The sequence below is a fragment of the Erinaceus europaeus genome, chromosome 4 (genome assembly GCF_950295315.1).
Source record: "Erinaceus europaeus chromosome 4, mEriEur2.1, whole genome shotgun sequence".
Lineage (NCBI taxonomy): Eukaryota > Metazoa > Chordata > Mammalia > Eulipotyphla > Erinaceidae > Erinaceus > Erinaceus europaeus.
The window spans coordinates 46019713-46091801 of NC_080165.1; the positions used below are offsets into that span (position 1 = coordinate 46019713).

The window sequence follows — 72089 nt, forward strand, 5'->3', positions numbered from 1 at the left end:
CAGGCACCCCGGCCACCCAGCTGCCACAGGATCCAGGCGCTTAGACAGATAGGCTACTGGTTTCTTCCAGGGTCCCAGAGTCTGGGTGAGAACCCCTTTGGCCACCCCCACACTTTCTGCGACAAACAGCTGAAAAGGTTTATTGAGGTCAGGGAGGCTCAGGGCCGGGGCACTTACCAAGGCTGTTTTCAGTGCCTGGAAGGCCTTCTCCTCTGTCTCTGTCCATTTTAATGACGTATCGCCTCCTCCAGTGGCGACGTAGAGGGGTTTGGCCAGTTCTGCAAATCCTGGGATCCATAACCTACAGTAGCCCACCGCCCCCAGGAATTCCCTGACCTGTCTCTTTGTGGACGGGGTCGGGATCTTCAAGACAGTCTGGATCCTTGCCTGGGACAGCGCCCGCTGGCCTTCCTTTATTTGGTAGCCCAGGTAGGTCACTTCTTGGGCACACAGTTGGGCCTTTTTGGCAGACACTCTATACCCCAGAGCCCCCAATACCTTCAATAGGTCACGAGTAGCCTCTTCGCAATCTTTCCTGGAGGGGGCAGCAATTAAAAGATCATCCACGTACTGTAGGAGGCTGCACCATGGGTGTTCACCTCGAAAACTGGACAAGTCCTTACTCAAGGCTTCATCGAACAGGGTTGGGGAATTCTTGAACCCTTGTGGCAGGCGGGTCCAAGTTAACTGACCAGTCTCTCCTTCTTCAGGGTCCGTCCATTCAAAGGCGAATATGGGCTGGCTCTGAGGGGCCAGAGGAATGCTGAAGAAAGCATCCTTCAAGTCCAGGACGCTATACCAAGTCCGTTCTGGTGGCAGGAGGCTGAGAAGAGTATAAGGGTTAGGAACTGTGGGGTGGACAGTTTCCACTCTCTTATTTACCTCTCGCAGATCCTGTACTGGCCTGTAGTCGTTCGTTCCTGGTTTCCGAACTGGGAGGAGAGGTGTGTTCCACGCTGATTTGCAGGGTACCAAAATGCCGGCCTTCTTCAGGCGTTGGATATGGATCCTGATGCCTTGCTGGGCCTCTCGGCTCATGGGATACTGGCGCACACGGGCTGGAGTGGCAGAACTGGTTAATTGCACCACTACGGGGGTCACATGTTTAGCTAGCCCGGGGGGGTTTGTTTCAGCCCAAACATTAGGGATTTCCTGCTTCCATATTTCCAACAGGCCCAAGTCATTTTCCTGCCTCATATCCTCATATAGTCGGTATTCTTCACTGGCTGGCATAGTGAGCAAGATGCGCCCACCAAAATGTACCGTGGGTCCCTTGTCTACTTCGAATGAAACAGTTGCCTGTAGTTTTTGGAGGAGATCTCTTCCAAGGAGTGGTTCCGGGCATTCAGGAATTACCAAGAAGGAGTGGGTGATAGTCTGCAGGCCAGGGCCCGCAACCCTTCCAGTGGATTTCGGATAACTTTTTACTTCCCCCGTAGCTCCCATAATTTTAACTTTCTCCTTTCCAGTGGGTCCTACTGGTTGCTGGATTACTGAATGTGTGGCCCCGGTATCCACTAGAAAATTAACTAACTTTCCCCCTACCGAGAGTTTTACCCTGGGCTCCCGGGGGCTAGGGGAGCCCTGACCTCTCTAATCAAAGGTTAATAGGGGTGCTTCCTCTTCAGGCTTCCTCTTCTCCTTCTCCGGGCATTCTCTTTTCCAGTGCCCTTCCTTCTTGCAGAATGCACACTGATTCTTCCCTAAAGGCTTAGCTCTTTTCTGGCTTCTTCCTTCCTTAGCATTTCTCCTAAAACTCCTTCTCCCCTCTCTACCTTCTGTCTCTCTCATCATAAGAACTTGGGTCATCTTCTTACTGAGCTCCACTGTAGCCTTAGCTGGATCTTCCCTATTCTCAAAAACCTTCTGGGCTATGGCCACTAACTCAGAAAGAGACTTCCCCTGGAAACCTTCCAGCTTCTGCAATTTCTTTCTAATATCTGGGGCGGATTGGGCTACGAACTGGAGAACAATGGCCTGCAAGTTCTCGGGGGCTTTAGGGTCTATAGGGGTCCAGGTCCGATAGACCTGATAAAGCCTCTCTAAGAAAGCCGTCGGGCTCTCGCTCGCACCCTGGATGCACTCGGTCACCTTAGATAAATTAGTGGGCTTTCGGCCAGCCGCCCGAATGCCCCTTAATAGAGTCTGGCGGTACCTGGAAAGGGCTTCAAGTCCGGCGTGTGTGTTCGGGTCCCATTTCGGTCTACTACGTGGGAACACCTCTTCCATCTCGGCATCCGTAAATGCCTCCCCCTTTCCAACTTGAGCCTGCTTCCTCCCTTCCAGTCTAATCCTCTCCCTCTCCTCGGCCGTGAACAAAGTATTTAACAGTTGCTGACAATCATCCCACGTAGGTTGGTGAGTGTAAAAAACCGACTCAAGCAAGGTTGCCACACCTTCAGGGTCTACAGAGAAGGGAGGGTTTTGATTTTTCCAATTGTACAAATCTGAGGTAGTGAAGGGAATATATATCCTAAGTGGCCTCCCTCCCGCCTCTCGCTCCCCGGCTTCCCTTAAGGGAAAAACTCCAGCCGGCACCGCCTCCTCGTGGGTCCTCCCGGAGCCGAAAGCTGTCCCCGCTCTGGTGTGGGGTGGACTAAAGGGCCCAGGAGGAGTCTCTGAGGTGGAATCAGGCTCGGGAGCAGTGGGCCTACGGGAGCTGGAGTAAGGGGGAGGATTATTACTTTTCTTTCTACCCGGTCCCGGTGGGGACTCATGGGGGCTCGGGAGCACAGGACGGCTGGGGCGTTTAGGTGTTCCCGCTCTCCTGCCTCCCCGTACCACATATATTCCAGATTTTTCTTTTGACTCTCCCTTCTCCCTGGAACCTTTCTGACATTTTAGCAAATATTTGGGTTTGTCATAAATGATACCAGCCCAGATTTCAATGTATGGCATCTGATCAGGGTGCCCTGGTTCGCCAAAAATTACGTCCTGTACTGCTGCACAGGTGCCAGGGTCCAGGCTCCCTTCCTCCGGCCAGCCCACACCAAACGTGGGCCATTCTCTAACACAGAACTTTCGTAGGGTGAAGGCGTCTACCTGGACTCCGAATCCGGCTGCCCTGCGAGAGAAATCTGAGAAATTCTTAATTAAGCATTCCAGGGGGGAGAGTGGGGTGGGTTTTGATGAGGCCTGTCCCATCTTCCTGTCAAAATGAAATAACAAGGAAACAAACAAGGCAACAATTGTCACTGCAGTCGCACCTAGGATTACCTTCCTTCTTCCACTCACTCGCTGGCCAGCACACAGAAGGCTTTCATACGCTCTCTCACTCACACACCTTTGTTCTACTTCCAATAGCCCAAAAGGTGTCCACTTGGGACCTTCTCCTACATCAGGGCTATGGTCTTCCTTTATTAGTGATGACTCCAGTTTTCCTAATTTGTTAACTTCTTTGTGGTACCGTAACACAACACAAGGGGGAGACAAACGAATAGACAACCAACAAGACAGTTAGTGGGGAAATAGAACTGGCATCCGAAGGACGCCAGGCACTCAACTGTGCCCGCCTGGCCGGGCCCCTCGCGGGACCTTAAGGAGTCTTAGCTTAAGGGTAGCCGTATGATCCCCGGCCCTGGTCTCAACTAAGTTGAGAATCCCCGTTTAGCTGAAACGACTCCACGGACACGCAGGTTAGGGCCCACTCAGGCCCCGTAGCCCTGAGGCCGTGAGGCACGCGGTATTCACACACACACACACACACACACACGCATGCAGCAGACCACTTACTCAGTCAAGATTGGGCAATTACCATTCCGGCCGCCGCTACTAAGGAATGTTGCTAATTAGGCCTTCAGGAGTCACCGGAGAGTAGCTCCGGCCAGACCCCCTCAGTTGCACTAATAGGCTCAGCCTTTTCGCGAATTGCCAAAGAGAGGAGAGTAAAAGAGACAAACACAGAGTGGCCACGAGAGACAGTTCGGAAGAGGACCCTTTTCCAGATCCTTACGTGGACCCTGTTTCAGGTCCCGGGTGAACCCTGTTTCAGGTTCCGGGGCGAACCCTGTTCCAGATCCTTACCCCAGCAGCCTGGGAGTCGTCACTCCCCAGTGCTGCGGTCTGGGATTTTAACGCGGCGTCCCGCAATCCACAGACCCCCAGGCCCCGCGGGGACTTACACAAAAATCAAGCTTGACTCACTGGTCCTCCGGAGGCACAGAGCTAGAAAAGAAATGGTACCATACAAAATTCAGGCCTGACTTACCGGCGCCGGGCAGGACTTCCAAGGCCTCCGAGGGTCCGGACCCAGGATGGGGTGTCCTCAGGAATACCCGTCTGAGGGATCTCGCTGGGGCCTCCAAATGTTAGCGAGCATAAATCAAACCACCATCCACTGTAAGGAAGCAAAGATGTTTATTGACGAATTGCAATCCGGGCCAAGATGGTGACTGGTGTTAGTCTACCAAGCTCGGCCCCGAACAGGGCTCAAACCATACAATTTATAGGAATTCAGACTACACTCAGGGAGGGGGAGCACATCACCTTATCAATCTACATCCAATAACAGGCTATAGCAAACACAAGATCCAATCATTTCAAACTTAGCAAAAGCATGATCCATTCAAAGCAAAGCGCGGGCTAGTTTCAAATATAGTAAGATCACACAACCAATAGAATTCAACCAGGCAGGGTCGCCACATCCCCCTGCCATCTGCTATGACCACCCATCCGGTGGGCTGCATACCACAAAGTCAGTTCAAAGGTCCTGATAAGGCTTATCCCCATGTAGGGTCCTTTGAACTATGGGTGGCCTTCACTGATCAGATCCTGTTTATTCAAGGGGGAAGGGGCAAGGAATTTCCTACTTCACTCAGCAAGACAGCTCAACTCTAAAGAGAGAGATAGGAATTTAACACTAAAACCTAAAAAAAGGAACTTAACCATAAAAAATATTAATAAATCATTGGTACTGAAGGGAAGTAACAGCATATTGTTGTCTGTCACAAGGAGGATTCACAGGCAGATGTGCAAGTTTTTGAGAGAAGCAGAGAAAACTAGTTGAAATGTTGATCAAATATACAAGTCAAGTCTGAACTTTGGGGAGAGACTTCTGTTGAGAACATAAATGTGTGCTTCATATAGACATAGTTGGTATTTAAAACCATCCTGTTGGGGGCCAGGCAGTGGTGCACCTGGTTAAGTGTTGAAATTACAGCACTTAATGGACGCGGGTTCAAGGCCTCTGGTCCCCACCTGCAGGGGAGGAAGCTTGCTGTGAAGTCTCTGTCTCTCTCCCTCTCTCTATCTTCCCCTCCCCCCCTCAATTTCTCTATCTGATCACCTAAGGTGAGAGGATAGAGAGAAAATAGAAGAAGTCCAGTAGAAAACAAGCAAACAAACAAATAAAACTTCTTGGGCTTTCCAGCGTGAAGAGATCAGAGATGTGCAGAATAATAGCAAGTAATGAGAAATTAGGATGTTGGAAGAGTCAACCACATAAATATTAAAATTGACAAGTATTAAGGCTAAAAGAATTTGAGCAGGGGGTGTTACATTGTTCCAGGAACTAAAATATACTAGCAATAGACCATTTAAAGTTTTATTGTTATGTAAGCAAATAACTCAAAACGTCATGAAAACCAATAGACTTAGTAGGCTGGGCAGATGACAGTGCTGTAAAGCTATCCTTTAGTGCCACCTGCTGGAATCAGGCAAGAGTAAATGAGAGTGGAAACTAATGCTTTTAAGACTTCATGGGTGGGGAAGCTCTTACTGTATTGTGCTAATCACTTTGGAATTCATCCAGGGTAAATACATTTTATAAAGTGTGATTTCTGAAATACGTAGGGAAGAAGCAAGAAAAAGGGCACTTGGTGCAAGGACCCGGGTTCTAGCCCCTGATCCCCACCTGCAGAGGGAAAGTTTTGCAAGTGGTGAAGCAGTACTGTAGGTGTCTCTCTGTCTCTCTTCATATCTTTCCCTATCCTCTTAATTTCTGGCTTTCTTTATCTAATAGAGAAGATAATTTTTAAAAAGGCACATAAAGAAAGGAAAAATTGGGGAAAGACTAAAACTAGGTACACAAAGCAATAAAAAAAAGAAGTAGGTTTAAGACAGAAGAGTTTTCTATTCATTATGTAATTTTGGAGAATATACTATTCAGCTTGTTATTTTCCCTTGTGTGCATATGTCCCTCCGCCCACTTCATATATATCGGATATTCAGATATCTCAGATGTTCTGGTACCTACAGATAAGCTGTCGTTAGTTACCTCATCTTAAGCATTACTTGTAATATGTGCATTTTACAAATGTATCAAATTCATAGTCAAGCGAAAAGATAATATTTACAGCAAACTGGAGTGATCCCAGATTTCTTAATATTTGTTAGTAAAAATTCTCTATTGATTTCACCTAAAGCCTGTGTGTTTACAAATCTTCTCTGGTTGATTGTTAATACGTGACCAGTAAGTAAGGCTTCAGGCACTTTTTTTGGTCACAACTTCCTGCCTCTTAAGGCAGAAGTACAAAGATTGTCAGTTACAATGACAGCCTACAGGCCTTGAGATGATGCAAAGTGATTATTTGTAACTCTGACCTTGGGTTACTTACCTGAAGGATTTGGTTTGTGGGTAATAGACTGAGTGGCCTGAATATTTCTTGAGGCGTCAGAGCATTGCTCCTGACTAAAGATATTCAAAGGTTTTTTTTTTTTTTTTTTTTGCCACTACAGTTATCACTGGGCTCAGTGCTGGTAGAAATCCACTGCTCTTAGTGGCCATTTTTCCCATTTTTTTCTCTTATTATTTAACAGGACAGAGAGAAATTGGGAGGGGAGGCAAGATATAGACACCTGCAGATATGCTTCACTGCTTGCAAAGAGCCCCCACCCCCTGCAGGTAGGGAGTGAGGGCTGGAACCTGGCTCCTTTTGTTTGCTAATATGTGTGCTTAACCAAGTGTGCCACCACCCAGTCCCCAGACAAAGATTACTGTAATCAAGGTTTAACACATTCTTGGTGTTTCCCACACCTTGAAAGTAATTTGTGCTTTGACAATTGCTCCTGAATTGCTTACCTAAAAGTATTTGATCTTCCTGTTCCTTTTTTATGTGATATAATCAATAAATAATCTGCCTTGAGCTCTGATCACGACACACCTGTCATTCTCCTATCATGAGGGGCCTAGGTGCTGTTCCTCCAGACACTGCAGACAAACTGAAATGACTGAATTCTTTTCTTTTTGTCTCTGTCTCTCTCCCCATCTCCCTCTCCCTCTGTCTCTCTCCAGAGCACTGACCAGCTCTGGTTAATGGAGGAATGGGGGATTGAGCCTGAAACGTTGGAGCCTCAGGCATGAGTCTCTTTGCATAACCATTATACTACCTACTCCCACTCTGAATTATCTTTCAACTATGAAATGCTTTGGATCTCAGGTTCCTGGCATTTGTCTAAGGTTCTCTTACTTGCATATAAGTCATAGAAAAGCAATCTAGGAGTTGGGCAGTTGTGCAGCAGATTAAGTGCACGTGGTGCAAAGCGCAAGGACTGACATAAAGATCCCGGTTCGAGCCCCCGGCTCCCACCTGCAGGGGAGTTGCTCCACAAGTAGTGAAGCAGGTCTGCAGGTGTCTCTCTTTCTCTCTCCCTCTGTCTTCCCCTCCTCTCTCCATTTCTCTCTGTCCTATCCAACAATAATGACATCAATAACCACAACAAAGCTAAACAACAAGGGCAACAAAATGGAAAATAAATAAATATAAAAAAGAAATGCAATCCAACCTAGAATCAACTGATACTTAATACAAGAACCTGTACATTAAAAAAATGATTAAGATGGCAAATTTTATATTATTTGGGTTTTTAATAATAATTAAAGGTAATACTTTTAAGGAAGCAGGACAAATCTTGGGGTGGTGGAAATATTTTATACCTTGACTGCTCATATCCTGGTTGTTATACCATACTACAGTTTTGCAAGATGCAACCACCATGGGGGAAAGTCAAGGAGCACATGAAATCTCTCTATATAATTGATTATTGCTGAAAATTTAACATTTAATTTTAAAATATTTTATTTATTTAATGAGCTAGTTACAAAGAAAAAGATACGGGGGGGGGGGAACAGAGCAAGGCTCAGCTCTGGGTTATGGTGGTGCTCAGGATTGAACCTGGGACCTCAGAGTCCATGAAAGTCTTTTACACACCCTTATGCTGTCTCTCCAGCCTCAACATTTAATTTTTAAATAATAATTATGTAATTAAGATTTGTATTAATAACACATCAAAGCTAGAGCATGAATAAATTAGAAGCTGGCAGAAATAGAAGAGTGTTTAAAGCTCAGCAGTGAAACTTCATTGAATTCAGCAGCACTGAAAGAAAACCATGGGGCAGGTGGTGGGGTGCCTGGTTAAGTGCACACATTGCGGTGTGCAAGGATGCAGGTTCAAGCCCCTGGTCCCCACCACCTATATGGGGAAAGCTTCTTGAGTGGTGATGAAGGGCTGCAGGTGTCTCTCTCCCTCTCTATCCCCTTCTCCCCTCTCAAGTTCTCTCTGTCTCTATCCAATAATAAATTAATTAATTAATGATACTTTAAAAAAGGAAGTCATTTGAATCTTTTGGTAAGAAATATTGTAAGGAAACAATCAGAGCCAAATAGAGCAGTATGAGAGGGAAATGGCCTTCATATCATTCATTAGGTTTCTGATAGAGTTCCTGAGATATGGTTCCTGTGAGAAATAGCCATACTGGAAAAGACCATATAACAATATGAAAATTAATTTAATAAAATTATCAAAATAAACTCAGCAGCATATTAAAACATGAGCACCATGGACAGCACTATGGGGGAGCAGCATATTAAAACATGAGCACCGTGGACAGCACTATGGGGGAGCTCCATGAGGTGGACAACTGCTGTGGTGACCCTATCTTCTCTAGCTCTCTCTTTTCTCTATCTTTCTCTCAAATAAAAAATGAAAAAAACATCAATCTGTGGGGACTGCTCCTTGGTGGTACTGTGCATGTGTGAGACCCTGGGTTCATTCACTGGTGCCACAATCAAAAAGAGGAAAGTGGGCCTTTTGAGACAAAATTAGGTGAAGCTGGAGGTAGCCATGAAATAACTAAAGGACTGAAACAAATATTAGATGGTTTCATTCATATGTAGAATATAAGTAACTGATGCAAAAAAAACAAACCTGAGAAAAATATAATATGAACTCTTAGATTTAGAGAAAACTATGGTTATTATAGAAGGGGAAGGGAATTGAGGGGTGGGCAGAGCAGTTCAGATAATAAAGGTGGCTCTAGAACTTTGGTAGTCAGTATAGTGAAGTTAATACATATACTGAGATGTGATACTATATCCCTGAAATCCTGTAGTATTGTAAACCTATGATAAATCAATAGTAAATCAATAAAAAGGAGGGAAAAAAACTTAAAAACAGATAGGACAGGATGAAAATAAGAAGAAACTGACTAGCAATGAAGTGACTTCTTTAATATAGTTTACAGCATTCAAATTTATATCTAAAATATATCCATATTCACCTAACTGAATAAGAGGAGACTGCCAGTGTATTTGTGTGTAGGTTCATACACGGGCCTTTGAAATGAAGGGGCATGTTTTGTGGATAATTCAGAATACTAGGTCAAAAGTCAAAAATGATCTCAGACAGAGTGGGAATCAGAGTAGCAAAGTGACTAAAATTGTCCCACACAGGAAACAAAACTGTTTTTGTTGAGGTGATGTTGAGGGAGGGGAATATAGTTCATCAGCAGTCACTGCTAGTAGGGTTCAGTTTGGCTAAGTGGTGGCAATTTCTAGAGTTATTGTGAGGGTCTAGGTGTCTGTCTCTTGCCAAGAACCCAAGCCTTTTCTCCTCTACCTCTATGTCTTTGCTGAGGGAATACTACCTGCTACCTGTGGAGGCTTTGAAATGCTCCTGGCTCATAAGAAATAACCAACTTTTATTAAGCGAAGTGGCATAAAACTACTGGTGATGTGACCATATTTACTAATAATTTTTGTACCAGAAGGAATGTAATTTAATATTTTAGTCAATACTTCAGGTTTATTTTCCAGCGGTGCTGTCCCCCCACCCACCCTCCAGTATGATATGTTATGCTATAGATGATAGCCTTTTGTTGTTTTATCCGGCCTGGCTTCACGGGCGGGTAACAGAGACGACCAGAGACACACGGCTGGGCTGAGAACGCAGTTTAATCTTTATTCACAAATGGGCAAATCACCACACCATGTGCTTTTCTCCATCATCCTCTCTCTGCCGCTGCTGCTGGAACTCTGCCCTTCCTTAGCATAGGGGGCGGAGAGAAAGTGGGGCGCGAAACTAGCAAGGGGCAAACCAATTCTTCTCAGAGGCCGGGGGGAAGGGAACATGCCAACAATTCCCCCTTCTGTTTTTAACTAAATGACCACAGTATCAGGGGTGTGGGGTGAACAGAAACCTATATCGTACAGGCATTTTCAAAACAGAAACTGGCACAAACATGGAGAAACATGTAAGCAAGTAACAAGAACCAGTGTGCTGCCAAGGGAGGGCCTGAGGGGGCCATTTTTTTTGCCTCTGTGGGCAAAACTTTATCACTTAAAAAAAAAAAACATTTCCTGCCTCTCGGGGGCATACTTGCCTCGATGAGCATTTTATAGCATGGGGGCGGGGAATGGCCTAGAGTCCCAAAGGCAGCTGGCTGCAGTCAGTGTTTGAGAAATATAGCAGCACTTTTGCACTTTTGTGCAAAGTGTCTAAGGGTATACCAGTGAGTCCAATAGGAGTGCCAGTCGAAAGCAGATGTCCATGGAAGAATGCCGGGGGGTGGAGCATTGTATGAGGAAGGTCCACTGCTGGAATTGTGCTTTTCTGTAGAGAACTTGACAGTTGCAATTTACTTACTATGAAACAAACTTGTAGCAGGTTAGTTTATCACAATTGATAACTATTACAATTAGAAGTCTTTTTTAGAATGATTTTAAGGTTGGTTAAAGTTTAAACAATAGAATGTGAAAAGGTAAACATGAGAATCAAGGAAAGAAAACTTCAGGCATGAGTATCATTAGCATAGCCATTGTGTAATCTACCATTTCTAATAGGGAAGGTAATCAAGAGTTTTACATACCAACAAGACTATTTAACCTTTTGTTACACCCATTTAAGATGGAGACACACCCTAGGTGTGCACAGGTTTTGTTTAGACCAACTTAGTTAAAATATATTGATTGTTAACTAATTTTTACCTCAGACTTTAAATGTAAGTTAATTTTATCTTTATGAGAATTACGTTGAAAACCTTTTTCATTTAACTTTGCCTGGTAAGAATTTAGCCTTAAAGTTATATTCTTAACCTTAAAGTTAATGTTACCAAACTTTAAACACACATACACATGGTCTTCGATATACAAGGAGAGAAACTTTTGTTACGAAGACATGTCATTTTAAACACGAATTTAGATCTATACTGTCTTAGCCATTTTGGGAGTACGTTGTCCAGCCGTGGCCTCTTGGGCAACTTCACTTCTAGGAATTGCAGGTTACACTCTCTGGACGAATCTCTGCGGATTTTAGCTCGTCTGCCTTCAGACCCAAGCTGGAGATCTCAGCCAGGGGGCCCAGTTTCGGCAGGGAGCCCGTGGTCTCCAAGTGGTCCGGGATCTGTCCAGACTTCATAGCACAAGGGCGGGTGGGCCAGCTGTGCAGAAGGCGTGGGCTGAGGTGCCCTGGGGTGGCGGCCATGATAGGCTGCTGCAGCCCTGCCCCATGGCCCTGCCATGTCTGCTGCCCTGCTCACAGTGGCCGAGCAGCGTGGAGGGAGCCCATGCCCAGTGCCCTGCTCCACTCGGTGGAAAGCCGGCTCATGCAGGCTGGCGTTGGGCTCCTGCGGGCTGGCATTGGGCAGAAACCACAGAGTGGTCCAGAGATAAATGTTCCAGAAACAGCAAAACAGTCTCGTGAAGAAAGGGCAGATGCCTTTGGAGATCTCTTCACAAGCAGAAGAGAAGGCCATAGTGCATAGGTAGCCAAATTGTCTTCACTTATCTGAGAGATGCACAGGTCCGACCCCACGTTGGGCGCCATATGTTGTTTTATCCAGGCTGGCTTCACGGGTGGGTAACAGAGACGACCAGAGACACACGGCTGGGCTGAGAATGCAGTTTAATCTTTATTCACGAACGGGCAAATCACCACACCATGTGCTTTTCTCCATCATCCTCTCTCCGCTGCTGCTGCTGGGACTCTGCCAGTCCTTAGCATAGGGGGCGGGGAGAAAGCGGGGTGCGAAACTAGCAAGGGGCAAACCAATTCTTCTCAGAGGTCGGGGGGAAGGGAACATATCAACAGCCTTTCTAGAAACTGATTTGCAGACCAGTGATTGTTTACCTTGGACTAAGGACCAAAGCCCAAATGAATTTCTCAACCTCAGTTGCAGCTGGTGATTGTTCTTTCTATTGTGGGTTTCCAGCATTCAAACTGCATGAATTTTAACAAGTTTGGAAACACAGAGAAACAACAGTCCCTCCTTATAGAACTAATCAATTGGTTTCAAGTCAGTTGGGCTTATCAAGTAGTTATTCATTGTCAAAATATTTCTGTAGGTGTGACAAATCCTTGCATTGTCAATTTTATTTTTGCAGTGGAAGACACATGGTCCAAAATGAAAATTTCCATGTTTTAGAATTTATTAGAAAGAATTGAAAGCTAATTTAATAAGCTTGAATGTCGCTGTTGTTGTTGCAGGGGCTGCACCACTTTGGGTTGACTTTTTCATATAGAAAGGGAAAGAGGCAAAAAGAGAGGGAGAAACCCCATAGCACTAAAGCTTTTCCCTGTTCCTTAGGAACTGGGAGTTCAGACCTAGACCCTACCTATAGCAAAGCATATTCCTTCCCAGGTGAACTAACTTGCTAGCTCTAAGCTAGTGGGGTTTTTGTTGTTGTTGTTGTTATTATTGTTGTTCTGTTTTGTTTGTTTTAAGCTAGCATCTTAATGTTGGCTACAGAACTATTTATGATAACTTAAAGCTGATAAATTGAAAACAACTCAAACCTTCTACAGTAGGAACTGGTTAAATAAATGTGTTTTCCAACTTTAGAACTGTAAATTCCTGGAAGTAATTTAAAAAATATTGCAGTAGTTTTTGGATGGCATCTGAAATAGAACTGACTGTAAATAAAAACATTTAAAATTCTGGTCAATATACTACTATTATTGTACTATAAGAACCAGAGATATAGTTTACCAGATTGGGGATGTGCCTTGCCCTCTGCAAGACCTAGATGTGAGCCCTGGCATTATGTGGGAGGAGCTCTGGGGTGGGAGGAACTTCAAGTGCTATTGTATCTCTTCTTTCCTGTTTCTCTTTTATTTCTCACTATCTGAATGAAAACCTGGCCCAGAGTGGCAAAATAGTTCAAGCAGGACGTCTGAATTTGCAAAATTGTGCTATAATTTCATTCTTGTTTTTTTTTTGTAAACAGAACACTGAGCAGCTCTGGCTTATTGTGGTGCTGTGGATTGAACCTGGGACTTTGAAGCCTAAGGCATGAATCTTTTTACATAACCTTATACTATCTACTCCCACCTTGGTATAATTTATTTGAAATACGCTAGGTACAAATAGTCAGCTACGAGGAGCTGGGTGGTAGCGCAGCGGGTTAAGAGCATAGGGCACAAAGCACAAGGACCAGCATAAGGATCCAGGTTCCAGGCCCCAGCTCCCCACCTGCAGGGGGGTCACTTTGCAAGCAGTGAAGCAGGTCTGCAGGTGTCTTTCTCTCCTCCTCTCTGTCTTCCCCTCTTGTTGTTAAAATTCGGTGGCTCCAGCTGGCTGGGCTAGCTTCACGGGCGGGTAACAGAGACGACCAGAGACATACGGCTGGGCAGGGAAGCTGTATTTCTTTATTCAGGAACAACGATTTATAAACTAAGACAAACTAATCACCAAACAGAACTCTGCTGCCTCTTTGCCCCGCGACGGCGCCAAGCACACTCTAACTCTGCAACTCTCCAACTCTCAAACTCTGGAACTCTGGAACCCTCTCGGGGTTCCTTGGGGCGGGGCCAAGCGGGCCCGCGAAATTAGCAGGACTGATCCAATTTTCTTGGCGGGGGAGAGCTAGAACAACCCAATGTAAAGCATACAACACCCTCTTCTTTCCATTTCTCTCTGTCCTACTCAACAACAACAACAACAACAAGGACAATAATAACCACAACAAGGGCAACAAAATGGGGAAAATGGCCTCTAGGAGCAATGTATTCATAGTGCAGGCACCGAGCCCCAGCAATAACCCTGGAGGCAAAAAAAAAAAAGTCAGCTAGACAAGAAGTTTAAAAAAAATCCATATTTATCCTAAATGTTCTATCTACAGCATTTTTATTATTGAAAAGCCAACTAAGATATTAAAAAAAAATTACCTCGCTTCTTTCCTCTTTCTCACGTAACTTTTTGAGATATACTTATTGTATCTATGTGGTTTGTAGAAACTGCTGTGAGATGTCTGGAAGTATATCAGCAAAACCTGATCTGAGTTTCAGTGTTCATTTGCAGTCTTGCCCCTTACTAAAGTATAAGGATCAAGAATAATGACAGTGCTAAGTGGTGTGCTGGGAAACAATTAGCTCTCCCCTCTAAGTTTAGACTGTTCTGTTGTAACTGGAGGAAGTGTTTTAGCTTTTTTTACTTTCCAAGTTTAAAAAAATCAAAATGGTCATAACAATTATGACTGTTGTTAAGTATGGTAATCCAGAAAAACATAATAAGAAAACCAAGCAATGTTACATTTAAGGATAATACCCTGGAAGAGATTGATTTACATGGAATGACATCATATTGTTGAAAAAGAAAGATATAAAATAGCCCAGAGGTATGAATCCATTTTTTTCCAAGAGAAAAAAATACTGGTAAAAAGATAGCAAAATATTTACAGCAGTTAACTTGAAAGGAGGTGAAAATCTTGTATTCTTGCTGGTTTTTGTTTGTGCATTTTAGTATTTCCTGTTACATATGTGATTTTTAAAAAATACAAAAAGAACAAAGATTCAACTATTATTATTTTAAAATTTTTTTTCATCTTTATTTATTTATTGAATACAGTCAGCCAGAAATTGAGAGGGAAGGAAATGAGAGAGAGGGAGAGAGACAGAGACCCACCTGCAGCCCTGCTCTACCACTTGCAAAGCATTCTCCATGCAGGTGGGGACTGGGGACTCAAACCTTGCTCATTGTAACATGTGTGATCAACCAAGTGTGCCATCACTCAGCCCCTCAGCTATTATTTTTATACAGAAAATTAGCAAGTGGTGGTCCCTGAGGTGGCGCAGTGGATAAAGCATTGGATTCTCAACCATTGGGTCCTGGGTTCGGTCCCCGGAAGCACATGTACCAGAGTGATGTCTGGTTCTTTCCTCCTATCTTTCTCATGAATAAATAAATAAATTCTTAAAAAGAAGAAAATTAGCAAGTGACATAGAATAATCAGATAGCACTCTTGAATAATTTATTTATTTATGTTAATTATTATTTTAAAATAATAATATTTATTGACATGCCTAAAATGCAAATTCTACCATAAAATATGAGGCTACAGTATGTACAGGTTATGTGCATGCCAAAGGGACCTACTCACTGATATACTCTACGTAACATTATAGATATTCAGAATTCAGTATTTACCATATAATCATTTCTTCAAATACTAGCTAATTACTAATAATAGAATAACAAACACTGAAATAGGCACAGTCATAAACTACTGTCATTATAGCAACACTCCATGATAAATTCTATTTTTGTCCCTGTGATTACAAAACTACTTTCACTAACATAAAAATATTACAACCTATACTGCCAGAGAAGTAATGTTAGGGGAAGATGACCAGAGGGCTCTGAATGCCTACTCTGTCAGAACCCAGAGAGAGAAAAGTAAAAAAAAAAAAAAAAAAAAAAGCAGAAGTAGTAGGTAGTAGGTATGACTTAGAAAGGAAGCATCACCACAAGATAAAACATATATATATGTAATAGTCAGCCCTTATCTGTGACCCTGGGAGAACTACTGCAGTTTCCAGTGAATGGAATGGGGACACAGAACTCTGGTAGTGGGAAAGGTGTGGAATTATACCCCTGCTATCTTATAATTTTGTAAATCAATATCAAATCACTAATAAAATGTTTCTAAAAGAATCTTACACCTTGAATTATTTTAAATATTTGTGAAATGTTTTAAACAATCTTGAAATAATATTTTAATTATAAATTATTCATAAGTCTCCTTTCCATAAAAAAAAGCCAGAGGATTTACTATCAAAGTATTTTTTACATTAGATACAACAAGGTCATCTTTCATTAGAAAAATCTGTACTGGAGTGTTTTCTTTTTTTTAATTTGCCTCAAATTAATTTTTTTGGCAGGGCCATATGTAGGGCTTCACTGCTCTGGGTTGAGTCGTCTGTTTTTTGTTTGTTTATTTGTTTTTGAGATAGAGAAAGAGATCCAAGGGCAGGGGTGGAGGACGTGACAGCACCAAAGCTTCCTTCAGTGTAGTGAGGTCTAGACTCAAGTCTGGGTGGCAAGCATGCCAAAGCTGTGCACCAGCCATGTGAGCTACTTTGCTGACCCAAAAAAGAAAGAGACTGAGAGGGAAAGAGAAGGGAAGAGAAAGATACGATAGCACCAAAGCTTCTCCCAGTGTGGTGGACCCAGGGTTCAAACCTGGGTCTTGTGCATGACAAAACAGGTGCACTGTCCGGGAGAGCTATCTTAGTGTCTCCAGACATGTTATTTTAACACAGACAATTAAATGATCCCAAGAGCCCACCTTTAAGAATTTCAGTCTTTCTTTATCCATTATTCTCTAAGAATAAAGTCATGGTTTTAAAAAGGATCATGGAAAAAAGACACCTTTATATTTGAAACTTCTATTTAAAAAACATGGGGGGGGCTGGTGATGGCACACCTGGTTGAGTGCACACGTTACAGTGCACAAGGACCCAGGTTCAAGCCCCTGGTCTCCACCTGCAGGGGGAAATCCTCACAAGTGGTAAAGCAGGGCTGCAGGTATCTCTCTGTCTCTCTCTTCCTATCTCCCCCCTCACTCTTGATTTCTGAGTATCCAATAAATAAAGATAATAAAAAAATACAAAAAGACATTTTCAGGTATGGGATTGTTCACTGGAAGTAGAGCAGGTTCAAACACAAGCTTTATTCTGGTAAATGCTAAAGACTCTGGGAAGGTGGGAAGTGCTTAGAATCTCAAGGTCTCTCTTAATTTCTAACCCTTCAGATAACTATGTGAGTAGAAATATGCCTAGAAGTTAGAGTACTTCCTATCCAGGTCTCTGTATTTTCACCATTTCTCCTCCCATCCTGAAAAAGAATGTGGAATCTCTAAGGAAACACATACTTAGGTTATCATTTAGAATATGTTACACCCTAGCATATTTAACTCTGTATATGTAGAGAAGTTAATACAACCATGATAATGTTTGCACTTAGCCTGCATGTATATATTTTATCTCAATAAACATGCCATTCAAGTTACTAGAAATAATGTAGTCAAGAGCCCAAGATTCTGAGAGATAGAATTATCTGGGTACATACTTAAGTTGAAAATTTAATTTACAATTATTATAGATTCACACTGACTATATACTTTAGATTTTACTATTTGCAGAGCTATGAATTATATGCAAATACTTTTCTAAGTATTGTAATACAATTGCCTTAGACTCTCTAATATTCTATATGATTGGCACGTGCTACTACAAGGTCATTTCCATAGAAAAGCCTTAAGATCAGTGGAAAACATCATATTGTGATGGTGGAAATGAACCTAAATTGGGGATAGGAATGTTTTGCAGCCACCTATCGGGGGAGATGAGAAACTGTAACTGGGTATCAGCAACTGTAAACCACTAATCCTCCAATAAAATGATAAAAATCATCCTGTTCACATGATATTTGTATAAATAATATGCTATACATACTATGTTGCTCAACTCTGGTTTATGGTAGTGCTGGAAATTAAATCTGGGACCTTTGGTGCCTCAAGCATTAAAGGCTCTTTAATGTAACTATTATGTTATCTCTCCATCTCAACATTTTTTAAAAATAAATTCATATATTTGGTTCAATTTCTTGGAAAAAATAGCAATTTATTATACAAGATACTAGTGACAGACCATCTGTAGAATTTTCCTCCTCCCCTTCAGCCAGCACTGCTCAACTTTGACTTTTTATGGTTCAGAGTATTGAACCTGGGACTTTGGAGCCTAGGTATGAGGATCTCTTTGTATAGCCATTATACTATCTTCCCTGCCCCTATAGAACTTTCCACAGTCACAATGTAAGAAGTAGGCTCTGATTTTTAAAGGTTTGGATTCTGGAATAAGGGCTTATATTTTTAAATCTTAAAATTTTTTTTAACCTTTATTTGTTTCATAGAGATAGCCAGAAGTCGAGAGGAAAGGGGGTGATAGAGAGTGAGAGAGAAAGAAAGAGAGACAGAGAGACACCTGCAGCTCTGCTTCACCACTCACAAAGCTTTCCCCCTGCAGGTGGGAACTGGGGGCTTGAACCTGAGTCCTTTCACACTGTAACATGTGCGCTCAACCAGGTGCGGCACCACCTGGCCCCTTGTTTTATTTTTGTGATGCTAAGATCTCATACATGAATAATTTCACTGCTCCCAGGCAGATATATTATATCATTTGTTTTATATAAAGTGAAGGCACATACACAAAGAGAGAATGAGAGACACCACAGTTTTGCTCACTGTAGCACTTCACCTGGTATATGGGGCATCATGCTCCCATGTGGTGCTGAGGCTTGAACTTAGGCCCTCATGCTTCATGCAAGGCTTGTACTCTGTTTGGTAATCTATCTTCTGGTTCCTTTTTTTGAAAAAAGCCACGTTTACCACCACCAAGTCATTAAAATACGTAATACATATCCATGCAACTAGATTTTAGAATCTAAATTTTAAAATTTGCAGAGAGTGGACACAGCTAAAGGGCAGGGTCAAAAAAGGATTTCAGGGGTCGGGCGGTGGCGCAGTGGGTTAAGCGCATGTGGCGCAAAGCGCAAGGACCGGCATAAGGATCCCGGTTCGAGCCCCCGGCTCCCCACCTGCAGGGGAGTCGCTTCACAGGCGGTGAAGCAGGTCTGCAGGTGTCTGTCTTTCTCTCCCCCTCTCTGTCTTCCCCTCCTCTCTCCATTTCTCTCTGTCCTATCCAACAACGAACGACACCAACAATGGCAATAATAATAACCACAACGAAGCTACAACAAAAAGGGGAAAAAATGGCCTCCAGGAGCGGTGGATTCATGGTGCAGGCACCGAGCCCAGCAATAACCCTGGAAGGAAAAAGAAAAAAAAAAAAAGGGATTTCATTTGGCACAAGCACATTAATGTAATTTGAAAGGTAGTGATAAAGAAAAGAAATATCTTTATAATGTTTGAAGCCACATTGAAGAAAAATGCCAACTTTACAGCAATGAAACTTGTCTAGTTTTCTTTCCTCATCTCTTTTTTATTTATTTTTTATCTAGCACACTGATTTGATTTAATTTTCTCAGCTAGTTTCCAGTCCAGGCATCTCACATAACCAGTAAAAAGCCCAAGACAGAAGTCCCAGTGAGGTGAGTGAGGTCAAGCAGTCGAAGAACATACTTAGAATGTCACAACTTGGGAAAATGGAAGCATTTTGATGAGATTCACATAAAATGACTTATCAGAACATGTCTTCTGCTTTGTTGTAGGACATGTCTGATTCTATTACTACCCCGATACCTTCATAATTGTCACTTCTGTAAGTTGTGTCACTTTGACTTTTTTTCCTTTTTAATGGCATTCCTTCCTGAAGGTTAGATTGATCAAGTTCTTTGGCAAAAGGAACCTCAGCATCTCTTGGTGCAGCTGAATCTGAGGGATGGGCTGGGGGGAGATGACGTTCACTTCTTAGCCTTTTCCTTATCTCTTCTTCTTTAGTCTGAGAAGTGGCATTAAAGAATAAAAATGAACCCGGTTAGTGTTCCTCAATTTCTCATTAACATTCCCTGCAACTAACATTTTTAGGGTTTCTCTACTTCACTATTCAATAGTTCAGATAAGTGGAAGAGAGAGAGAGAGAGAGAGAGTTGAAGGATGCCCCACTAATATTCTAAAGATTGGTTCCCAACAGAGCAGCTGTCAAAGAACCATGGGGCCCAAATGTATAAATACTGCAGAAATTGTTTGATGGCCTGTAGGGCTTCTGCTCAGTTTCTATCCTCTACCTTCTCACACCTCCAAGCTCCAAATGAAGTAATGTTTTTTCCCTGATGAAAACTCAATACTTAGTTCTGAGAACTGAGTTGTACTTCCTTCAGATATATGATGCAATTGCAGTAACTAAGTCTATGTCAAAATATTACTTTACTCCTTCACAACACAAAAAGGACAAAAAAGAATGAAACATACAGCATAAGATTATATAAACCATTATCTTTAAGGCTACTGACAGGAAAGACCAGACCTGACATGAGCTCATTGCCCCGTGGGGAAGCCTGGGTACCTTTCTGCGCTCCTCTACTGCCTGCATCTTCTCTTCTATGTCCTTCATTGTGAAAGCTTTCAGTTCCTTTTTGGTCTTTAGTTTTTTCAGTCTGGCTGGTGGCTTTCTCAGTGGTGTCTCAGTTGGATTCACCTGGAGGAAGACATATTTCAAAATGAAGAAAGAAACATTCATTGGCAGAGGAGAAAGGGAGAAGAGGTACCTAAATGTAGAGTGGACAATACTAGTTCTAAAAACTAAAAAACTAAACTTTCCAGTGACAGATTAAAAAAGCAACAACATGAAAGCTGGTGTGAACAGAACTAATCCCTACAGAGCTAAGTCCTTGTAAATACATAACTAAATTATTTTTTATCCTCACTTTATTGGGAGGTTAATGATTTTCAGTACAGTTGACCTGTGGATACAACTTCTCATCTTCCCGTAATATATGTTTGAAGAACACTCTCACTCCTAACCCCAAATGTTACTTCCTTTTCTGCCATCATGAATCAGGATCCCAAAACTCCTGTCCCAGATGCCTTTTCCCTCCTGTCCCCAGAGTTCTTTGCTTTGGTGTGACATACTACACCCAGCCCATGTTCTACTTTGCCCTTGATTCTTATGCTTTACCTGTGGGTGACATCATTTCGTAGTCATCCCTCTCTTTTTAGTTTATATTACTTAATAATATTCCTTCAAGCTCTACTCAGGGTGATGCAAAGGAGATGACTTCATCATTTTTTTTTTTTTTTTTTTTTTGTTGTTGTTTGTTTTCTTTTAACCAGAGCACTGCTCAGTTCTGGCTTATGGTGGTGCTGGGGATTGAAGCTGGGAACTCAGAGCCTCAATTATGAGATTGATTTGGGATAACCACTGTGCTATATGCCCAGCCAGATTTCATCATTTTTTAACAACTGAGTAGTATTCCATTGTGTATATATGCCACAGCTTTCTTCACCACTCACTTGTCATTGGACATTTAGGTTGCTTCTAAATCTAGATTATTACGAATTGTGCTGCTAAGAATATAGGAGCACATAGATCTCTCTAGGTAGGTTATTTTTTGTTTTGTTTTCTTTGGATAAATACCTAGGAGAGAAACTGCTAGGTCATTTGGTAGGTCCATTTCTAGTGCAGAACTATTTTCTTTTATTAATTAAAATTTTTATTATCGTTATCTTTCTTGATAGAAACAGCTAAAAATCAAGAGGGAAGGGGGTGATAGAGAGGGTGAGAGGCAGAGAGATACCTGCAACACTACTTCACCACTTGCAAAGCTTTCCTCCTGCAGGTGGCCACCAGGGACTTGAACCTGGGTCCTTGTGCACTGTAATGTGTGCACTCAACCAGGTGCACCACCACGTGGCCCCAGAACCGTTTTCTAAAGATAATATTGATTACATACTTGGAAGGTTGGATAGGCTACTGCCAAAAACTATGAAAGACTGCAAATTCATAAAAAAGTTGGGTGAAGACTTGTGAAAAGAAAAAGAAGAGGAGGAGGAGGAATAAAAAGAAACAACTTGAGAACAAATGTAAGAAGGTGGCACATGAACAATACATTTGTAATTTAGGGTAAAACATTCAACTTGGTTTTTGGGGGGCTATTTGAGCAAATCAATTAATATCACACAAATTAGTGGGAGGAGAAGAGCAAGGTTAATTACCTATGTGTGGAGAATGGGACAAACAGTGGATTTATAGTTTACCTTAAAGAAAAAGTATTGAAGAAAGGAGAATATAAGTTACATGACAAAACAAAAGAGCTTTAGCTGCTTGCTTTTTCCTTAAGATAGGTTTTTTTTTCCCTCTATTAAAAAGTATTTTTAGAGAGGACCCTAAAACTGAGTAGTTATTATTCTCTTTAGGTAATGATAACAGTTTCTTTTGATGACTACAGGACTTTGACTGACCTTATGTCTGTCTATATGCCAAGGTAAACAAAGTCTGCTGGACATCCTTGGGTATTGGAGCTAAGGATAAGCTAAGTACTGAATATTTTGGGGGATGGGGAGTGGGGAAGGGGGAGGCGGCTTGCCCTTCAATAACATTCCTCAAGCTACAAACTATTGTCATATGGAACAGAGATTAGTTCTTAACTTCATTTTGGTTTCATAGAGGAGAAAGTTCATGTTTAATGTGTACCAGATCTGTCCTAAGCTTTACTGTGGGTCGTTTACAAGAACTTTCATGATAGAAGAATAATGTCATCCTCTTTCATGTGAATAACTACCCTTTATACTGTTGCAGGCATTATTAATGACTTTCTGATTATAATTTCAAGTTATGAGTAAAGTGAAATTATTGGCAAGAGTTAATAATGAAAACTGATCCTGCGTATTTTATTTTAAAATATCAACTTTTAATGGTACATATTGGTCATAAAAAATAAAAAATGCCTTCTGCAACCCTCAATGACCCTGGGTCCATGCTCCCAGAGAGATAGAGAATGGGAAAGCTATCAAGGGAGGGGGTGGGTTATGGAGATTGGGTGGTGGGAATTGTGTGGAGTTGTACCCCTCCTACCCTATGGTTTTGTTAATTAATCCTTTCTTAAATAAAAAAAATAAAAAAGAAAAAATAAATAAAAAAGAAAAAAATGATGCACAAAAAAAATCCTTTAGTCCTCTGTTAAATTACCTGGTTTTAATCTCCCTCATTAGTAAACCATGACTCATTCTGAAGGGTAGTCAAGGAAATGACTCAGCAGCAGAGCTCAAGACTTCTATGTATAAGACCCTGGATTTTATACTTGGTGCCACATATATAAGAATGGTGCTCCAAAAAACAGGCAACCCAATTTGAAAATGGGGCCAGAACATGGATAGAAATTTCACCCAGGAAGAGATCCAGAGGATGAACAAATTTATGAGGTGTTCAAAGTCACTGATCATTGACCATCGGTGGAATGCAAATAAATACAACAATAAGATACAACTTTACACCTCTAAGAATGTCATTCATCAAAAAGGACAGAAATGACAGATGTTGGAGAGGATGTAGAGGAAAAGGGACACTTCTGCACTGCTGATGGGAGTGAAAAATGGTTCAATTGTTGTGGAAAGCAATCTGGAGACTTATCAGGAGACTAGAAATGGACCTACCCTACCATCTAGCAATTCCTCTCCTGGGGATTTACCCAAAGGAAACAGAATCAGAAGAGATCTATGTATACCTATGTTCACAGCAACACAATTTGTATCTTCAGAACCTGGAAACAATCCAGATGTCCAACATCAGATAAGTGGCTAAAAAATTGTGTTATATATGCATGATGGAATTCTACTCAGCTGTTAAAAACAATAAAGTTGTCTCTGCATATTCTTGCATGAAACTCAAGGACATCATGTTGAGTGAGATAAGCCAAGAAGAGAAAGATAAATTTCAAAGTATCTCACTTATTAATAGGACTTAATAAAATAGGGATGGGGAGGGAGAGCACAAAGTGAAACATGGACTGACACGGTGCATGGCACCAGAGCAAAGGACTATGGGAAGGGAATGGGAGGGAGGGGAGGGAGAAAACTCTGAGGGAATGATGCATAATGAAATTGAGTGCATATGTAATGAATCCACTGTAAAGTAGTAACCCCCTCAATAAAAAAATTAGTTTTCTAAAAGTATGGTTCTCCTGTCTCTCAAAAAATCAAATAAATAGTGAAAACAAGAGAATGATGTGTCTTTCCAGATTTTTTTTAATGGACATATATTTATACACACATAGATGTGCAATGAACTTGTAAATTTTTTTTTAGTTACTTTCAGTTGCTGCCAGGGTCACTGTGGAGGTCAGTACCTACATGATGAATCTAATGTTCCTGGCAGCCATCCTTTTCTTTTTTGTTTTTCTCTTTTTTTTTTAAATCTTTTTCTTTCCATTTTCCTTTTTCATCTTCTACTTTGATAGGACAAAGAGTAATTGAGAAGAGAAGGAAAAAAAATACTGGAGAGAAAAAGAGAGACACACATGCACCATAGCTTTACCACTCGTGAAGCTTCTCCTCTGCAGGTGGGGACTGGGTGCTTGAACATGGTGACATGTGTACTCCACTAGATGCACCACCGGCCAGCCCCTGCCTGTAATGTTTAACTAAACATAAATGGAGCAATACCATATACAATGTCCCATGTATATGGGACATGTTTTTTTTCCCCACTAATTTAGAATAGGCATCTCTCTAGGTCAATTTACAGAGATTTATTACCAGGAAAGGTTGTAATGAACTCGAAGTATCATTATAGAAGGAACTGAATATTGCTCTAGGTAACTTATCTAAAAATAAATAAATAAATAAAGACAACAGCATTATTTATATTCCTTATAATATATATTTTTTGTTTTTTAAAAATATTTATTTATTCCCTTTTGTTGCCCTTGTTGGTTTCTTTATTGTTGTGGTTACTACTGTTGTTGTTATTGATGTCATTGTTGTTGGATAGGACAGAGAAATGGAGAGAGGAGGGGAAGACAGAGAGGGGGAGAGAAAGATAGACATCTGCAGACCTGCTTCACTGCTTGTGAAGCGACTCCCTTCCAGGTGGGGAGCCGGGGGCTCGAACCAGGATCCTTACAATGGTCCTTATGCTTTGTACCTTGCAATATTTAAAAACAGACAAACCTGTCTCATAATCTACAAGACTATGGGTACTAAGAACACAAATGAGAGAGAGAGAGAGAGAGAGAGAGAGAGAGGAGAGGGTTAGCATGAAAGAAAGACCCTAATGACAGCTCAAAATGAACTGGGTTTGTGTCCCGGCTCAGTTGCAGTGTGATTTTCCATGAGATCTTAAACTCTTTAAATCTTCCTTTTCTCATTTGTAAAAGAGAGTTAAGATTTATTTCATATTATTTTCTCTCTTCCTCCAGGGTTATCGCTGGGACTCAGTGCCTGCACCACGAATCCACTGCTCCTGGAGGCTTGTTTCCCCCTTTTTGTTGCCCTTGTTGTTTTGTCATTGTTGTGATTATTATTGTTGTTGTTGTTACTGATGTCATTGGTGTTGGATAGGACAGAAAGTAATGGAGAGAGGAGGGGAAGACAGAGAGGGGGAGAGAAGGACACTTGCAGATCTGCTTTGCCATTTGTGAAGTGACCCCATGCAGGTGTGGAACTGGGGGGCTGGAACCAGGGTTCTTAAGCTGGTCTGTGTGCTTTGTGCCATGTGCGCTTAACCCGATGCTACCGCCTGACCTCTCTCTCTCTCTCTCTCTCTCCCTTCCTTCCTTTCTTTCTAAAGAGGAATATATTAGTCATTCAGTAAATTTGTCATTATTTTCCATCTAGTGATAATAATAACTTTTCAAATGACAGTACATAAAATCACCACCATGGCTATTATGAAAGATAATCAGACTTGTTAGGGTCAGCAGGCAGGAGACCTGGGTTTTCTCCCCTGGTTCATTAATATTATCCATTGGTTCATTCTTTTTGGACTCACTTTTTCTAATTGTAAAGACAGAGACTGAGGGGAGAACTAGTTGGTTGTTTTTTTTTTTCTTCAGCTGTAAGAGCTTTGGTTCTTGGAAAGTCTTTTAAAGTGAAAACATTTATTAAAGTTTTGGCTCAGCTATTTTTCAGACAGTTTTATGTGGTGAAAAGCTGTTCACTAACTCAAAACTGTGATGTTTGTCAAAACAAGTACCCCCACCCCCCCACCCCCACTCCCCATCCATATTTTATTTTTTAAGACAATTGCCTCTTGAATTTTCTGCTGGCAAAAGCCATCTGCTGAAAAAGGGACATATTTGCTATGGAGCTCAACTAAGAGATACTGTGAAATTAGTATGAAAACAGTTCTTTTTCTTTATATTAAAGTTCACTCACAGAAGGCTAAAAGAAAATAAAACAGTAGTCTAAGATCTAGCAAGAAAGTCTCCATTAGGTTTCTGGTGCTTTTGTTTGTTTGGGTTTTTGTTTGTTTGTTTTTCAATTGAGAGCAAAATTTAGAGGGAGGGAAGGGAGAGAGAGAGAGAGACCTACAACATTTCACTGCCTGTGAAACTTTCCTCTCCGGTCCTTATGCATGGTAGTGTGTGCACTCAATCAGGTGGACACCATTAGGGGGCTAATGGTTTACAGCATAGTTGTTGACACTAGGTACAATCTCTCCTCTCTCCATAATGGGTGTTTGCAAGATACTCCCTCCTCAACCTAGGTTCTTTTTCACCATCATAAGGACACCAGAGCCTCTCAATCCCATCTTCTCCTTCCCTAGAGTAAATAGAAGAGAACTGTGACAAGTTCTGACACAGGTTGGATTTTCCAATTTGGGTAGACTCTTCCCATGACCTTAGCCCCAAAAGACTAGGGAACCACATACTTCTTTTTTTTTTTTTTTTTTCCAATGCAGAAATTAATCTGACCTGTGCAGTCCTTGTCCTTTCTTGAGTAAAAGTAAAAGTAAAAGTAAAAGTCTTAAGTAAAAGTAGTGAAAGGTGAGGAAAGATATCTGTAGTCTTTACTACCAGATTTTTTGGAGTTTGATTTTATCAACAATTTTTTAAGATAACAAAGATCTAATTAATATTAGATAGATGTATGGCTAAAATCTCTATAAAGGTCAACTTGAAAGCCAGTAGAAATTACTAACACAATTATTTTCTTTAAGAATATCATCAACCCAACAATGGTGTGATGATTTGGGTCTTGTCTCTAGTCAACCTGTCTTGTTAGTATATTACTTCTTATATCCACTTTGTATTCCTCAGAGTTTCCCTAATTAACTATTGACCTACAAATGAACCTACTTTGGCTATGTTCCCTTATCATGTGCATACACAAGGGCAAAGTTTTCTGCAGAAGAGCTATTCATTCAGGCTGTCACTGCTGGACCTCCTGGGGAAGGTCATTCAGTGTTAACTGGCTTTAATCTTTACCCAGTCAACTTCCCCTTTAAAAAAAAACCTCCTCTGAGGCCTAACAAATGTGAACAAACTTCCTAACTGTACTGAACGTTACCAAGTACCGAAAAAAGGGAATAAACTTTGAACAAAAACAGATGTTCTCAATAAAGACTTCAGTTGTATGCAGGGAGATAGTGCACCAAAAAAGTAAGGAGAAGGGAATTTGGACACAAAGGTACCTGAAGTGGGCAGTTTCTATGTGGACAAATGGTAGGCTATTATCTCTCTCTAAAGAGATTTATACCAGTCCATACACATGTGTATATCAAATCAACACACACAATGCTGGTACTGAAATCCTGTCAGAATGTTTTAAAATACACAAATTCACTTAATCTGGTATCAGCTTCTTAAAGTTTATTACATAAACTCTGGAAGAATATAAGCATCTCTTATTATGAATCTGCTTGAATGTGAGCTATCCAGAGGGCACTCTGAAATTTCTGTTAGCATTTGTCAACACCGAAGGATAAAAAACAAAACAATTCAAAACAAAACAAACAAAAATACAAGGGGGATATGGTCCTTACAGAAACTGAATGCCTTTCTAGGGAGATAATTGACTCACAGAGGATTCCCATGATTGATAAGGTAAACGGAGGGCCTTTCTAGTACACTTTGTTAGACTTTACTCTAAATGGCAACTGAATTAAAAATAATTACCTGGTTAAAAAGTGGAGAGGCTATGTCTAAAATTCCCTTGTAGTGGCAGCAATAAGTGTTGGTGTGAATGTAGGGGAAAAAAAAGAAAAGAAGTCTCATACTCTTATTAAAATGTGAATTTTGCAGTATCTATGGAAAACAGTATGAAGATTCTTAAAAATAAATAAACAAAGGAATAAATAAATAATGGCCCTTTTGGTCACTACCAGGCCAACCCATCATCCGGAGCCCTAATCAAGGAATCCCGGGATTCCCACATAGATATGATTGGTCTAGACCTGTAACAGATCCCTCTCTCCACCATCACTGGTCATCTCCATCAGGAACAGCATCGTGGACCATCTTGTGGGACTCTACAGGACCTTGCCCTCAATGTAGAACAACAATGGTAGAAACTGCCCTACTCTCTGAAGAGAGGCTGGGTCAACATACTCTGCAACTTGAGGAAGACTGGTCCTGAAATGAGTGCAGCCTAGAATGTTCCTAGCTATGAATATTAGAATGTGAGCTCAGACCTGCAGGGATGGATGCAGAAGTTGTGCAGGCTACTGTACTAAATATGAATAGACATGGGGCCTAGGTCTGATCGATGGGGTTTACATTTAATGTTATTTATATATTTTCCCCATATTTGGGAGCTCCTCTTTGCCCTGATCCAGCTTTCTAGACCTATTCTGAACTCTGACATCAGCTTCCCAGAGAATACTTTTAGCCTACCTGCATGTTATCTGTGGGACTCGGGCAAAAATTAGACTCAGAATAGACTTCCTGGCTTCTTCCAACACAAAGACCACAAATCTCATCTGTTATATTTTTACCTTTATTAGTGATTATTAAATAATTTGTTTTGCTTTATATCTTAATGTTTTCAGCCACCAAGTTGCAGATGTTACTGTGATGCCAACCTGATTTCCCTGGGCAGAAGACCTCAACAATGTATCCTGAAGCCCTACCTCCCCAGAGCCCTACCCCACTAGAGAAAGAGAAGCAGGCTGGGGTTGTGGATTGACTTGTCAACTCCCATGGCCAGTGGAGAAGCAATTAAAGAAGCCAGATCTTCCACCTTCTGCACCCCATAAAGATCTTTGGTCCATACCCCCAATAGGGATAAAGAATTGGATGCTTCCAATGGAGGGGATGTGATATGGAACTCTGGTGGTGGGAATTGTCTGGAACTGTACCCCTTTTACCCCACAATCTTGTTAATAATTATTAAAAAACTAATAAAAAAGGAAATACTATGTGATCCTGCAATAGTACTCCTGTTTATCTAAAGGATGTGAAAATACAAATATGATAGAATGTCTATAATTCTGTTTGTAATAACAATATTACTCACAGTAGCTCAAACAGAGTCAACCTAAATGCTCAATGACAGATGACTGAATAAAGAGACCGTGGAATGAGCTATACTAAAGGGAATACCAATCTGTGATTAAAAAATATGAAGCTTGCCCTCAATGTGGATCAGCAATGGTAGGGAAAGTTCCATTCTTTGAAAGGAGGTTGGATAACATATATTACCTACTACCCAAGGAAGATGGGTCCTGAAATTAGTGCAGCCTAGACTGTTCCTACCTGTGACCACAGAATGCAAGCTCAGACCTACAGGGATGCAGAGGTCACATAGGCTCCTGTGTTGAATATGGGCTCCAGATCAAATTAATTCCCATATCTGGGAAATACTCTCTTCTCTGATGCAGCTTTCTAGTCCTTTTTCCAACTATGACACCATCTCCCCAGACAATAACCTGGGTCCACCTGCATTTCTGATATCACACTCAGGAAAAAACTAGTAAAGTCATGACCCCCTTGAAATACACCTAAAATAGACCTATTCGATTTTTCCAAAACGGAGACTCCAAATCTTCATCTGTAATATTCCAGCCTTTAGGTTCATGAGTAATCAACAGTTTGTTCTGCTTTATATCTTAACTCCTTTTCAGCCACCAGGTTTCAGGTGCTACCATGATGCCAACCAGACTTCCCTGGGCAGACAACCCCACCAATGTGTCTTGGAGCCCCGCCTCCCCAGAGCCCTTCCTCCCTAGGGAAAGACAGAGACAGGCTGGGAGTATGGATCGACCTGCCAATACCCTTGTTCAGCCAGGAAGCAATTATAGAAGCCAGACCTTCCATCTTCTGCACCCCACAATGATCCTGGGACCATACTCCCAGAGGGAGAAAGAATAAGGAAGCTATCAAGGGAGGGGACTGGATATGGAGTTCTGGTGGTGGGAACTGTGTGGAGTTGTACCCCTCTTATCCTACGGTCTTGTTAATATTTCCATTTTATAAAAAAAAAATTAAAAAAATATATGAGTCTGCCTTTCGGGACAAAAGAGATATATTATGTTAAGTGAAAGAAATAAGCAAAAGAGTGGTCCGGGAGGTGGCGCAGTGACAGGGCCTTGGACTCTCAAGCATGAGGTCCTGAGTTAGATCCCTGGCAGCACATGTGCCAGAGTGATGTCTGGTTCTTTCACTCTCCTCCTATCTTTCTCATAAATAAAAAATAAAATCTTAAAAAAAAAAAGAAATAAGCAAAAGAGAATTGCTCAGTGGTTTCACTCACATGTAGAAAATAAATAAATAAATAAATAAAACAAATTGTTAAAAAAAAAGCTCAGACTGAAAATTATAGTGATTATTAGAGATTGTGAGAGAATAATAGAATTTCAGCAGTCCTGGTGATTCTTTTACACACATAGAAGTGTGAAGGTGAATTGATGAAACTTTATGATGACATAAAATAATGAAATAATCTATGAAATTAGTAGAATTTCCTTGTGTTCAGGTAGACTATTAGTCTACATAAGATATTTTATTCCTTGTGTATTCTCAGATCAGTGACTCTGTGTCCTATAATGTATTATTTAAAATAACTTTTCAGCAGTAAGGAACTAGTGTTTACATATTGAACTGAACCACACTGTAGCAAATGCTATGTGAACATCCCTTTTCTAACCATCCTTTTTGTTTTCCTTGATTCCGTTTACTAGTAAATTTTATCAAGTCTGTTTTTCCCCAAAAAATTAATTAGATAAAGGATTAACTAGCTATACTACTTTGATTTTAAAGATGATTCCCTTTTCAGCCTTTCAAAATTAATTTTCTTTTTTTTTTTTACACTAGCCTTATAGTTTTCCCAAACACCAAATGGTGTTTGATACATTTGTTTTCAGCTACACTCCTTTTTCCCATAAGCTTCTTGGACGCTAGCTTAGTCCTAGATCCTATTTATTTCCAGGAATATTTAAGAAATCTCTTTCACCGTGAATGAGGAATTTCAGTTTTGAATGCTTGTACCTTTCTCAGCTTTCTAATGAACCTGAGAGATTTAGGTATACCATTTATGTAAACTTCAGGGCAGTGGTTATCAGTTTAAGAGGGGTTTAGAGCTTTCAAACGAGCTCATGCTAGGGCGCAGAAACTAGGAGTTTTGAAATCGTCCTAAGTATTTCTAATGTATAGTCAAGTTAAAGAGTACCAGGCATAGTGTGCAGCTAGGCTCACTGCGCCAGGCAATAAAATACAATAAAACCAGGCTGTGTGGTGGCATTCTGGCCTATTGCAAGACTAGTCTAAGTCAATTCCAAAGTAAAAACAAAAACAAAAAAAAAAGGAAGGGAGGAGGGAGAGAAAGAAAGGAGAAAAAAGAAGGCAAGAAAGGAAGGAAAGAAGGAAAGAAAAGACCTGTGCTTTTCTTGTCTATTTTTGCAGTCCTAGCACATTTAATCTTTTTGGGTGCATACAAACAATGCTTTTGACGACTATTCCATTTCTGTATAATATGAAAATTTGGGCTTTTTGAATGATGCTATTGAGGCAAATTCAGCATCTTAATTTTTTAATAGATATACTGTTTTCACAATACCCTCTTTCAAGGTCTGTGACTGAACATATTCATCTCTGGCACTGAAAAATGTTTTAATGTCGTTGTTATCAGCTTTAGCATCTCATTTAATTCTACAGCATTTTCTTAAGAAGGCATTGCTTAGCTACTGAGCATTTCTGATATTTTTCCATGTTCCTCTCCTATCTCTTTTTGACATAACTTTTTTTTTTCTGATAGCCCTCTCCCCTGAGATTTACCTACAACTAGAAGATACTGCCTCCTCTCCTCTTCATGTTAAAGCCCCACTATCGTGTAGAACTTTCAAACAACACGCTCCAAAATGCCTTGTTATCATGGTAACATTATACATGTAAAACTTGCTATTATGCTGACATCATTTTTTCCTGTGATACAACTTTCTTTTTACCTTTCCTCCTACATCATCTCATTATTGGCCACTAGGTAATTTCATTCATAGGGTTTGGCAATCTCTTTTCTCCAAATACTTTCCAAAAGAAAGTGCCACTTTGGCTTTTACTCATAAATTCTCAGACTTTTGCTAAATGTAGAGAAGGAAATTGCTTTTATTCAAGCAATAATAATGGATAATGTACCTGCTTTACTATATATATACAACCCAGTTTAAGTTCAGCCTAACCACATTAAAGAATGCTTCTGTGTTGTGGTATCTCCTCCCCACCTCTTCTGGCATCGCTCCGTCTCTCTTTCTATATAAAAAAAGTCAGCCTCAAATGCCGAAGTCATGACAATAATAAAAATAAAATAAGATAAAATACATAAATAAAATTAAAAACTTTACACTTTTAACCAGTTAAAATCAGAATAAAACTATTGCTCACATTAAGGAAAATTTAGTAAAACTCAAGGTAAGTTTATTAACTTCATTATTGATTAAAATTATGTCAATTCCTGAATCCAGAGAAAAATGAAGTACAGAAGGGGATAAGGAAATTTATGACAAAAATATTAAGTTAGATAAGTGCTTATCTGTGTTGTGATTCTAGGATATTTGAAATAATACCTCCAATCAAATTCCATTACTTTTTAAACTATAATCTAGTGTTAATTATAAATTACTTGCCATGACATCATATGATTCTCCATTTTTAAATATTTTGCTGTGACTTTGTATTATTCCTTGAATGATTAATTCCTCCAGGATATCTGATGATTTCTGTCGTTCTCGATTCTCTAGGGGTTGAGGTTTATGAGCTAATCCATTGGTCACTAGTTCTTTCAGAGAAAAAGAAAAAAGAAAGGGAATTTTAAGCATGAAGATTTTATCAATTAAATACTAAATGGATTTCTAGTAAGTCATGTTACTTAATTAAATCTTAGTTCAGTCCTCTTTCCTAAGTATGTTTCTATTATAAATCTTTGTAAATCTTTGAAGTCCAAATGCTTAGTGCTTTTTACAGAAGATACGTATCAAAATAATATAGTATTTACTTAGCAGATTACATGTTAGCATAACGAAAAATCTTTTATGTGCTGCTATGTACTACTTTTTTGTTGTAACAACACTTACACATTTGGATACAACTGTACTAGTTATGAAGCTAGACCACAGCTAAGAACATGTTATTCTTCCAGTGGCTCTTATGAGTTGCAAACAGTCTGGTTTCTATGCTTTGAATACAAAGGATAAACAACTGTGATGTTGCCAAGAGACTGCCAGTTCAACAACCTTGAGTTTATAAGTGCTCCATCTGCTAAATTAACATGAGCAAAAGTATGTCTTTTTGCAAAAAGAGCCTTTGAACCAAATCAGAATTAGAATTTGTTGATATTGACTAAATCCTTAGTGATTCTAAGCATAAGCTTAGATTCTAAACTGGGAGACTTCTCATTACAATTCACTCTGTTTTATAAATAAGCAAACATTTATTTTACCTCATAATATTAGAAAATTTATGTGTTCAAAAATAAGCTTTTTTTTTTTTTTTTTTTTTTTTAATCAAGAGCACTGCTCAGCTCTCTGGTTTATGGTGGGATGGGGAATTGAACCTGTGATTTAGGTGGGATGGGGAATTGAACCTGTGATTTAGGTGGGATGGGGAATTGAACCTGGGATTTAGGTGGGATGGGAAATTGAACCTGGGATTTAGGAGCCTCAAACATGATTGAGGAGCTTCTTTGCATAACCATTATGTTATCTACCCCCACCCAAAATCAACTCATATTTTGTATTCATCAAGAAGTCCTTGCAGTATCCAAGTCTATTCTGCTGAGGGCATGGAATCTTTGATATATATATAATTTTATTATTTTTTTTTAATCAGGAGATTAATGGTTTACAGTAGAGTTTGGTGACACCTGGATGTAATTCCTCATTTTGCCATAAGTGTCTTCAAAACACTCCCACCCCCAACTTAGGTCCTTTTCCATTGTCATGTCCCAGTACTGAAAGTCTCCCCTGCCCCTCACCCTGTCCCCTTTCCCCAGAATCCTTTGCTTTGGCGTAATACACCAAATCAGTACAAGTTTTACTGTTTCCTTTTTCTGTTCTTATTTCTTAAGTTCTGCCAGAGTAACATCATCCTGAATTCATACTTTTCTTTCTAGTTTATCTTACTTAGCATGATTCCTTCAAGTTCCATCTAAGATGAGGTAAGGAAGGTGATTACATCATTTTTAATAGCTGAGGCATTTTCTGTCATGTATATATACCACAAGTTTCTTAGCCCCTTTTGTGTTGTTGGACACGTAGGTTGCTTCTAAGTTGGGCTATTTATTACACATTGTGGTAGTGTGAATGTAGTTATACACAAATCTTTTTGGATGCGTGTCTTTATTTCCTTTGGATATATCCCCAGGAAAGGAATTGCCAGGTCAAAGGGTAAGTCCATTTCTAAATTTCTGAGATTTCTCCAGACTGTTCTCCCAAGGGGAAAATTTTTATAGAATTTTATTTTTTTCCCCTTTTGTTGCCCTTGTTGTTTTATTATTGTAGTAATTATTGTTGTTGTTATTGATGTCGTCGTTGTCTGATAGGACAGAGAGAAATGGAGAGAGGAGGGGAAGACAGAGAGGGGAGAGAAAGATAGACACCTCCAGACCTGCTTCACTGTCTGTGAAGTGACTCCTCTGCAGGTGGCGGTCCAGGGGCACGAACCCAGATCCTTACCCTGGTTCTTGTGCTTCGCCCACGTGCACTTAACCCGCTGTGCTACTGCCCGACCCCCTGTAGAAATTTCTAACCTCATTGCTTAACAAGATAATTTTCATGAACTTTCTGTGAGAATATAGAAACACACACACACACACACACACACACGGTAGGGGGAGGGGGTTCAAGTCCTGAAACATGATGACAAAGGACCCATTGGGGGTTGTATTGTTATGTGAAAACTGGGAAATTTTATGCATGTACAAATTATTGTATTTACTGTTGACTGTAAAATATTAACGCCCCAATAAACATTAAATAACAAAAAAAGAATATCAATCTTTTTGGTATGAGATTTTCTTGAACCACTGCAAGTAACTTCAAAAAGTTCCCAGCAATCTCACTGTCCTTTCAGTGCTACATTTTATTTATTTATTTATTTTTACCAGAGCACTGCTCAGCTCAGGTTTGTGGTGCATGGGACTGAATTTGGGAAAGCCTCAGGCATGAGAGTCTCTCTGCATAACCATTATACTGTCTCCGCTCCCTATATTTTCTATCAATGCATGTGCTTGAATTAAGGTAAGTCCCCCCACCCCTTCCACTCTGGGGATGAGACTCAGGGCCTTATATCTTGTTAAACTTTCCTTCGATCACTGAGCTACATTACTAGCACCAAACTGATTTTCATTTAAAAGTGCTCTCTATATTTTTGGACACTGGTAAAATGTGTCATCCAGGTAGGTAAACTAGAAATTTGAAACAACAATGAAAATTTCAGTAAAAATTTAGAGGTGGGTCCTTGCCAAGGAATTAGACTGATTTGTTTTGTCAGATGGTGAACTTACCTAGAAGGTCAAAATAATAACATTGCTGATTACTGAACACTTAAGGGCCTGAGTATGTTAAAACGTATCATTCAAATACCAATGAGGGAAGTGTTTTTATCCTAATTTTAAAATAAACTGATGTGAATGAGACAGACTGATTAACTTGTTCAGGGTGACATGAGCAGTGAGAGAATTAAGTAGAATTTAAATCTAAATCTATTTGATTTTACGACCTCACTGTCTTCCCAAACATGTCATGCAATTTGCTTCCACTGGACCTGATCCATTTTATAGGTGACCCGACATCTCAGAATGTTTCCATCAAGGAAGTCATCACTGACATCTGTCATTGACATAATAAAGTGATTTTAATCATGTTGATCTAGTGTTTTACCACCAAAGTATTTGACTTGGCATTTATAGTAGATAAACAACACAGAGTTCCTTGGACCATGTCAGTTATTTCAACTAATTCTCATGATTTCTTGGCATGTGAATACAGGGGAAAGTGTAAAAACGACTTTATGTTTATGATTGTGGAAAATCAAGAGAGTAAAAAAAAAAAACATCCTGCATTCTTACCATAAATTATTAGCATGTATGATTTTATTCTTCTAAGTTTGGCATCATACAGAGCACACTGTTTTGTTTTCTATGTACTGAACATGTTTTTAAAAAATTTTTATTTATTTATTATTGGACAGAGACAGAGAGAAATTGAGAGGGGGTGGGGAGAGGTAGAAAAGGAGAGAGACAGAGAGACACCTCCAGCCCTAATTCACCACTTATGAAGCTTTCTCGCTGCAGGTGCAAGGGCCAGGGACTTGAACCTGTGTCCTTGTGCACTGTAATGTGTGCACTTAACCAGGTGCACCACCACCTGGCCCCTAAATGTGTTTGTTAATATTTTATCATGCAGGTTAAGAATTCTTCTTAAGTGTAGGTATAAAAAGTAAAGTTGTACAAAGAAACATGGGAAATATCAGACAAGCTCCAAATGATAAGATGTATTTATACAAAGTAAAATGGCATCTCCAAATATATCAAGGTTATAAAAATTATTCCAATTTAAAGGAGATTAAAACCACATGGCAGCTAAATTAAATATTGATCCTATATTAGATCTTGAATCAGAAATTCATTTATAAAGGATATAATGAAGCAACAGACAAAGTTTGAATATAGTTTGTACAGGAGGTAACAGTACTACACCATACAGTGATGCTGTTTATGTCATTTGCAGAGTGACCTTATTTTTACAAATTATATATTGGAGCCTTTAAGGATAAAGTATTTCTTTTAAAAATTTTTTTTCATGTTACCCTAGTTGTATCATTGTTGCGGTTATTATTATTGTTGTTGTTATTGTTGTTGGATAGGACAGAGAAAAATTGAGAGAGGAGGGGAAAACAGAGAGGGGGGAGAGAAAGATAGACACCTGCAAATTTGCTTCACTGCCTGTGAAGTGACCCCACTGCGGGTGGGGAGCCTGGGGCTTAAACCGGGATCCTTATGCCAGTTTTTGTGCTTTGAGCCATGTGCGCTTAACCCACTGTGCTACCGCCCAACCCCCAAAGTATGATGTTTGTAACTTACTTTCAGAAAACTATTTGTGTGTATAGGAGAAATGGAGGGGTGCTTAAGCATAGGAGGGAGTGAAGGTGATAATGTGAATGTGGTACAATGTTAACATTTTAGGAATGTGGGTGAAAGACTATAATTGTTCTTTGCATTTTGCAACTTCACTATGAAATTACTTAGTAAAGGAAAGATGGGAAATGTTGCTGTGAAATTCAACATTTGAAGCAAACAGAGCTAGAGGTGCAGGAAGAGCAGGAGGTGCAGAGATAAAGAGGAAACCGGGCATAAAGTGAATATAAAGCTCAGGACAGTGATTCTCATTCATTCTGTGGTAAGATGTTCCCTGAAAACTAATTTACAGTATATTTAGAGACCATCTGTGCTGCTACTTTCTTCTTGCCCCAAGGTGGTCTCTCAGCACCGTCCTGCCTACCTGTTATCCACCCTCCATAATACTACTTGTAAGAACTACATACAGCCAGCAGGATTGTCTATTTACAGGTATCCCTTGTCCCCTTGTTGGACAAGCTGTAGTCTAGTAAAGTAGAGACGCTGAATACTTGTTTCACTATCTACAGGTAATTCTTATCATCAGATTTATCAGGGAGGAAAAAAAAAAAAACATTTGCTGGCCCAATACATAGAAAGGGGCTGCTTCTGCTCTGCATGCTGACCGCCCCTCCCCAATCCCACTGTGGTCCCCCATCCCACCCCATTCTGAGAGGTCACATCTGTACCAAATCACACAATAAGGGCAAGTCACAAGATGAGGCCAAATCTCAAATGTATCATAGAGTGCCTCAAAGAAAATTTCAAGAAAGATCTCTCATTTATTAATCTATATATTTTTCTAACTCTAACATATATACCTCTGGAAGAAACTACAGAAATAAGAAATGCAATAAAAGCCTTTCCCAAAACAACAAGGGCAACAAAAGGGAAAATAAAAATATATAAAAAAAATTTTTAAAAGCCTTTTCCCATTTAAGGCAGACTACTTTTCTTTGAGATTGGTTCCATTTGTGGCAAAAACTGATAAAACATAAAGAACAGCTCTTAAAGCATCACTCAAGGGTAACTCTTGTCTAACAAAGACACGTCACAGAAAACAAAACCACAATTTCTAAAAAGAACACCAGGTCACACTCACTTTATTTGTGTGTTTTTTTTAAAGAGTCTTGGTTGACTTGTTGTGTGTTGCTATTTGCAGGGGAAGATATAAATTTAATTTCCTTTTTTTTTTTTTTTTGCCACCAAGGATATCATAGGAGCTCAGTGCCTGCACAACTCCATTGCTTCTGGCAGCCATTACTATTTTTCTTCTTTTATGGAGGATGAGAAACAGAGGGAGAGGGAGAGGGAAAGGGGGAGGGAGAGGGGGAGGGAGAGGGGGAGGGGGGAGGAAGAGCAGGGGAGGGAGAGGGGGAGGGGGAGGGGGAGGGGGAAGGGAGGAGGGGGAGGGGGGAGGGAGGAGGGGGAGGGAAGAGGGGGAGGGGGAGGGAGGAGGGGGAGGGAAGAGGGGGAGGGGGGAGGGAGAGGGGGAGAGAGAGAGGGAGGGGGGGAGAGAGAGACAGAGAGAGAAATGGAATAAAAGGAGAGACACTCCTCCAGTGCCAATGAAGTTCTTCCCCTGCAGTCATTCCCATGTGGTGGTGGTGGGAAGGATGTCTCAAATCTGGTCCTCGTGTATTTTAGCATGTGCTCTCTACTGTGTGAACCACCTCTGGACATTTATTTACTTTTCAAATGTCATCGTTTTCCTTTAGAAAGCTGTTAACATAGTGGGAGCTTAAATGAAATCTAACCAAATTCTGTGCCACTTCCATAAATGAGAACTCTCTTGGTGTATTGCACCAAAGTGAAAGACTCTGGGGGTATGGGGGAGGGTTCAGCTTCTGGAAGACAGAGGACAGTGGGGTTTGAAATTGTTATGTGGAAAACTGAGAAATGTTACACATTTATAAACTATTTTATTTTATTTTACTGTTGACTGTAAACCATTAATTCCCCAGTAAAGAAATTTTAGAAAAATAACTCTCAGTCAAAGAAAAAATAAGATTTGATACCTTAGCGTTAAATAAAAAGTGATAGCATTATTCACTCATAAAATGAAGGTCCAAGCCTAGAGAGAGCTGGTATCGCAGAGATAGATGCCTTACCATTTAGAACACGGCCTGGATTATAAAATTGTGTTTAGAAAAAAGGTGACCAAAGATTAATTGTGAAATATATTCTGAGAATTAGTACTTCATGGAGATCAACACAAGCAGAAGTTTTACCTGAATTTGCTCTTTCTTTCCTTTCTCTATGAGAGGGAGAGCTTTCAGGAATGGTACCTGGTAAGCTTCCTAGCTGGTCTTGATTTTCCAGGCTTTGGGAACTACCTGAAGTATCTTTGACTTCAATCTCCGGTCTGTAGCTTTGCGTGGAATGTGTCACATCAGCCTGCAAAAAAGGGAACAACTTTGTGAGAGATTTCCTAGAGATTGGTTGTTGGGGAAATGAAAACAATATGGCAAGGTCTGTTTTATGAATGTCTATCACTGGTGAGTTGTAATAGCAATCTTCCATGACAAAAGGGAATTTACAGATGTAAATCAAACAACCTTAGCATGTGGAGATGATTCTGGACCATTCAGGTGGGCCCAATAGTATCCCAGGAAGAGGGAAGCAGAGGACAATTTAATTACAGAAGTGGAGCTGGTGAAGCAAGTTGAAATCAAGAACATACTGAAGCTGCTACAGGGAGATAACAAAAGTGGAGGAAGGTCCACTGACCAAGGGACATACAGAATGCAGCTCAATTTGCTAGTTAAATGTTCTGTCCTTAGATTCTTGGAAAAGAATCAGCTCTGACAGTATTTTGACTTTGACCCAGTAGAATTGATTTTGAACTTCTGACCTCCAGAAGTATGAGAGAATAAAGTTGTGTTGTCTTAAGTCACTGAACCTACATTTTTTAAAATCAGCAACAGAAAATATAATATTTATATGAAATAAATAAATACATAATATATAACAGGCTCTTTCAGGTACTATGCCCCATATTCTGGAGATTATGAAAACAAGTAAGTTCACTATCACCAAATATGAAAAAGTGAAGATACTGCAGAATGCAAAAGTATTTTTACTGAAAATACATTCTTCTTTTTGCTAATGAGAAAATAAATTTTTTGAAAAATAACTGGGTAATCCAGAAAGAAGTGATGATTTTTTTTTTATATATATATCAAAGGGAATTTTAGGCTAAGACAGTTATTCAATCACACAAAAATTCGGGTGATAGTGTGGAGGTATTTAGTAGGTGCAATTAGCATGATCAGTGAGTGGACTTTCAGTAAGAGAGATTATATTCCATAATCTCATCTAATTAATTGAAGGCCTGAAGAGTAGAGCTCATCAGGTGGAAACACCACACAATGGAAGCCTCACAAACAATGGAACACTGCTATGGTGTCTTGTCCTTTTCTCTTTGTCTTGCACTCCCTTCCTGTAGCTCACCTTCTTTCTGGAAAAATTAACATAAAAATAGTTCCATGGTGTGGGAGTGAAGTGTTGCAGGATTTGTAAGCACTAGGTCCTAAATTCACACCCTGGCACCAAATAATTGCCATTATTATGTAATAGTTCTCTGCCTCTCTCATAAATAAAGAAATCCTTTAAAAAAAAAAAGTAGGATTGACACTTCCCAGAGTAAAAGAAAATTCTCTTGTGGACTATACCTTCAAATGCAGCCTGCCCTTTCTGACAGAGATCTCTACTGTGTGGATTCTGAATGTGTCAAGTCAATCTCCATAACTATACAAGCAAATTCCTTGTGGTACATCTACTTAGTATCTGTGTATGCATCCTAATATAATATAAAAACACAGTATAAAAAAGATAAAAAGTACCGATCACTTTAGCAAACAGTTTGAGAGCTCCTTGAAAAGTTAAATTTAGATTTATCATATTACCAAAAATTCCACTCCTGGGAATATACCCAAAGTAAAAACATATATCACATAAAAAAAAAACTTGCACATAAATGTCCAGAACTATTATCCATAATATCTGGAAGGAGGTCAACTGATTAATAGATAAAACATGTTATATCTTTGGTCAGGAGATGGCTCATTCAGTAAAGCATATATTTTACTACACAGTAGGACCAAGGTTTGGGCCCCCTACCACCACATGGAGCAGTATGCCAAAGGGAAAGTTTAGTGAGTAGTTAACCAGTGTAGTGGTATTTGTTCCTTCTTCCCACTTCTTATCTCCATCTAAAACAAACAAACAAATAAACAAACAAATCTACCATCACCAGAGATGGAATTGAGTAGGTGCAAAACCAGCAAAATTTCAAGCAGCCCATGGGCCCTTTGGAATACACCTTCTTCTTCTAGTGTTTGCCTAAAATAGAACTACTACTTCCAAAAATGGAGACTCCAAACCTTCATATGCAGTATTCCAGCCTTTAAGTTTATAATTAATCAACAACTTTTATGGCTTTTTATGTTAACTCTTTTCAGCCACCAGGTTCCAGATGCTACCATGATGCCAGCAGAATTTCTCTGGACAGATGACCCCACCAATGTTTCCTAGATCTCAACTTCCTCAGAGCCCTGCCGAGAGAGAGAGAGAGAGAGAGAGAGAGAGAGAGAGAGAGAGAGAGAGAGGGGGGGGGGGGGGGGGGGGGAGGGAGAGGGAGAGGGAGAGAGAGAGACTGGGAGTATGGATCGACCTGCCAACACCCATGTTCAGCAGGAAAGCAATTACAGAAACCAGACCTTCCACCTTCTTCACCCCATAATGTCCCTGGGTTCATACTCCCAGAGGTTTAAAGAGTGGGAAAGCTATCAGGGGAGGGGAGGGGATACAGAGCTCTGGTGGGGGAAATTGTACCCCCTCTTATCCTATGTTCTTGTCAGTGTCTCCATTTTATAAATAAATAAATTTAAAAAATTCAAGCAGCCCAAGTACCAAAGAATTTTCTTTTCTTTCTTATTTTTTTAAATTAACTTTATTTATTGGATAGAGATAGCCAGAAATTGAGAAAGGGGAGATAGAGAGGATGAGAGAAAGAGAGGCACCTGCAGGGCTGCTTCACCACTTGCAAAACTTACCCCCACCCTCCTCCCATCGCCTCCCCCATAGGTGGGAACTGGGAGCTTGAACCTGGGTCCTTGCAATAAAAAAGAAAATGCTATTTTACAGGATGGAATATCTGAATCCAATTATTTTTGCTTGAAGCATGTTAGGAGATTACAGTGTACTCTATGTTTAAGTTGTTGGACTTTTGAAACTCAAATTGCATGGTAAGGGATAATAGTACAAATGACAGAGTACAGGACTTGCATAGATGAGTCTCCTGGTTTGATCCCCAACATAAAGTGGTCTCTAGCTTCACACTCTCTGTTTTTTCTTATTTACGTATTTATTTATTTACTTACTTTTGGATAGAGACAGAAAAATTGGGAGTGGAGGCAGAGGTAGAGAATGAAAGAGAGGGGCTGGGTGGTAGCACACCTGGTTGAGCACACATGTTACAATGTGTAAGGACCCAGATTCAAGCCACCAGTACCCACCGGCAGGAAGAAAACTTTACAAGTGGTGGAGCAATGTTGCAGGTATCTCTGTCTCTCTTCCTATCACATTCTCCCACCCTCGATTTCTGGCTGTCTTTATCCAATAGATAAAAAAACATTATTCTGAAAAAGAGAGAGAGAAGGAAAGAGATATCTGCAGCCCTGCTTCACCAGTCATGGAAACTTTCCCCATGCAGTTGGGGACCAGGGGCTTGAACCTGGGTCCTTGTGCACTGTAATGTTTGTGCTTAGCCAGGTGCATTACTACCTGGCGCCTCTCTGCTTCTCTCTTTCTTACTTTCATGTGAACTTCTATCTCTTGTGAAATAAGTACAGTAAATACTTCCAAAAGGAAAAAAAAAAACCCAGGCAGTAAAAACTGGTCTATCAATACAAAGGAGTATATTTGGTAATAAAATGAAGCACAGCACTGATAAAACTGACAAATCGGTGAGGCTTGCAAACATGCTAAATGAAAATATCAGTCACAAAGACTCTTTTATTTATAAGAAACATTCAAAAGAGGCAGTACAATAGAAACAGAATGTAGCTTTTTTTTGTTTTTAGGTGGCAGGGGTGGGCTGTTAATGGATAGTGGTTTCTTCTAGAGGTAACAAAAATGTAAATTAGCTTGGAGTGATGGTTGGAATTGTATATTTTGAATAGATAGTTTGTATATGTAGATCATACTTTAACAAAGCTGTTTGAAAATAAATAACAGATTATATGTTCAATGTGTAGATGTTAAATAAATATTCCTTGTTTTTACATTAAGGATAAATCAGAGATACTTACCCATACCAGCACACATATCTACAGCATTGTCCTAGTTAAAGGTAGGGATTAGTTTTTTTATTTGATTATAGTTACTTTATGTAATACATCACTATTCAGTTAACTCCGAAGGCATACATATCAGTTGTTTTTAACTGTGTAATTAGTAACTTATGCAAATTAGTTATTTGCATACTAAAGTAGGCATCTTTTCTTCAGGGTCTTTTTTTTTTTATGAATGAATTCATTGCATAGAAAATTCTTTGGAGGGGGGCCGAGTGGTGGTGCTCCTGGTTGAGCACACATGTTACAATATGCAAGGACCCAGATTTGAATCCCCCATTCCCACCTGTGTGTGTGTGTGGGGGGAGATAAGCTTTGCAAGTGGTGAAGCAGTACTGCAGGTGTCTCTTTCTCTCTTTCTCTCTATCTCTCCTCCCCCTCTCCATTTCTGGCTGTCTCTATTCAATAAATAAATATAATTAAAATTAATAATTGTAGGTTTAGGAATTAGCTCACTAGCTAGGGTGCCTCTCTTGCTCAGGTTGAGTCCTGACATTACATTGTGAGGATGCAATGGTGTCTTCTGTGTTGTTGTTGCTATTGTGTGTAAAATCAGCACAGAATGGTAAAATAGTGCATATGCTTGGACATGGCAACACCAAATCATGTATGTACACACACAAATAGAAATGGTATTATATATGTGCATATGCATCAGTGTGAACTCAAGCAGTTATTCCAGGAGAAAAAAATAATCTCTAGATGTGACATACCAGGTCAAAAGACTTATACCTTTTTTTTTTTCAGATAGAGGGAGAGAGGCAAAGAAAAAGTTAAAGAGACAACAAAACCCAAGCTTCCTTGAATGTCGGGCTTGAACCTGAGTCATGCATGTAGCAGAGTGTCACATTATCCAAGGCTTCCAAAATTCTGTGCTAACTCCCACTTCAGCTTCTTTTTTTTTTTTTTTTTTTTTTTTTTGCCTCCAGGGTTATCTCTGGGGCTCAGTGCTTGTACTATGAATTTGCTGCTCCTGGAGGTCATTTCCCCCATTTTGTTGTTCTAGCTGTTGTTGCTGGATAGAACAGAGCAAACTGACACCTGTAGACCTGCTTCACTGCTACTGTTCCTGGAGGTCATTTTTCCCATTTTGTTGTCCTTGTAGTAGTTGTTGTTGTTATAGCTGTTGTTGTTGCTGGATAGGACAGAGAAAATTGAGAGAGGAGAGGATGACAGAGAAGGGGAGAGAAATATAGACACCTGCAGACCTGCTTCACTGCTTGCGAAGTGACCCCCTTGCAGGTGGAAAGCTGGGGGCTCAAATTGAGACCCTATGCATAGGTCACTATGCTTTGTACCATATGCTGAGCTTAATCCACTGCTACCACCCAGCCTCCCATGTCATCATTTTAAGGATGTATAATTCTTCATACCATCATTAAATTGCTTATAAATAAGTCACAACAAATGCAAAAAAAAAAAGAGGCCTGTCTGTGATTTCACAAACTACTGACTTCAAATTGCTGATCAATGTCAAATTTTTCACAACTCCAGAGCAAAGCAAGAAAAATGAAAGAAATTCAGCTTTTCATAAATCTAAGTTAATTCTATTTAAAGAAATGTCATTTGTGGGGGTAGGGAGTAAAGAATTTCCTGTTAAACTAAAATAGCAAAGCTATAGGCATGCATTATTGAAAATCAATATGTGCATTAGGTAAGTTTATTATTAAAAATCCAGTTTATCCTTCACCATAAATCTGTCCCAATTTTATTCATTTCATCCCTTATTTTTTGAAGTTATTTTGAACATTATGGCACAGTAATACCTTTTTTGTTTCCCCTCTCACTCCCATGTCCCATTCTCCCTTTGCTGGTCCTTCTTTCATTGCTTTCATTAATGGAAGTCAAGGCTTGACTTGAGGAAACACTCACGAAAGACATGTCTCTGATATCTGATTACTGTAAAAAATGGCGACTAATACCTAGCACTGCAAAAACGGTATCATCTGTTTTCCATCTACACCATGCCTCGGCCTTGCGTGAGCTTAATGTGCAGCTTGGCGATACGAGAATCCGGCATGAAGCCCAGCCAGTCTATCTTGGCATTACTCTCGATCGCACTCTGTCATTTCACGAACATCTCATAAAAACTGCAGCAAAGGTGGGCGCGAGGAATAACATCATTGCAAGACTGGCCAGCTCCTCATGGGGCGCGAGCGCTTCCACACTACGATCATCATCTCTGGCATTATGCTATTCCACTGCAGAATACTGTGCCCCAGTATGGTTCCGTAGCCCCCATGTCCACTTGGTCGATTCCAAATTATATTCCTCCATGAGGATAATTTCTGGAACCATCCGTTCCACCCCGGTTCCATGGCTGCCAGTTCTTAGCAACATCGCCCCGCCAGATATTCGTCGGGATGCGGCATCATCTAAGTTCATTTCCCACGTCTACACTAGACCGGACCTGCCAATATACGCGGATATCTTTGCCCACCCTGTCCAACGCTTGACGTCTCGTCATCTAATCTGGTCCCCTAAGCCTACACTGAACTTCTCTGTTCCAGGCTCTTGGAAACAGAGTTGGCAATCAGCTGAGGTAAAGAACAAACACCTCATCACAGACCCCTGCAAGCGTCAACCCGGCTTTGACCTAGCACGTTATGATTGGGCCCTCCTCAATCGCTATTGAACAGGCCATGGCCGGTGCGCCGCTATGTTCCATCTCTGGGGAGCCAGAGACGACCCGAACTGCCCCTGCGGCTACAGACAGACTATGACCCACATAGTCAACGACTGCCACCTCTCCAGATTCAAAGGAGGTCTTGAAACTTTACATCAGGCTCAACCTGACGCTGTTGACTGGCTACGGAAGAAGGGCAAACGCTAGAAGAAGAAGAAGAAGAAGAAGAAGAAGAAGGCTTCTAGTAATTGATTGATAACCAACCAACCCTTTCTCTGTCTAATATATGAACATCAGAGGAATGTCCCCAGAAGAAATAAGAACATAAGACTCTCCTTCAGAGTCTTGTCTTCTGGCTATCATTGCACCTATTGATACCACTTTTTAAAAATTTATATAAATTTTATTTATAAGATGGAAGTATTGACAAGACCATAGGATAAGAGTGATACAATTCCACACAATTCCCACCATCAGAATTCTGTATCCTATCCCCTTCCTTGATATTTTTCCTATTCTTTATCCCTCTGGGAGTATGGACCCAGGATCATTATGGGGTGCAGAAGATGCTAAGTCTGGCTTCTGTAATTGCTTCCCCACTGAACATGGGCATTGGCAGGTTGATCCATACTCCCAGCTTGTATCTCTCTTCCCCTAGTGGGGCAAGGGTCTGGGGATGTGGGGCTCCAGGACACATTGGTGGGATCATCTGCCCAGGGAATTCCGGCTGACATCATGGAACCTGGTGGTTAAAAAAGAGTTAAGATAGAAAGCAGAACAAATTGTTACTAATCATGAACCTAAAGGCAAGACTATTGCAGATGAAGGTTTGGGGTCTCTGTTTTGGAAATAGCTAGTAGGTCTATTTAGGCATATTTCAAGGGGCCCATGACTACTAGTTTTTGCCTGAGCCTGACATCTGATATTCAGGTAGACCCAAGTTATTGTCTGGGGAGATGGTGTCATATTTGAAAAGAGGACTATGTCTTCTTTTTCTCTGGGTCTTTGAATAGCCTCAGGGACCATCCCTTCTAATTCCCACTCTTTGAACCCTGTTAAACTGACACAAGTGTGAAACTTGTTGGGAGTAATGGAAGGTGTGGAAGAGAAGTTAGTTACTTGAACTGAATCTTGTTGAAGGAGTTTCCAGTGAGCAAGGAGGAAAGGCCATTCTAGACACTGCAAAAGCACACAGAAGTATCAGGTGTGAAGCAATACTCTACGTTCAAAAACTTGTTTTATTCCAGTGTAGCAGAATTTGTCTAAGGAATAAAGTGACAAGTTCAGGGGAGGCAGGAAAGGGAAGTCCTGTGTACTAAACGAGCAAGAATCCTTTGAAGATTTTTTTTTTTTTATCTGTAGAAGTAAAATGAAATATTTGGGTGTGTTACTGTCGAAGTTTTTGTAAATTTTAGGGAGGTGAAGGAATGATGAGATAACATAGAGCAGCTTGTTATTGGGAATTAGTCCATGATTATTGCAATTATCAGGTAAGATTTGACTAACTGAACTAGGATATAGTGTCAACAATCACGGGGAGAAGAAGCAGATCCAGAAATATTATATAGGTAGATAACCATCCTCTTAGAACTTCAGTTTAAAGAAGGACCCTTCCTGTTCTATACTATGACTCTAGGAACTGAACAGGAAAACATTTCTTTAAGAAAACTGAATACAAAATAGGTCTCTGGTGTGAACTCTTGGTAGCTACACAGAAAAAAATTCATACAAAAATTTAAAAACTAATCATGTGTGACCACTTTCTGGAAGCACTCCAAAGTTCAAAGTTCCTCAGAGGCTAAGTAGAAAATCACAATAACTAGGTTATGGTTGCCCCTCATAACCCCCAGGCTGTCATCAATTGGTGATTATTCTCCCATAGCTCCTTAGCACTGGGTTTACATTATATGATTGCTCCAACATCGGCTCATTGTACTGACAGTTAATTAGATCTGTGGCTCAGGACTACATGGGGAAATATGAAAAATCATTCAACTGAACAAACAAAAGCTCAACAGTTCTGAAATATGAATGAGCACAAAGAGGAAAACTGAGAGCAACTATTTGCTTTTCCTTTGCTCTCTCCATCTGTCTTTCTTCACAGACACAGCTATTGTCTGTCATGCAGTCCCTGAATAGCAAGCCAACCCAGCACAAAAGCCTTCACATACACAAAACAAATGTAATTACTTTATTGTGTATTAGTAATAATATTAGACAGGGTCTTTTTCATTTATTTTTATATTACTGATGTATCTATATATACAGTTAATACCAATATGAAACTACTTAAAACATTATGTCATATAAATTCATAAATACATATGTATGTAATATATTTATGTAAGCATATATATATATATATACATAGCACACATATACAAAAATGACAAAGAAAAGAAACCCTGTCTGAAGCTTTTCTTTATTTCATTTAAAAATATTTTATTATTGATTTAATAGTGATATATAAGATTGTAAAATAATAGGGGTATAATTCCACACCACTCCAACCAACAAAGTTCTGTGTCCTCCCCCCCTCCCAATAGTAGACACCATAGTTCGCCCAAGATCCTAGTTATGGGTTTACTATATCTATTTCATGTGTTTCAATTCTCTGTATTCCTCTTATGAGTAAAATCATCCTGTATTTGTTCTTCTTTTTTCCTTTTCCTTCTCAAATAAGAAAAACAGAGCCTGACTTCCTCAGGTGTTCTCCACAATCTCTTCCCTCTCAGTGATGGGGCAAAAACAATGGTTCCGGGGCTCCGGCGGTGGCGACGTGGGTTAAGCGCATGTGGCGCAAAGCCCAGGGACCGGCGTAAGGATCCCGGTTAGAGCCCCCGGCTCGCCACCTGCAGGGGAGTCGCTTCACAGGCGGTGAAACAGGTCTGCAGGTGTCTGTCTTTCTCTCCCCCTCTCTGTCTTCTCCTCCTCTCTCCATTTCTCTCTGTCCTATCCAACAACGAACAACATCAACAATGGCAATAATAATAAGCACAATGAGGCTACAACAAGGGCAACAAAAGGGGAAAAAATGGCCTCCAGGAGCGGTGGATTCATGGTGCAGGCACCGAGCCCAGCAATAACCCTGGAGGGGAAAAAAAAAAAACAATGGTTCCTTGTCATGAAATTTCTGGGTACTAGTGGAATTGGGGTTCAGAGCCCACTGATCATCTTCTCCTAACACTTTCCCCTCTGGGAGTATGGACCAAAATCCTTTTGGGGGTGCAGAGGAAGGACTTCCGGCTTCTCTAATTGTGAAGATTTTCTTGTTTTCTTTCTTTTATTACCAGAGCACTGCTCAACTCTGGCCTATGGTTGTGCTGGGGATTGAACCTGGGGTCTCCAAACCCCAAATGTGAATATCTGTTAGGGAAACTGCTGTACTATCTCCCTGGCCCTCTTTGAAGTTTTTCTTTCTGGGACCCACAGTTTATAAGGAAAGTAAAGATTGTGATGAACATTCTTTCCACATTGTTACAAAGCAATATTTGCAGTGATGGTTATTTTCACTGGTTCATATGGACTTACAAATATATTTTCATTCATTTTATTTAGTGAGGCAGAATTGCACACAAAGGTTAATATTTGCCATTAACATTTCCCAGTGGAGATCCTGAAAAACCTAACTGATTAAGCAAACACAACAAACAGAATGCCCACACTGAAACTGAAAACAGATTGCATACTTTTCAGATGGCTTTTTCATGAAGATATTCTGTCAGTTACATATCTGGATAGATTTAAATGCCTAAAGAAGAGAGACCTCCCATTGTTTCTTCAAAGCTACCAATCCAGGCCTTGATTTGGAGCTTTATTTATTTATGTACGTAGTTAGACATAGTTTGCTTTCAAGCTATTAAAGACCAAAACTTAAATCGTAGCAGATGAAACACAATGTTTCATCATAAAATGATATATTCCAGCCTTTAGTTTCTACAGCAAAAACTTAGGAGTTTTCTTTTTTTGAAAACCAAGTATGTATTTCATATATCTTATCAACATATAACACATTCTGGAAATTTCAACTGAATTTCACAATCTAGACTTAACAACAGGTATAGTTCAAAGACCAAATATATTTATAAATCAATCAAATCTATGCCTCTCAGGGATATGGGAAAATCAGTTTTTTGTCCTATCTGTTCATGAAAAATTTATATTTTCTATCTGCAAAAGGTACTGAGGAAAGGATGGAGGGGTGAAAGTCTGTAATTTTTCCTTGGCGTGAAGTTGTAGCTGAAATGCGGATTCAGTGTGTTTTTACATTTTATATTAATTTTATTTTATTCCTTATTCTTTTGGAGAGAAATTTTATTTATTTTTAAAAATATTTAATTGTTTTATGCTTATTTACTTTTATTTCATTTGTCTATTTTTAAAATGCCCCTGGGATTATTGCTGGGGCTGTGTCTACACTATGAATCCATCACTCCTGGTGGACACCTTTCTTTCTTTCTTTCTTTCTTTCTTTCTTTCTTTCTTTCTTTCTTTCTTTCTCTCTTCCATTTCCATTAAACAGAACAGAGAGAAATTGAAATTGATAGGAAGGGGGAGAGAGACACTTTTAGACTTACTTTACCACCCATGTCTTGAAGCCTCCCTCCTGAAAGTAGGGAGTTGGGGGTTCAAACCCAGGTCCTTATGCATGATAAACATGTGTGCTCAACTGAGTGTGGAACTGCCGAGCTTCTCTGGAGATAAAATTTTAACAGAATTGGAAAAACTATATATTTTAAGCTACCTCAGTTACGCATGGGTGTCATCAGTGAACTAAAATAAAGGTTGATATTACTTTCACAATAGAAAGGTTTTGCTGTTGTTACTTTTAAATGGAGGGGATATAGAGGGAGGAGGCTGGGTTTGGTTTGAAGATATTATATTTTGTATTCTAAAACTTTTAGGAAACAAATTTACCCAACAGCTTGGATACAGTGATTTGTCAAGGTTCCCAGAGCTGCAGCTTTCTTAAATGAAATTATTGGCAGATGCATTTTATAAATATATTTGTCTATTGACATATAAGAAGTATTTGTTCTTCAAAATTTGACTTTTTTTTTCTAGTTTACTACTAGAGTATATAATAATAAATATCAACCATCCAAAAACTGAGATGTATAATATTTAAGAAATTAGACTTCATAAAACAATTTAGTCCCTTTAGTTGATGATAAACATGATTTCTTTTGTCAAAAATAAGGGAAAAAATCTAGAAGGATCCCTAGATAGAAGGTATTCTAATCTAGTCTTTTCCCTTACAAGGAACAGACTTTGAGCTAATCATATAGAATAGTATTTAACCAACTAAATTTTCTTATTAAGATTTTATTTTTTACAGTGTCTTCTCACTTTAGACTATAAGTAAAATAAGTCTGTAGACAGGTATCAAAATTTTGATTCAGAATATTTTTAAGTTATGAGCCAAGAAATATATATGTCATGCAAGCAAACATGTTCATCTCATCTTAAAGACACTGCTGAACCACTGTACTCTCAATCCAATGCATTTATGAAGGCTGTGAAAGCAGTACCAGCCTGATAGCTAGAGAGTGTTTAATTAATAATCATACCATCCCCAGATCTGATTTCCAGAGCAAAATGCCTGGTGTGGGGAACAAGAGGCATATGTGTGAGTCGACTCTGAGTCTATTTTTTGGGTTATTTTAATACTGAATTTCAGCCTTGCTGTCATTAGTCTAGTTCTGCGACTAGGAGGTAAGAAGAGACCGAGGAATCAGAGTAACTAAGAGGACTCAAGAAATATTCAGGAGGCACTGTGGTAAGCACAGTAGATACAAAGAGAGAGAAAAAAGAAAAGTTTCTGTCCTTCAGAGGGACAGAATAGTTGAGGATGAGGCAAGACATAAAACAAATAAATACAATAAAAAATGTTTTGAAATATGATAGGTTAACTGTCAGCATGCTAGTAGAATTTGGGGAGGACAGAGGGAGATCAGGGCTAAAAAGATGGGTACATATTTGCAGTGTGTCCCAAAAGGAGGGATTCCTAAAGGTTTGAAAGGAGAGAAGACAGTGGATGAAAAAGCACCTAATAGGGATTCAACGGGTCTAGGGACAAACAACAACTTAGTTGTAAGGTTTGAATAGACTAAAAATGTAGAAGGCTGGGGAGATAGTGTAAAAGTTATACAAAAGACTTTCATGTCTGAGGCCATAAACCAAGAGCTGGTTAGTACTCTGGTCTCTCTCTCTCTCTCCCTCTATCTGTATTTATCTCTCTGTATTGCTCACTCATTAAATTTTTTTTTTTTAAAAAAAAGAATATGATTGTGGAGAGAAAGACTGGAAAAGGTGACCGGAATCAGTTCAAGAATTATATGGTGGTTATTGGAGTGGGGGGAGCAGCACAGACTATTGTTGGTATTGTGTGTAAATATACTATAATTTTATAACCATGTAAACCACTACTAAATCACTAATAAAAATTTTGAAAACAGGCTGTTTATTAAGGCATGAGGGGAGTTTAGGATTTTGTCATACATAAATAATGATCATAACTGACATTAAGCTCTTATTATGTTCCAAATATTTGGTGTAAGTACCTACTGTGAATTGAATTTGTTTATTCCTCAAAACAACTCTACAAAAATACCGATTTTATTATTAATATTACTCCCATTTTACAACAAGTATACTGAGACACAGAGAAGTTAAATAACCTGACCAAAGTCACATGACTAACAATCCGGGAATCTGGACTAGACAGTCACATTTTTATTAATTAAAAAAAACTTTGTTAGTGATTTAATAGCGATTTTATAAGATTATAAGATTACAGGGTATAATTTTATACTGCACCCTAGTCACATTCTTAACCATTGATTTGTGTGCATACTTAATGGGTTGACCGTTTTATTCAGTAATGAACAGCATAATCAGATCATATTTTAGAAGTTTTTTTGGAGGTCAGGTGAAGAGGAGAACAAAAGGGCAGTTGAGAGCAAGTAGTAGAGAAAGAATAAGGGGAGACTGACTAGCTGATTTGAACAAATATCTAGCTGAGAGGTAATGACTATCTTAGCCAGGAAGTTCAGGAACAAATCCAGAAACCCTTCCAGGCTTTGAGGAAGTATGACTAGGAGGGACCTGTATATTTGACAGTCAGAAATATTGCTTTTCATGACTCCCTCCAGCTCTGTACAACACAATTATTTCTTAGCAATAGCTATGAAGTGGAGCAAATGCTAATGGACAAAAAAAGAACAGAAATAGAGAACATTTTCTTCTATTGAAATCTTACATGTAATCATGCCAGTAAAGTAAGAACAAATGAAATAGAGACTTTGTAAAAAAAAAAAAAAGAGGAAATACAATGAATTAATACTTTAAGGACTTTAATATAGTTTTGGGAAAGAGCTCATTTCTGCTTATTAGTCCAAAGCAATAACAGATAATATTGGAGATGACCAAATTGTTCCCAAGAAGCTCATATAGAGGGAGGAGGGGCCTCAAACAAATGTTTACCCCCCAAGACAAGGGAGTATCACAGCAGTGGTGTTTGGCTCAATAATAACAGGTGAAAAGGAGCTCATCAGAGAGGAAGGTACTGGGGGTTACATGGAAGTGACAGGGAGTGCAATGGAGTCTGGAAGGATGAGTGCTGCAAGTTCTTGGTTTAGCCTCCTTTCCACTGAGGGGGGGGGGTTTTGCGAGTGAGAAAGAGTGGCTGGGACCAGATGTAAAGGGTGTTTGCACATTACAGGACTTTTTTTTTTTAATTGTATTTATACACATGGCAGAAAGTTTCACATGAGACAAAGAGAGAATTGGAGAAGCTAGGGCACCACTCTAGTACACGCAGTGCTGGGGATTGAACCAGTAGCCTCAGGTATACCAGACCAACACTTTACCAGTGGAGCTATTTCCCCAGTGTTTTTTTTTTTTTTTTTAAAGATGGATTTGGTGGAAGGTGAAATTTACTGATACATATATTGGGGAACTATATCTTCATGTTAAGAATCCTCTAAATCATCATTTCCTCAATAATGTGAATTTGAAATCAAAAGAGAAAAAAAAAAGACTCCAGAAGAATTTTAGGAAAAGGAAGGGAGAGAGGGGTAGGATAGAATAGGGATAAAAGATGTAGAGAGACTCAGAGTACAACTACCAGACAGTGGAAGCTGAGATGGAAAGCAGAACACTATTGATAAGGGTGGTCATCTAGGCACAGATTTCTACAAGTTTATCTGGTACTAATCCTGACTTCCTGACTCTTACTTTTACAATCCCCCATCATCTTTCTCTAGTGAAATGAACTCCAAGCATCCAGCAGATGTGCCTTGTACATAGTAGATGCTATAATGGTACCAGAGAGTGCCACTTCTGAAAGTCTTCTGTAAGTAAGAATGTGCTTTTTAACCTTTAGCTTCAGCAAAACTTCTTAGGAAGAGTAAGCATGAATCTTGTTTGCTCAGGAAGCTGGAGCTTATATCAGACTGAGGAAATTAGTAACCAGTTTTCCTCTCACTCTAAAAATAATCTAGAAAGATTTAATTATGAAAGAGAGGTGGAATTGGAGCCTTATTCTGGTATATGCAGCATGAGGGAATAAAACAGGGATCTCATCCATGCAGTTTGTCAGCTCCACCCTCCCTGGTCTCCCAGCTTTCGATAATCTCCCAGCTTTCGATAATCTGGTATAGTAACATCCTCTTTTCTTGGTTGGTGGTGCAAATGGGCAGAAATCACAGACTTCATTTCTACCTAGACTAGTCCACCTCTCCAAGACCCACCTGAGTACGGATTCCTCCTTCATATCTCTAGAAGAATTTGCAAGGATGCAACCTTTGAGGTGTAGAGGAAGAGGTACTGAAAAGAGACTTGAAAATTAGGTTCTCGCTCCAGTGTTGCCTTCAAACAAGCTGTGTAGCCTCTGTTAAGTCCTACCACAAGGTTTTCATGTGGGAAGTGGGAGGACCCAGCCAGATGACTCCAAGATCTCTACCAGCTCTAAGTAATTCCCAAAGGACCCATTTACCGGAAGCCAATAATACATGGCAACTCCCACATTCCCCCTGAGAATCACCGTGGAGCCCCAGCTTTAAGCAAAACCTGTTGCAAGCCACCCTGTTATTCCTGCCTCTGCCAGAGGATGAGAAGTTTCTTAAAACCAAGAGTTTCGAATCGAGGATTATACAGGTACCAGTCCTGGTTAAGACTTTGACTGCCCACTTCATTGCCCACTCACTAAACAGTGAATCCTATAAGACTCCAACCGCCCCAGACGGACTCCTATTTGTTTTACCTTGAATCCCTCTTCCCAGACCTTCTTGGGTGCAGGGATGCCTCTGGGTTCTTCCACTGGCTGGGAAGGTCCGCACCCCATGGTGCGCCTGTCTCCTGTCTCCAAGCGCTCCTGTGAGCTCCCTGGCCGCTGGCGCTTGAGGTCCAGCGCCCGGGTGCCTCCAGTCTCTGTCTCTTCGCTGGTTTTTAAAAGCTCTGTAGGTGGCAGTCAGCATCTGGCCAGTTGCTGGGAACTGTTGCCACAATAAACAGCATCACGGGAACCTGAGACCTGGGCGACTATGGGACTTTTGTTAACTGGAAACTGCAAAATAGGAGGAGTCTGGATTACAGCTGGGACTCTCTCCCCTCTCCAGTGCGAAGGGTGAGTCCGCTGCTTGGACAAGTTAGTTTTAAAGACATGTAACATGAGGTCACATAATATCCTACGGGGAACTCTTTGTTTTCTTTCTAAGGCACCCGAAGCCCAGTCCCACTCTCCAGTGACTGGACAATATAAATCGAATTGTTTGCTTTTGTTCTTCAGACACTGTGGAGACTGTGTAGAAGAAGTTGGTGTCCAGTCTATTGTAGCAACTCCAGAGCAGGTGGGCAGTGGGGGTGGCCCAGCAGCACCTGCTCAGCCGGCTGTGTCACAGGGCGACCTCGGAATGAACAAACAGAAACCCACACATTGAAGAAAACCTGACATGTAGAATGTTAAACAGTTCAGCAGCCTCGAAATTGGTCATACAAATCATTTTTACAAAAGATGCATTTTATGAGCTGTTATGCTGTAAGGAGAGAACTTAGGCTTGCGTATTTTTTCTCAGAGAATTAAATTAGCCGCCCCCTCCCAAAGTGGGACACCAGGCGGACCACTCAAATGAGCAACAAGTTGTTCTTTCCTGGATTTCTTTTTTTCTATTCTATTTTCAGTTAACTTTTATTTTTGATATTTTAAACAGGAACTGAAAAAGACATTGGATATCGTTTACCAGCACCTTATTTTACAAGCTGCAAATTTAGGTTCAGAGAGACCAAGTGACTTAACCTGTGTGGGAGACAGGTTAAGAGGAACCAGGTGGCCTGACTCAGACCCTCCTTGTATCCACAACACCAGGGGAATTATAGAGACTTGGAAATATAAAAATCCACGATCCTACTTTTAAAATTTTATTAGTGATTTAATATTGATTTAGAAAATTACAGGGGTACAACTCTGCACCATTCCCACAATAAGAGTTCTGCATTCCCATCCCCTCACTGTAAGCTACAGCAGTTCTCCTAAACTTGCAGATATAGGTTAACTATTATTTATACAACTATCTGTCTATACTTGTATATATTTGACCATTTTGCCACTATGGTCTCATCTTCTCTTTCTTTCCAAGTCACATACACCTATTATTACATCCAAATTTCTCTCCCTTTTTCTTCTTCTCTCTCTGGGTCCCAATGGAGTTGGAGTTCAGAGCCCCCTGGTATTCTTCCCCCTATCATTTCTCCCCCAGTGGGAGTATGTACCAAAATTATTTTTGGTGTTCAGAAGGTGGGAGTTCTGGCTTCTGTAATTACTTCTCAGGGATATTGGCAGTTCCATCCATACCTCAGCTTATTTCTCTCTTTCCAAAATGGGGTAGGGCTAGAATAATAATAATTTTAAAAAAGCAAAAAATGACCACTGGGAGTAATAGATTTGTAGTATCTGCACAGAACCCCGGAGATAACCCTGGCTGCAAAAAAAAAAAAAAAAAAAAAAAGGTGTGTGAAGTGGCTCAGAGGGGTGCAGTGTTATAGAGCAGGACTTATAAACATGAGATCCTGAGTTTCATCACTGGCATATCATCTGTCAGACTGATGCTCTAATGCTCTCATGTCCTCTCTTATTCTCTCTTTCTCTCACTATTGAAGAAACCTTAAAAGAAAAAAAACCTTAAAAATCCCCGTGATAATCATAAAAACAGGATAATCACTTAGCTACCTGAAAAAAAAATGACTGTTACCCTTGAATTTTCTCTACAGTTTTAAATAGTTTCTAGAAAGTCAGTTCTTTACTTCCCTCTAGTACTTATTGAAGCCCAAAATTTGCCTTGAGAAAACCTTAAAAATCCCTGTGATACAGACTGAGTCTTTTTAATATTTAGGCTGAGTCTTTGTTATATTCACTCTCTTAAAAGCTTAGACCAGGGAGAACAGAAGCAACTGGTGGCACAGTTATACACAAATAATGTCAAAGGACATAAATTATGGTGATGTTGTGTATGATACAGCAAATCCTAACAAAGGGATATTTCAAAGTTAACCCAACTGCCAAATAATGTGATTATAGCAATAACTATCTATTGTCTTCTTAAACCCTAAGACAGCAGGAACCTTCCACTTCATCTATCAAGCCTATATTTCCCCCAGTCCTGGAACCTCTAGGAAAGGGCTCACTTTCCTGCATACTTCTCTCAATTCATACCAAATGATATTACATTCGCCAATCCTAACCTCATCAACGCAACGAGTATCACCTCAGCATGCTTCACTTCAGACTGTGTCCAGAGATGTTAGGCATGGAATGTCAACCCTTCACCCTCATTACTCAGGTGAGACCTTTCCTTTCATAGTATTCTCTAATTCCATTCCAGGAGGTTCACTTCCTAGCAAAGTCCCAAACCCTTGATATAGACCAGGTTCCGTAAGATAGAACATATGTTCACATGTATCCATAAATTAGGGCAAAATATATGCCTGAAAGCAAAAATACACAATAGTCTGTAGTGGTTCAGTATAAAGTTCATAATGAAATAGTGTCTACTCAGACCTAGATACCCTCCTCACCTATTTCCTATTACAGTTCTCTCACTCGCTCTAAATCTAACCTCATCAAAGCAAGGACTGCAAAAACTGAATAAGGGCAAGAGACTGGCATACTTTAATGATGACTCTTTAGTTACTATCAGGCCACCCCATCAGCTGGGGTCCTAATCAGGGAGTCTTGAGATTCCCAAACAGATATGATGGGCCTAGACCTCGAATAAATCCCTCTCTCCATTGTTACCAGTCATTTCTATCAGGAACAACACAATAGACCCCTTTGTGGGACCCAAAAGACCTTGCCCTCAACTTGTAATAATAATGGTAGAGAATGTTCCATACTCTGAAGGGAGTCTGGACAATATACTCTATGCTATATCTGAGGAAGATGGATCCTAATACTGGGGCAGCTTGGAACATTCCTACTTATGACCACAGAATATAAGCTCAGATCTACAGGAATGCTCCTAAGCTAAATATGGGCCCCAGATCACATCAAATCAATGGAGTTTACAATCAACAATATTTTTACACCTCTCCCATATTTGGGAGCTACTCTCTTCCCTGATCCCTCTTTCTGGTCCTTCTTCCAGCCATGACATAATCTCTCCAGACAATAATTAGGATCCACCTGTATATCAGATTTCAGGATCAGGGAAAAACAAACAAACAAACAAAAACTAGTATAGCCACAGGTCCTTTGGAATGTAACTAAAATATGCCTAATAGCTATCTACAAAATGGAGACACCCTCCCCCCACCCAACTCTTTATCTGCACTATTCCAGCCTTTAGGTCCATAATGGTTCAACAACTTGTTTGGCTTTGTATGTTAACTCTCTTTTCAACCACCAGATGCCAAATGCTAGCATGATGCTGACCAGACTTCCCTGGACAGACAACCTTACCAATGTGAGCTGGAGCTCTGCCTCCCCAAAGCCCTTCCCCTTTAGGGAAAGAGAGATGCAGGCTGGGAGTATGGATCGGCCTGTCAATGCCCATATTCAGTGGGGAAGCAATTACAGAAGCCAGACCTTCCACCTTCTGCATCCCACAATGACCTTGGGTCCATACTCCCAGAGGGTTAAAGAATAGGAAAGCTATCAGGGGAGGGGAATGGGATATGGAGATCTGGTGGTGGGAATTGTGTGGAGTTGTACCCTTCTTATCCTATGGTTTAGTCAATGTTTCCTTTTTATAAATAAAAAATAAAAAAAAATCCCTGTGATAATCATAAAAACAGGATCATCACTTAGCTACCTGAAAACATTACTGCCATCCTTGAATTTCTCTTCAGTTGTAAATAGTTTCTAGAAAGTCAGTTCTTTACTGCCCTCTAGTATTTATTAAAATCCCAAATTTGTCTTAAAGTTATTTCTCTGAAGCATTGAGGATATTGAAAGGAAGGGGGCCTCTCCAACTTTAGTGTGTACACGTTTAAATACAGATTCTGCTTTAGTAGGTTTTGAACAAGGCTCCCTTAAACCATACTTCTAACAAGTTGATTCACAAGCTTCTACAGATTTCCTTGCTGTTGATTGAAAATCACACTGTGAGTAGTAAGATTATAGAATATATGAATACTCCACAGCAAGGAAGGAAAAGAGGCAAAAAATAGAAGGAAGGAAAAAGGTGTGAGGAAGGAAATGATAGGGCAGAGTAAAAATAAATTCTATTAAACAATATAGTGGGGATGAAAAGAAGCATTGGCTTTATTGAATTGAACCATCATTATGCATAAAATTAGAACTAGGAGTAGGAATGCCACACTAGTTTGTTACCCCTTTCCTCCAGTATAGAAGATCTCTTTGTGAGTTAGGGCAAAAAAGGGAACAAAATCTGACATTTGCACCACCCAAACTCTGTTGTAAATTTCTCAAGTCTTTTGATTTTAAGAGAATGTTGCCATTCAGGGATTTCTAGTAAATGAATACAAGACTGACCAGTCTCCCCACAGCCACTTGAAGCATTAGTATTTAAAGACAGGGATGATATTACACAGGTGGGTGCAGTTCAAATTTCACATGGCAACACTGAAATCTTTCTGTTTTTAGTTCAGACTCTGAGTTATTCTATGAAAGGGTAAACTACATAGAGAAAAACCTATTTTGATCCCAACATAAAGCCCACCAAGTTTATTAGTATCTTTCTTATAGATTAAAAAAACAAAAAACATGCTGCCCTTCATTCCCAACATGTTTCAACTAATTATTTTGGAACTTGCTCACACCTATGGTGCTAGTGTAATCTTAGACAAATGGAGGGAGGGAGTGGTGGCTGTGTTGGTAATTCTGTCAGTTATTGGCATAATTCAAGGACTGGGAAATGATCCAAATCTGACCCACTGTCTGACTTTATATGACACATGAATTTAGAATAGGATTTGCATTTTCAAATGATTAGGAGAAAGTTGAAAAAAAAAAAAAGAAAAAACCTTATTGAATTTGATTCATGAAAATTATCCAGAATTATGGCTGGGGTGATAGTACAATGGTAACAAACAGGACCTGCATGGCAGAAGTCTCAGGTTTGAACTTTAGTACCACCAACAGCCAGAGCTAAGCAGTTCTCTGGCAAAAAATAAATAAATAAGCAAATAAACAAAAAATTGCTCCACACCTGTGGTCATCTGATTTTTGACAAGGAAGCCAAAATAAACAAATGGTGATGGGAAAACTGGGTTGTAACATGCTGAAGACTGAAACATTTTACTACACACAAAAGAAAACTCCAAATGGATCAAAGATTTGGATGTTAGACCAGAATTCATCAAATACTTAGGAGAAAACATTGCCAGAACACTTTTTGATCTATGTTTTAAAAACATTTTTAACAACTCAAGCCCAACGGTTAAGAAAACAAAACCAAAAATAAACTAGTGGAACTGCATCAAACTGAAAAGCTTCTGCACAGCAAAAGGCAACACCAACAAAATAGAGGCAACTCCTATGGAATGAAAGAATGTCTGTGCGTGCTATATACCAGACAAAGGGCAATAACCAAAAAACAGAGAGAGCTCACAAAACTCAGCAACAACAACAAACCAAACAATCCCATTAAAAAAATGGGGAGAGATATCTACAGAAGTTTAACTGAAGAAGAGACCCAAGGGGCCAAAAAACATGTGAAAAAAATGCTCAGAGTCACCCATTAACAGAGAAATGCAAATAAAGACAATGAGATACCACTTTTACATCTGTGAGAGTGTCATACATTAGAAAGGATAGAAACAAAAAGCATTGTCAAGGGTAAGAGGGAAAAAGAAGCTTTTCACACCAATGGTGGGAAGGCAAATTGCTTCACCTATTGTGAAAACACTCTGGAGATTTCTCATAATGCTGGAAATGGATTTAACTTATGACCCAATAATATCTCTCCTAGGGATATGTCCAAAAGAAGCAAAGACACCTACCCAAAGAGATCTATATACACCTAAGTTCATAGCAGCACAATTTGTAATAACCCAATGTTGGAAGCGACTCAGATGCTTAATGATACCTGAGAGGCTAGAAAAGTTGTGAGATACATATCTTAGCTATTAAATATATGAAGTCATCTCCATCTTGGTTAGTACTTGAAGGAATCATGTTGAGTGAGATAAGTCAAAAAGAGAGGGGTGAATACCAAGTGATCTCACTCACAGGTTGAACTTTAGAAACTTGTAGTGTATTGTGCCATAGCATAGGGCTCTGGGAGAAGGAAGGGAGGTAGAGGAGGTAAAGAGAGCTTTGAGTATTGGTGCACAATGGTGGAAAGGTACCTAAACTGTGGGTGAAGAGTGTTTTGTAGATATTTGTCGTTCGGTGCTGCGGGGAAGAGAGAGAGGAGGTCTGGGGGGAAGAGGGAACACAAATATTTATTTGCGCTGGCACCTCAGAGTTGGGTGCGAGAGAAGCAGGTTGGGCTACGTGGAGGTAGTGAAAATGGCCACCTCATGCAGTAACCTTTCCTGCGTCTAAACACCGAAGTGAAGCGCCGGCAAGAGAGCTGAAGCACCGGCAAGAGAGGTGAAGCACTGGCAAGAGAGGTGAAGTGCTGGCAAGAGAGCGAGGTGCAGAAGAAGGGCTTTTATAGGAGCAGCTTTCTCGAGAATGGGAAGGGGGAGGAGTAACCATAGCACTCCAGGATAGGATAATAACTCTCATGAGAATGGGAGGGGGGATGAGTAGACAATGCCCTGAGGGCACAACATGGTGGAACAGGCACTCCGAGAATGTCCCAACTCTTGCGGGAACTAGTAGTAGCCTGAGGGGACAACATGGCAGATGTGACTGCATCTGCACAATTTCCCAGCATCTCCCCCTTTCCTTTTATCTAATGGCCAGGGCAACAGTCTGTAATGTCTATGAACTACTCAGGGTCAGTCTGTGAAAAACCAGCAATGTGAAGGGAAGGAAGCTGCTGTAAAATTGTCTAAAGTGTCCAAAGGGTATGCCAGCAAGTCCGATAGAAGTCTCAGTCCAAAGTAGGCAACTAGGGGGAGAAATGGCAGGGGATGAAACACTGCATGAGGAACGTCAGCCTCTGGAATTCCACTTTTCTGTAGAGAGTGAGCTGGAATCGCCAAAACATGAAAGTCAAGGCAGAAGCAGGAAAGGCAGACAGGCAGTAAAAAAGTTCTGTCCTTAGAGTCTGTGAATCAGGTTCTTCAGATCACGTCAGGTGACATCTAGGGTTTTGGGGGGTGTGTGCCACTGTAGTCATACCATCTAATGGGTGATGTCAGGGTGTGCAGGGGTCCAGATGGTTTTTTCTGGGATTCCTGTGGAAGAAACACAAACAACCTGCTTCTCGTGGTTAGCAGGGCATCTGATTTGAATTTTTTTATAGAAAAAGAGGATTGGTGCCTTTGTCAACTGAGTATTGGGGGATGTATCTTTCCTATTTATTAATTATTATTATTGTTATTTGTCATGGTAATCAGCCGTTATCTGGAAGGTCCTGGGTGATTCATGGGGAAAAAAAACTTATCTTTTTTTTTAATATTTATTTATTTTTTCCCTTTTGTTGCCCTAGTTGTTTTATTGTTGTAGTTATTATTGTTGTTGTTGGATAGGACAGAGAGAAATGGAGAGAGGAGGGGAAGACAGAGAGAGGGAGAGAAAGATAGACACCTACAGACCTGCTTCACCGCCTGTGAAGCAATGCCCCTGTAGGTGGGGAGCCAGGGGCTTGAACCAGGATCCTTAGCCAGTTCTTGTGCTTTGCACCACATGCACTTAACCCGCTGCGCTACCGCCTGACTCCTGAACAACTTATCTTTTAACAAAGACTCTAAGGTGTAGGGAAGTGGGAACTTATCTTATCCCCCTTTTTTTTTGTATTTATTTATTTATTGCCTTTTGTTGCCCTTGTTGTTTTATTGTTGTAATATTATTATTATTGTTGTTGTTATTGATATTGTGGTTGTTGGATAGGACAGAGAGAAATGGTGAGAGGAAGGGAAGACAGAGAGGAGGAGAGAAAGAGACACACCTGCAGACCTGCTTCACCGATTGTGAAGAAAGCCCTTTGCAAGTGGGGAGCCGGGGCTTGAACCGGGATCCTCATACCAGTGCTTGTGCTTTGTGCCCCCTGTGCTTAACCCGCTGCACTACAGCCCAACTCCCAGGAACTTATCTTTTAACAAAGACTCTATGGCCATGCCAATAGCAACCTTGAGGGCACATGTGGCTCCCCACATGTCCCCCTTTCTTATATCATGTTTTGATGTTTGGCGGACTTTGTTTTGTGGCAGGATGGACTGTGTCTGTCTTAGGTTGGGGATCAGCCTTCCGTCTTACCCGTCATTGGAACACCTGGTCATTTTTGCCCAGTAGTACCAGGTGCCCTGTCTTAGGTTGACTGGATAGCACTAGTTTCCCCTTACCTGTCATTGGCTAGCCAGCCCTCTACATGGTGGATGTTCTGATGGAGGGGGGCAAATCTTCCGCAGCAACTCCATATTCTGCCATGTCCAGCCTGTGATAGTGAGCTTGTATAGGTTGCATCTTTATGGCATCAGTCTGTTGCTGCAAAAAGGCCATGAGCTTGTTAAGAATTATAGGACTTACTGTGAGCAGAAGAAGTAAAACAAGCAAGGGTTCCACAACTAAGGGCAGACAGGTAAGGAAGGAGGAATGTATCCATTGGTATGAAGAGGTGGGATCATATCTCAAGTCTAAGGGAAGCAAAGCAGTCAGTGGATGTGATGTCCAGGGGAACAGCTATTTGTCTTTGGGGGTAGTAAAGGATGTCTGTGGCATGGGTGATGTTATAAAGGGAAACACCTTTAAATTTTTGGCTGACAAAGGCAGGACTATGGTGGCAAGACAAGATACACCAGTTAAGTGTACAAGAATATGTGAATGTTGTTAATTCACATAGGTTGAATATGGAGGAACTTCTTATAGTTTAATACCTTACCATATGAACAAGTGATTCCTCATATGAAGGCTTGATAGCTGTAATCACTTACTTGTTAAAAAAAAACTTGTAACAAGTTAGAGGTTTACTATAATTGATACCTCAATGATTATAATTGGTTTAAATATTTTTATGATTTTGTTTGAAGGTCATCTAATGTTTCCTCTCATAGCAGTCTCTAAAGCAGGATCTTCAGACCAATTTTGGTTAAGATATATATTTTGATTTTTTAAAACTATTTTTACTTTGGACTATAAACAGACTCAGGTTACTTAGAGAGTTAATGCATGTTAGTGACAATGGTGGCAAACGCTAGAAGAAGAAGTGACAATGGTTTTAACATTTAGAGTACTCTGAGCAGATGGGTCATACAAAAATTTTTGGTCATTCAACACACTCACTCACAAAACACAATTGGCCAGTCATAACATAAGACATCCAGAGAAGGGGTATGAGAGAGGGCTCTGTGAGCCAGATTTTCTAGATTCTGCTATGTCATATTATGGATCCTGGGATGTATCCTGCATCTAGTCCTCTTGACAAATTGTAGGACTATTGGCCATGCCCTGGGGCAGCACCACCCATTCAAATCTATCAGCAGGGCTGGCGTTATTAATAGAAGGAACAGAGAAGGCAAAACGTTTACAATCTTGCGGATGCAATGGAATAGAGAAAAAACAATCTTGTATATTAATAGCTATGATTGGAATTCCCGTGGGGATTGCAGAAGCAATTGCAGAAGGCAAACCCCTTTGGGGGGAGCTCCAGACCTGCATGGTTTTATTTACCGCACGGAGATCCTGGAGAAGGCACCATTTTCCCGAGCACTTTTTAATCACAAAGACAGGAGTATTCCATGGGCTTCGAGAATGACAAATGTGTCCCAAGGACAACTGTTCTTGGACGAGCTCTTTTAAAATTTCTAGCTTATCCCTAGGCAGAGGCCACTGTTCCACCCAGGCAGGCTCATTAGAAAGACAGTCTAAGCGGGGAGTTTGCTTACGAACAGTGGCAGTTAGTATTGGGGGTGCTGATTAGATCTGGTCTTGCAGGAGCAGGTGTTACACTCTGCAGAGGCATCTGTGGATATCCTAACATCAAGACATTCTAGAAGATACCTGCCCAATAGGTTGGTGCTAATATCAGCTACCAATGGGTGGAAGTGTCCAGTAGAACCTTCCGGGTCTTCCCACATGAGCGAGTCTTGTGTGAGAAAAGATTGGGTCAACCTTCCAACCCCATGTATCCGTGGTCCTGGGAGGAGCTCCCAATTTTGGGGAACCTCTGCTTGCCTTAAAATCATCTTTTCTGCTCCTGTGTCAATAAAAAATTTAAAAGGAATATTGCCAATCTTTACTGTCATAGTACGGTGACCTCGTTCTAAAACAGGAGTGGTCCACAAAATCTCAGGCCCCCAATTTGTACCATTCATGGGCATGCCATCTTTATGAAATTTGGACCAACAATCTCTCTTCCAATGAAAACCCTTCTGGCATCTGGGACAAAGTGTTCATGGCTTCTGGCTCCCTGACTGAAGGTGGGATTGCTCTGACTGGAGGTGTGGTTGCTCTAACTGGAGGCGGGGTTGCCCTGACTGGAGGCGTGGTTGCAGATTATCTAGACATTGGTTACGTTAATGCCCTTGGCAACTGCACTGAAAGCAGGCCCCGTTTTGATTATGTGGGGTAACTGCATAAACCTGTGTCATAGCAGGTGCCCCATAAGAGCCTGATGTAAGTTCCTGTGTCGCTAAAATCCAATTATCTGGGTGTAGGTGTTTAAGACTAAGGCATGTCTGATGGAATTGTGGTATCATGCCATCCCAGACAATAGAACACAGGAGGAGAGAGCGCACTTCAGGTTTATAAATCTTTCTCTCTAAGGTTTGCCTCACCCTTGAGATGAAGTTCGCTAATGATTCATCAGTGCCTTAGCAAAGAGAGTTAATGAGAACTGATGACTCTACTGTGGTTGGGGTTACCCTTTCCCATGCTTGTGTTGTGCAGATGCGTACCTGTTCAAAATAACCAGTTGGAAACTTGGCTTCTGCCTGCTGAGTTCCAGTTTCAAACTCTCCTACTCCAAACAATGCATCAAAATTCCATGCTGTTTGTTACTATTTTCCTGTGATTGTCTAGAGCATTCATCATGGAAGCATGCCTTCCATTGCAGGTAGAGGGGGTCTGGGAGTGCAGCACAAGCCAGGTCTTTCCAGTCCTGGGAGGTGTTAAGGTGCTGGTAAAAACTCCTTAAAATGGACTTGGTCCATGGAGCATGAATTCCGTCCTCCTTCACAGCTTGTCTGAGTTCTCTGAGCTCTTTAAAGGAGTATGGATGCCACACCTGAGGGTTTTGTCTGTTGGGGGCCACATTTACCGGGAAGGTGTGGACTTGGTTTTATGATGCGGGGGAGAGAGCCACAGAAGTGGAAGCTGCCGTAGTGGCCGCAGGGGAAACTGAACACGTATCTACGGGGACAGAGCTCTTGGGGCGGACTGCAAATGGTTTAAGGTCTCTAAATGCTGAAAAGATATCCTTTATCTCTTGTATCTCAGCCACAAGGTCTCTTAATGATGAGGTATCAGCAGGGGGAGGAGTCGAAGAAGCGGAAACCTCAGGGGAAGCCGAAACCGGGGCAGCGGGAGGGGGAGTCAGAGAAGCGGCTGCAGGGACAACTGGGGGCAGGGTCAAAGGAGGCGCGGCCAAACACATGTTGGTGGGGACGGAAGTTTTGGGGCTGACTGCAGATCGCTTAGGGCGTTTAAGTCGTAAGCACATATCTCTTAACTCTTGTATCTCAGCCTCAAGGTCACTTAACCTTTTGGCAGAACACGTTGTACATATCTTGTAAGTAGCAAATATAGCCATGAGAACCCATGGTGTAGTGAAAATTAAAGTGTCTCTGAGATCAAGAACCTGTCCCAGGAGAGAAGGATATAATGTCTGGGACACCTCCTTATAAAACAGAAAAAATCCCATGGTGCGGGGAAACGGCCGCAGAGTCAGGCGGCTGCCACTTACTTGTGTCTGGGCGGCTTTTCTGGACCTCAGGCTGGCATGAGTGCGGGACATGTATGGCGCCAGGTGTCATTCGGTGCCATGGGGAAGAGAGAGAGGAGGTCCGGGGCAAAGAGGGAACACAAATCTTTATTTGTGCTGGCACCTCAGAGTTGGGTGCGAGAGAGGCAGGTTGGGCCATGTGGAGGTAGCGAAAATGGCTGCCTCACGCAGTAACCTTTCCTGCATCTAAACACCGAAGTGAAGCATCAGCGAGAGAGCTGACGCACCGGCAAAAGAGGTGAAGTGCCGGCAAGAGAGGTGAAGTGCTGGCAAGAGAGGTGAAGCGCTGGCAAGAGAGGTGAAGCGCTGGCAAGAGAGCGAGGTGCAGAAGAAAGGCTTTTATAGGAGCAGCTTTCTCGAGAATGGGAAGGGGGAGGAGTAACTCCAGGATAGGATAATAACTCTCATGAGAATGGGAGAGGGGAGGAGTAGACAATGCCCTGAGGGCACAACATGGCGGAACAGGCACTCCGAGGATGTCCCAACTCTTGCGGGAACTAGTAGTAGCCTGAGGGGACAACATGGCAGATGTGACTGCATCTGCACAATTTCCCAGCAGATATTATCATGAGAAGATGAGAAATTGTACCCATCTGTCAACAATCATATTGTAGGTCTCCCTACCCCAAGTATATTGATTTGGAAAAAAAAGAAGAAATTAAAAAGTAAGTAGATAAAAAGTTGTAGACCCAGAAGGTGTCATAGCAGGTAGAACACTGGAGTTACTTGCATGAAGTCCTTAGTTCAATCTGACATTGCATTTCTCAGAGTGATGCTCTGGTTCTCTCTGTCATGATGTGAAATAAATATCTTTTTATACAAGGAAATTATCCAAAATTTAAATCCCAGCATCCATGAACAAAGTTTTACTAGGAAACAGATACTTTCATTTGCTTTTTTACTATTTATGGCCACTTTCACTACCATGGCTGCCTTGAGTAGATGTTACAGAGAACATATGGCCTGTAAAATCAGAAATATTTATTATCTAATCCTTTGTGGAAAATGTTTGCTGATCTCTGATTTTAAATGATAAATTCTCACAGGGTTATAAAATGGCTATGTTGAACCTTAATGGCCTGAACTTTTTTTCTTTAACTAATTCCAAAAGGGCAAATATTCACAGAGAATAGCTGCCCTACAGGGGAATTTATCTCATTAACCAAGTGAACTCCCAGGCTCATAAAGCATCTTGTTAAGTGACTTCATTCAGCTACTAAAACCCTCACATGCTTTGCAGGAGCACCCCGTTGAACAGGAAAGCCATGGAATAGGGAATAAAACCTCACTGTGTTGCTCTAGCTATTTTGCATCCTGTCACACAGTGCAGGGAGCATTGCAGCTCCTGAAAAAGAAAAGAAAGCACCAGCTGGTATGAACTGGGTGGCATCTCCAGTGTCATCTGGAAACTAAAGACCTCATTTGAAAACCTCATATTGTCCTGGCTCTTCATGTACCTTTGTCAGCCACTTCAAGCCAAACATTGTATTTCTGAAAACAGTTCTCTCCTTCACACACACATTGTGTGGCTCAGATATTGAAGGACCTCTGAAGTTTCTATCTCCGGAATCCACTGGGGCAGGTGGCCTCAGTAACTAAGAGCATTTGAAAGCTCACGAATCTGTCTGTGAACAGTTGTGTGATAAACTATTACTAAAGGAAAACTGTAGCAGAACATTGCCACAAAAATATATGAAAACACATTTGCATAACCAGGGTTTTTGTAGTCCACCTACAAATACTATTTGCAATCACACTAGAGATGAATTAATAGAGCTGCCTCAATATGCAGAGTGCAAGTATATTTTAGCCAGCCCTTTATAGGACTTGATATGACAAGCTCCTGCAGAGAACAACCAGAAATAAATAAATAAGCCCACAAACAGGGTAACAGTTGTTTGCCCAACTGTGGCATTAAGCCAACAATCTTGATGTTTGCCCATTCAATACAAACTGGGTAAACACAGAGAGAAAATGCCAGTCTTGGGATAATAACTCAGAGAATGGCAGCATAACAGTAAATTTAGCCATCATAATCTCATAGAATTATAAGACCTCAATTTACATCTACCCTTAAGAACCGACTCTGAACCACATTTAGATATTATATGAGTCTAATACTGCGCTGAGAGCTTAATGGGGAAGTGTAAAAGGAGAAACAATACTTGCTGAATGGCAGTTGGAAAGGCAAGCTTGCTTTTTAGAAAGCTGTAACAACTCTTAAGGTTACACATGGCAATTTTCACACATTGATATTCTCACAATTAAAGAAAAGTAATATTTAAATGATTTTCACTGCTTCCAATTTTGGCAGTACGTGGGCACAAAGCACTGAGACTTTTCGAATTAGTGGTGTGATTTTTCTGTACTGGCCTTGAACATATTGTTTGACGCTCCAGGGGACTTTGGCTGCTTGCAGAACTGAAAGACTGGGGGGGGGGTGGGGGTGGGAGAACAAAACTCCCTAAGAGACTTGAGTTTTTTCACCACTGGAATGTGTTGAAAGGAATGCTGTTCCAACTGGTATGATTCTGGTCCTGCTTTTATTCTGGGCTAGTGAAATGGACTCTGAGAAGTTCACCTCTGGTACTGGCCACTTACACTGGATGGGGAGATACTGAACATTCTCAAAAGCACGTTATTTATTTATTTTTTAATAAGAGAGAGATATAGAGAGAAAGATACAGAGCCAGGAAAACCAGAACACTGCTGAGCTCTGGTTTATGGTGGTGCTGAGGTTTGAACCTGCAACCTCAGAACCTCAGAACCTCAGGCATGAGAGAATAATAAACATTTAATAGTCACTGAAGCACTGGTTCTCAAAGCCTTGTACTGTAGCATTCATCTTAGAACAACCTTTATAGTTTGACATAAGTACAGTTTTCCAGCAACATGAACAAACTTACTAGGTCAAACTCATCTGGACCGCTCCTCCAGAATCTGTATATTTTTTGAAATATCTTAAATTGTCCACACATGTAAAAATGCCTCCCACACTGCAAAAAAACACAGTAAAGAAATACCTTCCCTTTGAGGAAGACAAATCTAGTTTTACTTATAACCTTAAGAAGTAATTTATACCTTCTCAAGTGTTCATTTACTAATAATTCAAGTTAGTGGGAAGATAACTTTTTCTTTAAAGCACACCAATTGCCTTACTCACAATAATCATGTAGTGCATAGCAGTTAATAGGACTTAGACTATATTCTGACATTTAAGGTTGTTACATTTTTTTGTAAAGTAGAAAACGTATACATTTTGACGGAAAGTACACAGAGTTATCAAGTGAACACTATTATAAATGGAAAGACATTTCGCTCAATAACCTAGCTTTTGAACAAGATTTACTTGTTTTAATCATTACCTTGATTATATGTAAACTAAGTTTTGTTGTTATTTCTAGGGTCAACTCTTGAGTTCGGTGCCTACACAACTCCACCATTCCTGGCTGTCACCTTTTTATCTTTCTTTCTTTCTTTCTTCTTTTTTTTTTTTTTGCCTCCAGAGTTATTGCTGGGGTTTGGTATATCATTATGAATCCACTGTTCCTGGGGGACATTTTTTCCCTCATATTATTGAATATGACAGAGAGAAATTGACAGGGTAGAGGAAGATAGAAAGGGGGAGAGAAAGATAGACACCTGTAGACCTGCTTCACTGCTTGTGAAGTGACACCCCCCCCCCCCCGCAGATGGGGAACTGGGAGCTCAAGTATCCTTGAGCAGGATCCTTGCACTTTGTATTATGTGTGCTCAACTCGGTGTGACCCACCCACTCCCTTTTTAATTTAATTTTATTATTTATTTATTATTATTATTTTTACCAGAGCACTGTTCAGCTTTGGTTTATGGTGGTACAGGGACTTGAACCTGGGACTTTGGAGCCTCAGGTATGAGAGTCTCTTTTCACAACCATTATGCTATTTACCCCTGCCCTATTTTATTTTATTGACTGATGGTGAGAGACAGAAGAGGAGAGGGAGAGAGAGACAGACAGAAGGAGAGACAGCTATTCCACTATTCCACTGCTCATTATGTTTTCCCACTGTAGGTGGGGATTAGGTGCTTGAGCCAGGTGCACCAACACCCAACTCCTGATAATATC

General features: G+C 40.5%; 1 protein-coding gene across 2 annotated transcripts; it reads right to left on the reverse strand.

Moving 5' to 3' along the window:
• Nucleotides 1-18720: 18720 nt before the first annotated feature.
• STMND1 (stathmin domain containing 1) lies at nt 18721-55999 on the reverse strand. 2 transcript variants are annotated; one of them, XM_060190888.1, is made up of 6 exons: nt 55738-55999; nt 39722-39887; nt 33004-33155; nt 20515-20646; nt 19752-19950; nt 18721-18852 (listed from the first exon to the last, which is right to left on the reverse strand). In XM_060190888.1, the coding sequence occupies exons 1-6, from the start codon at nt 55816-55818 to the stop codon at nt 18839-18841; spliced, it is 744 nt and encodes a 247-aa protein (XP_060046871.1). In that variant the 5' UTR covers nt 55819-55999; the 3' UTR covers nt 18721-18838. The 2 variants fall into 2 exon arrangements, with proteins under 2 accessions (XP_060046871.1, XP_007539335.1); XM_007539273.2 differs by lacking the exon at nt 18721-18852 and having other exon boundaries at nt 18985-19950.
• Nucleotides 56000-72089: the final 16090 nt, after the last annotated feature.

Excerpts from the sequence above, each read along its gene's own strand:
- STMND1 (XM_007539273.2), bottom strand. The coding sequence starts at position 55,818 with ATGGGGTGCGGACCTTCCCAGCCAGTGGAAGAACCCAGAGGCATCCCT. Across the intron at positions 33,156-39,721 it reads GAAAGAAAGAGCAAATTCAG|AACTAGTGACCAATGGATTA; the intron begins GTAAAACTTCTG and ends TTTCTCTGAAAG. Across the intron at positions 20,647-33,003 it reads GAGAATCATATGATGTCATG|GTGAATCCAACTGAGACACC; the intron begins GCAAGTAATTTA and ends GTCTTCCTCCAG.